This window comes from Alosa sapidissima, chromosome 6 (assembly GCF_018492685.1).
Source record: "Alosa sapidissima isolate fAloSap1 chromosome 6, fAloSap1.pri, whole genome shotgun sequence".
Lineage (NCBI taxonomy): Eukaryota > Metazoa > Chordata > Actinopteri > Clupeiformes > Clupeidae > Alosa > Alosa sapidissima.
Window position 1 is genome coordinate 37,689,755 of NC_055962.1, and position 65,053 is coordinate 37,754,807.

Consider the following 65,053-nt stretch of genomic DNA (forward strand, 5'->3'; position numbering starts at 1 on the left):
GGGCGCACAGTCAGTTCTGTACTTAACTTACACATAATCTAACATTATACTGCAGCTAACAGTTAAACATGCCAATGCACCAATTGCGAATATTAAGAATGACTGACAACATTTAGGCTACAGGAAACAGGATTTTAAAGATCAGTGCCTACTTTATTTTCAGTCTGTTCTATTTTCCTACATTTTGTTAATGTAAAATAATATAATACATTGCCATATTTGCATTTAGCCTGTATATCAAGTATCCTGCCAAATGTAGGCTAATTTATTTATTTGTGAATCCATCTGTAGCTAATCCAAATATGCCCATGGTGACCTATCTGACTGCATACTGCCTAATACTACTACTAAAACAGTCCATTTTCTCTTCCACAAAACGCAACATAGGCTAATCAAGGATATATGTTTTATACTTTCAGTTTTTATTTGAAATATCTGCATTGATGGGGGCAGTAGGCAAACGTTAGGCCTACTTTCGTTTTGCACTTACACACACTCAGTGTAAACAAACAAGCATGCGTGGAAGCCTGGAGTTGTCAGTAGCGTTCTACCTTTGAATAAAATGGGAGTATTACGGGAGGCTACTTTTGTCCCGGTTCGCTACAGCTATATTTTGCATATTGCAGCCAATACGTCAACTGGGCTAAAAGGCATGTTAGGTTACCTTTCCTTCTCTCACTGCATTCTCAGAATCTCATCCTGTTCCTCCTATATCCAAGGAATTCGGTGGATAGAAGAACTAATTTCTTCAATCTTTGCATCTTGGCTGGCTAGTCTAACTTTCCGCTTTTTCTGCGCACTCTTGGATTTGATAGAAGCGACTACTAGCGAGTCACAACGCGAAACTGCTAACGTTGATGGGAGTTGTAGTTTTTATGCTTCATTCGCGACGTGATTCTATGGTCTGCACCAGTAATGCTTCTCGATGTTGCGGTGTATTTTGTAGACAAACATTGACATGGTTAGAAGTCATTCGCACCAGTGCGCCTAAATATTTTTTTGCACTCGCACGGCATCATTTTTACTCGCATGTGCGAGTGAAATGGGCGCACTGTAGAGCCCTGCACTATATGGTACCCTAACGGAAGGGTGCGGAAAGTGGAACGGTACGGGTTGGTTGTTTTGATACCGTTCACAAATTATGACCATGGAAACGCAAATAATTGGGTACCGTACTGTATCGAACTGAACAGTACCGCTCGGTGGAAACGATCCAAGCAGACATGTAGGAAAGGGATGATGACGCCTTACCGACACACACATAGCAACCACACCCACAGTATATGGGTGTAACATGAAGATCATACACACACCACACACACACACACACACACACACACGTGGTCAGCACTGCAGGCTGCTGGTGGGCAGGCCGAAGCCTCCGTTGACTTCTCTGGTCTTCTCCTTCTGGATGGCCTGCACTAGTCCGAACACGACCTCTGCCAAGGTCGACCGGCCGCTCCTGTTCGCCCTGCCCTCGCGCTGGACCTTCAACGCCCCTCCTCCTCCTCCCCCCGCCCCTTCGTCGGCGGGCCGCTGGCGGCGGCTGGTGCTGATGAAGTAGGTGCGGATGCGTCCCTGGCGCTCGCTGACGCCCTTGATGAAGATCTCGCCCCGGAGCTCCAGCAGGAAGCCCCAGTTGGCGAGGATCTTGCGCGTGGCCTCGGGCACCTGGATGCGCCCGCTTACGCCACTGCTGTCCATGCGGCTTGCCAGGTTCACCGTCAGGCCCCAGATGTCGTACTGTGGCTTGGTGGCGCCGATCACGCCGGCCACCACCGGACCGTGGGCGATACCTGGGGGAGGAGATTACACACACACACACACACACAGGTTACAAGCAGTCCGCCGTGGTGACACATACATGACATGTCCTGACACTTTAACCTTACCGTCGAACATGGGCGACTACCACACACACACACACACACACACAGGTTAACCTGGCCTGACGGAAGGGATGATCTGGACACTGCAGCTTCTAGATGTGACAGGACACTGGACACCATGGGCGGATTATGAACTTTCGGGCCCAGATGTTTTAAGGGCCCCCCACTAATTGTCGCATATGTGGGAAGGGGGGTTTGGGGGTCCTCCCCCAGAAAATCTTTAATTTGTTTGATGTGATTTCCTGTTTTCTGGTGCATTTTGGGGATGGCCAATACTTTAATTCAATCAGATTCATAGCCTACATCCTGATTTGTTGATATTGAGGCAATGATTCCATACAAAGGCTTGGGCTTCAGGGCCCCCTGATCCCTTGGGCCCCTGGGCCTGGGCCCGGTAGGCCCGTGCAGTAATCCATCCCTGAGATGAAGGTGAGGACGAGGATGATGATTCTAAACATCTTAAAGATGATAAAAGAACCAGAGGCAATTGCTCTAAGACTACAGGGGAAGCTCAGCCTCCTCTGAAATATCACAGAGAATTAGCCCACTATTCCAACTAGGGCTTGCAAAAAATGTGTTCAACTTCATGGCTAGTTCATTCAGCAATAAGGTTTCTCTGGTAATCTCCGGTTAGAGTGTTCAGAGTGTGTGTGTAAGTGTGTGTGTGTGTGTGTGTGTGTTTAGAGTGTGTGTGTGTGTGTGTGTGTGTGTTTAGAGTGTGTGCCTTACCGACGCGGAGCTGGAAGTTGTTGTGTGAGTTCCTGTTGATCTCCTTCAGAGTCTCCTGCATGGCCAGAGCAAACAGCACCAGCTCCCCGAGATGATGCCATTCACCTGAACACGTCTGTACACACACACACACACACGCAGACACACAAAACAGACACACACACACACGCACGCACACGCACACGCACAAAACACAAACACACATACACACGCAGACACAGACACAAAACACACACGCAAAACACACACACATTGTTATGGCTTGTCATGAGTCTTTCCATTATAAATAGTTATAATATTATTATAATTATTGTTATTATTATTATTATTATAAATATAATAATAATAATAATATAGTAATATGGTTTTACTAAAATGAGATCCACTGAGCGTGAGTCTATGGATGAAACCAGGTTGATTAATCAAACGATGAGAGACTCTGCTCGTCAGGAGACGGGCCCAATGCAGAGACTAATATGACACAAGGCTAACTAATCGAACACCCAGAGACTGATATGACACAAGGCTAACTAATCAAACCCAGAGACTGATATGACACAAGGCTAACTAATCAACAAGGCTAACTAATCAACAGAGCTAACTAATCGAACACCCAGAGACTGATATGACACAAGGCTAACTAATCAACAAGGCTAACTAATCAAACACCCAGAGACTGATATGACACAAGGCTAACTAATCAACCATCCAGAGACTGATATGACACAAGGCTAACTAATCAAACACCCAGAGACTCTGCTCACCTTGTCAGGAGACAGGCCCGATGCGGCCATGTAACAGCTGCCGATGGTTTTGATCTTTTCGATATCCAGAAAGTAGGATTCCTCCAGGAGCTGATGAACAGAGCAAGAGAGAGGGAGAGAGAGAGAGAGAAGGAGAGCGAGAGTGAGTGAGAAAAGGAGAGAGAAGGAGAGGGGGAGAGAGAAAGGGAGAGAAGGAGAACGAGAGAGAGGGAGAGTGAGAGAGAAAGGGAAAGAGAGAGAAATGAAGAGAGAGAGGGAAAGCAAGACAAATGAGTACAGTAAACTCAGTCTGGGAATACCCATACAAACCTTTGGCAAATTTGGGATTTGCTCTGCTTGTCCGTCTGGCCAAGAGGCCACTGAAGCTCATTTCCAACGTCCCTAAAACATGGGCATGCAAATACAATCGCTAATCCGGCAAGGACGTGTATTTCTTAGGAATTGCATTTTAAACCTTCATTTACGAGATTGCTGCACTTCTGAAAATGATTTGGTAAGAGTTTAATGCACCGATTTAAGTTTAATTTCACTGTTAGTTACGCCCTACAGGCTACAGTAAACTGCTAACCAGGCTACAATGAACTGCTAACCAGACTACAGTGAACTGCTAACCAGGCTACAGTGAACTGCTAACCAGACTACAGTGAACTGCTAACCAGGCTACAATGAACTGCTAAACTGCTAACCAGGCTACAGTAAACTGCTAACCAGGACCAGGCTACAGTCAACTGCTAACCAGGCTACAATGAACTGCTAAACTGCTGGTTAGCAGTTCACTGTAGCCTGGTTAGCAGTTTAGCAGTTCATTGTAGCCTGGTTAGCAGTTCACTGTAGCCTGGTTAGCAGTTTACTGTAGCCTGGTTAGCAGTTTAGCAGTTCATTGTAGCCTGGTTAGCATTTCACTGTAGCCTGGTTAGCAGTTTAGCAGTTCACTGTAGCCTGGTTAGCAGTTTAGCAGTTCATTGTAGCCTGGTTAGCCAGGATACAGTGAACTATCACTTTGATGGATAATGTACAGCGGAGGAAGGCAGTGATATGATATGATATGAGTGTGTGTAAGTGAGGCAGGCAGTGATATGATATGATAAGAGTGTGTGTTAGTGAGGTCAGCAGTGATATGATAAGAGTGTGTGTTAGTGAGGTCAGCAGTGATATGATAAGAGTGTGTGTTAGTGAGGTCAGCAGTGATATGATAAGAGTGTGTGTTAGTGAGGTCAGCAGTGATATGATAAGATAAGAGTGTGTGTTAGTGAGGTCAGCAGTGATATGATATGATAAGAGTGTGTGTTAGTGAGGTCAGCAGTGATATGATATGATAAGAGTGTGTGTTAGTGAGGTCAGCAGAGATATGATAAGAGTGTGTGTTAGTGAGGTCAGCAGAGATATGATAAGAGTGTGTGTTAGTGAGGTCAGCAGTGATATGATATGATATGATAAGAGTGTGTGTTAGTGAGGTCAGCAGTGATATGATAAGAGTGTGTGTTAGTGAGGTCAGCAGTGATATGATATGATAAGAGTGTGTGTTAGTGAGGTCAGCAGTGATATGATAAGAGTGTGTGTTAGTGAGGTCAGTAGTGATATGATATGATATGATAAGAGTGTGTGTTAGTGAGGTCAGCAGTGATATGATAAGAGTGTGTGTTAGTGAGGTCAGCAGTGATATGATATGATAAGAGTGTGTGTTAGTGAGGTCAGCAGTGATATGATATGATAAGTGTGTGTGTTAGTGAGGTCAGCAGTGATATGATAAGTGTGTGTGTTAGTGAGGTCAGCAGTGATATGATAAGAGTGTGTGTTAGTGAGGTCAGCAGTGATATGATAAGAGTGTGTGTTAGTGAGGTCAGCAGTGATATGATATGATAAGAGTGTGTGTTAGTGAGGTCAGCAGTGATATGATATGATAAGAGTGTGTGTTAGTGAGGTCAGCAGTGATATGATAAGAGTGTGTGTTAGTGAGGTCAGCAGTGATATGATATGATAAGAGTGTGTGTTAGTGAGGTCAGCAGTGATATGATATGATAAGAGTGTGTGTTAGTGAGGTCAGCAGTGATATGATATGATAAGTGTGTGTGTTAGTGAGGTCAGCAGTGATATGATAAGTGTGTGTGTTAGTGAGGTCAGCAGTGATATGATAAGAGTGTGTGTTAGTGAGGTCAGCAGTGATATGATAAGAGTGTGTGTTAGTGAGGTCAGCAGTGATATGATAAGAGTGTGTGTTAGTGAGGTCAGCAGTGATATGATATGATAAGAGTGTGTGTTAGTGAGGTCAGCAGTGATATGATAAGTGTGTGTGTTAGTGAGGTCAGCAGTGATATGATAAGAGTGTGTGTTAGTGAGGTCAGCAGTGATATGATAAGAGTGTGTGTTAGTGAGGTCAGCAGTGATATGATATGATAAGAGTGTGTGTTAGTGAGGTCAGCAGTGATATGATAAGAGTGTGTGTTAGTGAGGTCAGCAGTGATATGATATGATAAGAGTGTGTGTTAGTGAGGTCAGCAGTGATATGATAAGTGTGTGTGTTAGTGAGGTCAGCAGTGATATGATAAGAGTGTGTGTTAGTGAGGTCAGCAGTGATATGATATGATAAGAGTGTGTGTTAGTGAGGTCAGCAGTGATATGATATGATATGATAAGAGTGTGTGTTAGTGAGGTCAGCAGTGATATGATATGATAAGATAAGAGTGTGTGTTAGTGAGGTCAGCAGTGATATGATAAGTGTGTGTGTTAGTGAGGTCAGCAGTGATATGATATGATAAGATAAGAGTGTGTGTTAGTGAGGTCAGCAGTGATATGATAAGAGTGTGTGTTAGTGAGGTCAGCAGTGATATGATATGATAAGAGTGTGTGTTAGTGAGGTCAGCAGTGATATGATATGATAAGATAAGAGTGTGTGTTAGTGAGGTCAGCAGTGATATGATAAGAGTGTGTGTTAGTGAGGTCAGCAGTGATATGATATGATAAGAGTGTGTGTTAGTGAGGTCAGCAGTGATATGATAAGTGTGTGTGTTAGTGAGGTCAGCAGTGATATGATATGATAAGAGTGTGTGTTAGTGAGGTCAGCAGTGATATGATATGATAAGAGTGTGTGTTAGTGAGGTCAGCAGTGATATGATATGATAAGAGTGTGTGTTAGTGAGGTCAGCAGTGATATGATATGATAAGAGTGTGTGTTAGTGAGGTCAGCAGTGATATGATATGATAAGAGTGTGTGTTAGTGAGGTCAGCAGTGATATGATAAGAGTGTGTGTTAGTGAGGTCAGCAGTGATATGATAAGAGTGTGTGTTAGTGAGGTCAGCAGTGATATGATATGATAAGAGTGTGTGTTAGTGAGGTCAGCAGTGATATGATAAGAGTGTGTGTTAGTGAGGTCAGCAGTGATATGATATGATAAGAGTGTGTGTTAGTGAGGTCAGCAGTGATATGATATGATAAGAGTGTGTGTTAGTGAGGTCAGCAGTGATATGATATGATATGATAAGAGTGTGTGTTAGTGAGGTCAGCAGTGATATGATAAGATAAGAGTGTGTGTTAGTGAGGTCAGCAGTGATATGATATGATATGATAAGAGTGTGTGTTAGTGAGGTCAGCAGTGATATGATATGATAAGATAAGAGTGTGTGTTAGTGAGGTCAGCAGTGATATGATATGATAAGTGTGTGTGTTAGTGAGGTCAGCAGTGATATGATATGATATGATAAGAGTGTGTGTTAGTGAGGTCAGCAGTGATATGATAAGAGTGTGTGTTAGTGAGGTCAGCAGTGATATGATAAGTGTGTGTGTTAGTGAGGTCAGCAGTGATATGATATGATATGATAAGAGTGTGTGTTAGTGAGGTCAGCAGTGATATGATAAGTGTGTGTGTTAGTGAGGTCAGCAGTGATATGATAAGAGTGTGTGTTAGTGAGGTCAGCAGTGATATGATAAGAGTGTGTGTTAGTGAGGTCAGCAGTGATATGATAAGAGTGTGTGTTAGTGAGGTCAGCAGTGATATGATATGATATGATAAGAGTGTGTGTTAGTGAGGTCAGCAGTGATATGATATGATAAGTGTGTGTGTTAGTGAGGTCAGCAGTGATATGATATGATAAGTGTGTGTGTTAGTGAGGTCAGCAGTGATATGATATGATAAGAGTGTGTGTTAGTGAGGTCAGCAGTGATATGATATGATAAGAGTGTGTGTTAGTGAGGTCAGCAGTGATATGATATGATAAGAGTGTGTGTTAGTGAGGTCAGCAGTGATATGATAAGAGTGTGTGTTAGTGAGGTCAGCAGTGATATGATATGATATGATAAGAGTGTGTGTTAGTGAGGTCAGCAGTGATATGATAAGAGTGTGTGTTAGTGAGGTCAGCAGTGATATGATAAGTGTGTGTGTTAGTGAGGTCAGCAGAGATATGATAAGTGTGTGTGTTAGTGAGGTCAGCAGTGATATGATATGATAAGAGTGTGTGTTAGTGAGGTCAGCAGTGATATGATAAGAGTGTGTGTTAGTGAGGTCAGCAGTGATATGATATGATAAGAGTGTGTGTTAGTGAGGTCAGCAGTGATATGATATGATATGATAAGAGTGTGTGTTAGTGAGGTCAGCAGTGATATGATAAGAGTGTGTGTTAGTGAGGTCAGCAGTGATATGATAAGAGTGTGTGTTAGTGAGGTCAGCAGTGATATGATATGATAAGAGTGTGTGTTAGTGAGGTCAGCAGTGATATGATATGATATGATAAGAGTGTGTGTTAGTGAGGTCAGCAGTGATATGATAAGAGTGTGTGTTAGTGAGGTCAGCAGTGATATGATAAGAGTGTGTGTTAGTGAGGTCAGCAGTGATATGATATGATAAGAGTGTGTGTTAGTGAGGTCAGCAGTGATATGATATGATAAAAGTGTGTGTTAGTGAGGTCAGCAGTGATATGATAAGAGTGTGTGTTAGTGAGGTCAGCAGTGATATGATATGATATGATAAGAGTGTGTGTTAGTGAGGTCAGCAGTGATATGATATGATAAGAGTGTGTGTTAGTGAGGTCAGCAGTGATATGATAAGAGTGTGTGTTAGTGAGGTCAGCAGTGATATGATATGATAAGAGTGTGTGTTAGTGAGGTCAGCAGTGATATGATATGATAAGAGTGTGTTAGTGAGGTCAGCAGTGATATGATATGATAAGAGTGTGTGTTAGTGAGGTCAGCAGTGATATGATATGATAAGAGTGTGTGTTAGTGAGGTCAGCAGTGATATGATAAGAGTGTGTGTGTGTTAGTGAGGTCAGCAGTGATATGATAAGATAAGTGTGTGTGTTAGTGAGGTCAGCAGTGATATGATAAGAGTGTGTGTTAGTGAGGTCAGCAGTGATATGATAAGTGTGTGTGTTAGTGAGGTCAGCAGTGATATGATATGATATGATAAGAGTGTGTGTTAGTGAGGTCAGCAGTGATATGATATGATAAGAGTGTGTGTTAGTGAGGTCAGCAGTGATATGATAAGATAAGAGTGTGTGTTAGTGAGGTCAGCAGTGATATGATAAGAGTGTGTGTTAGTGAGGTCAGCAGTGATATGATAAGAGTGTGTGTTAGTGAGGTCAGCAGTGATATGATAAGAGTGTGTGTTAGTGAGGTCAGCAGTGATATGATATGATAAGAGTGTGTGTTAGTGAGGTCAGCAGTGATATGATAAGAGTGTGTGTTAGTGAGGTCAGCAGTGATATGATATGATAAGAGTGTGTGTTAGTGAGGTCAGCAGTGATATGATATGATATGATAAGAGTGTGTGTTAGTGAGGTCAGCAGTGATATGATAAGAGTGTGTGTTAGTGAGGTCAGCAGTGATATGATAAGAGTGTGTGTTAGTGAGGTCAGCAGTGATATGATATGATAAGAGTGTGTGTTAGTGAGGTCAGCAGTGATATGATATGATATGATAAGAGTGTGTGTTAGTGAGGTCAGCAGTGATATGATAAGAGTGTGTGTTAGTGAGGTCAGCAGTGATATGATAAGAGTGTGTGTTAGTGAGGTCAGCAGTGATATGATATGATAAGAGTGTGTGTTAGTGAGGTCAGCAGTGATATGATATGATAAGAGTGTGTGTTAGTGAGGTCAGCAGTGATATGATAAGAGTGTGTGTTAGTGAGGTCAGCAGTGATATGATATGATATGATAAGAGTGTGTGTTAGTGAGGTCAGCAGTGATATGATATGATAAGAGTGTGTGTTAGTGAGGTCAGCAGTGATATGATAAGAGTGTGTGTTAGTGAGGTCAGCAGTGATATGATATGATAAGAGTGTGTGTTAGTGAGGTCAGCAGTGATATGATATGATAAGAGTGTGTTAGTGAGGTCAGCAGTGATATGATATGATAAGAGTGTGTGTTAGTGAGGTCAGCAGTGATATGATATGATAAGAGTGTGTGTTAGTGAGGTCAGCAGTGATATGATAAGAGTGTGTGTGTGTTAGTGAGGTCAGCAGTGATATGATAAGATAAGTGTGTGTGTTAGTGAGGTCAGCAGTGATATGATAAGAGTGTGTGTTAGTGAGGTCAGCAGTGATATGATAAGTGTGTGTGTTAGTGAGGTCAGCAGTGATATGATATGATATGATAAGAGTGTGTGTTAGTGAGGTCAGCAGTGATATGATATGATAAGAGTGTGTGTTAGTGAGGTCAGCAGTGATATGATAAGATAAGAGTGTGTGTTAGTGAGGTCAGCAGTGATATGATAAGAGTGTGTGTTAGTGAGGTCAGCAGTGATATGATAAGATAAGAGTGTGTGTTAGTGAGGTCAGCAGTGATATGATATGATATGATAAGTGTGTGTGTTAGTGAGGTCAGCAGTGATATGATAAGAGTGTGTGTTAGTGAGGTCAGCAGTGATATGATAAGATAAGAGTGTGTGTTAGTGAGGTCAGCAGTGATATGATATGATATGATAAGTGTGTGTGTTAGTGAGGTCAGCAGTGATATGATATGATATGATAAGAGTGTGTGTTAGTGAGGTCAGCAGTGATATGATATGATAAGAGTGTGTGTTAGTGAGGTCAGCAGTGATATGATAAGATAAGAGTGTGTGTTAGTGAGGTCAGCAGTGATATGATAAGAGTGTGTGTTAGTGAGGTCAGCAGTGATATGATAAGATAAGAGTGTGTGTTAGTGAGGTCAGCAGTGATATGATATGATATGATAAGTGTGTGTGTTAGTGAGGTCAGCAGTGATATGATAAGAGTGTGTGTTAGTGAGGTCAGCAGTGATATGATATGATAAGAGTGTGTGTTAGTGAGGTCAGCAGTGATATGATAAGAGTGTGTGTTAGTGAGGTCAGCAGTGATATGATATGATAAGAGTGTGTGTTAGTGAGGTCAGCAGTGATATGATAAGATAAGAGTGTGTGTTAGTGAGGTCAGCAGTGATATGATAAGAGTGTGTGTTAGTGAGGTCAGCAGTGATATGATAAGAGTGTGTGTTAGTGAGGTCAGCAGTGATATGATAAGTGTGTGTGTTAGTGAGGTCAGCAGTGATATGATAAGAGTGTGTGTTAGTGAGGTCAGCAGTGATATGATATGATAAGAGTGTGTGTTAGTGAGGTCAGCAGTGATATGATAAGAGTGTGTGTTAGTGAGGTCAGCAGTGATATGATAAGAGTGTGTGTTAGTGAGGTCAGCAGTGATATGATATGATAAGAGTGTGTGTTAGTGAGGTCAGCAGTGATATGATATGATAAGAGTGTGTGTTAGTGAGGTCAGCAGTGATATGATATGATAAGAGTGTGTGTTAGTGAGGTCAGCAGTGATATGATAAGAGTGTGTGTTAGTGAGGTCAGCAGTGATATGATAAGAGTGTGTGTTAGTGAGGTCAGCAGTGATATGATATGATAAGAGTGTGTGTTAGTGAGGTCAGCAGTGATATGATAAGAGTGTGTGTTAGTGAGGTCAGCAGTGATATGATATGATAAGAGTGTGTGTTAGTGAGGTCAGCAGTGATATGATAAGAGTGTGTGTTAGTGAGGTCAGCAGTGATATGATAAGAGTGTGTGTTAGTGAGGTCAGCAGTGATATGATAAGATAAGAGTGTGTGTTAGTGAGGTCAGCAGTGATATGATATGATATGATAAGAGTGTGTGTTAGTGAGGTCAGCAGTGATATGATATGATAAGATAAGAGTGTGTGTTAGTGAGGTCAGCAGTGATATGATAAGAGTGTGTGTTAGTGAGGTCAGCAGTGATATGATATGATAAGAGTGTGTGTTAGTGAGGTCAGCAGTGATATGATAAGAGTGTGTGTTAGTGAGGTCAGCAGTGATATGATATGATAAGAGTGTGTGTTAGTGAGGTCAGCAGTGATATGATATGATAAGAGTGTGTGTTAGTGAGGTCAGCAGTGATATGATATGATAAGAGTGTGTGTTAGTGAGGTCAGCAGTGATATGATAAGAGTGTGTGTTAGTGAGGTCAGCAGTGATATGATATGATATGATAAGAGTGTGTTTTAGTGAGGTCAGCAGTGATATGATATGATAAGTGTGTGTGTTAGTGAGGTCAGCAGTGATATGATATGATATGATAAGAGTGTGTGTTAGTGAGGTCAGCAGTGATATGATAAGTGTGTGTGTTAGTGAGGTCAGCAGAGATATGATATGATAAGAGTGTGTGTTAGTGAGGTCAGCAGTGATAAGATAAGAGTGTGTGTTAGTGAGGTCAGCAGTGATATGATAAGAGTGTGTGTTAGTGAGGTCAGCAGTGATATGATATGATAAGAGTGTGTGTTAGTGAGGTCAGCAGTGATATGATAAGAGTGTGTGTTAGTGAGGTCAGCAGTGATATGATAAGAGTGTGTGTTAGTGAGGTCAGCAGTGATATGATATGATAAGAGTGTGTGTTAGTGAGGTCAGCAGTGATATGATATGATAAGAGTGTGTGTTAGTGAGGTCAGCAGTGATATGATATGATAAGAGTGTGTGTTAGTGAGGTCAGCAGTGATATGATATGATAAGAGTGTGTGTTAGTGAGGTCAGCAGTGATATGATATGATAAGAGTGTGTGTTAGTGAGGTCAGCAGTGATATGATAAGAGTGTGTGTTAGTGAGGTCAGCAGTGATATGATATGATAAGAGTGTGTGTTAGTGAGGTCAGCAGTGATATGATATGATATGATAAGAGTGTGTGTTAGTGAGGTCAGCAGTGATATGATAAGTGTGTGTGTTAGTGAGGTCAGCAGTGATATGATATGATAAGAGTGTGTGTTAGTGAGGTCAGCAGTGATATGATATGATAAGAGTGTGTGTTAGTGAGGTCAGCAGTGATATGATATGATATGATAAGAGTGTGTGTTAGTGAGGTCAGCAGTGATATGATAAGAGTGTGTGTTAGTGAGGTCAGCAGTGATATGATATGATATGATAAGAGTGTGTGTTAGTGAGGTCAGCAGTGATATGATAAGAGTGTGTGTTAGTGAGGTCAGCAGTGATATGATAAGTGTGTGTGTTAGTGAGGTCAGCAGAGATATGATAAGTGTGTGTGTTAGTGAGGTCAGCAGTGATATGATATGATAAGAGTGTGTGTTAGTGAGGTCAGCAGTGATATGATATGATAAGAGTGTGTGTTAGTGAGGTCAGCAGTGATATGATATGATAAGAGTGTGTGTTAGTGAGGTCAGCAGTGATATGATATGATAAGAGTGTGTGTTAGTGAGGTCAGCAGTGATATGATAAGAGTGTGTGTTAGTGAGGTCAGCAGTGATATGATAAGAGTGTGTGTTAGTGAGGTCAGCAGTGATATGATATGATAAGAGTGTGTGTTAGTGAGGTCAGCAGTGATATGATATGATAAGAGTGTGTGTTAGTGAGGTCAGCAGTGATATGATATGATAAGAGTGTGTGTTAGTGAGGTCAGCAGTGATATGATAAGAGTGTGTGTTAGTGAGGTCAGCAGTGATATGATATGATAAGAGTGTGTGTTAGTGAGGTCAGCAGTGATATGATATGATAAGAGTGTGTGTTAGTGAGGTCAGCAGTGATATGATATGATAAGATAAGAGTGTGTGTTAGTGAGGTCAGCAGTGATATGATAAGAGTGTGTGTTAGTGAGGTCAGCAGTGATATGATATGATATGATAAGAGTGTGTGTTAGTGAGGTCAGCAGTGATATGATAAGAGTGTGTGTTAGTGAGGTCAGCAGTGATATGATAAGAGTGTGTGTTAGTGAGGTCAGCAGTGATATGATATGATAAGAGTGTGTGTTAGTGAGGTCAGCAGTGATATGATATGATAAGAGTGTGTGTTAGTGAGGTCAGCAGTGATATGATAAGAGTGTGTGTTAGTGAGGTCAGCAGTGATATGATATGATATGATAAGAGTGTGTGTTAGTGAGGTCAGCAGTGATATGATATGATAAGAGTGTGTGTTAGTGAGGTCAGCAGTGATATGATAAGAGTGTGTGTTAGTGAGGTCAGCAGTGATATGATATGATAAGAGTGTGTGTTAGTGAGGTCAGCAGTGATATGATATGATATGATAAGAGTGTGTGTTAGTGAGGTCAGCAGTGATATGATAAGAGTGTGTGTTAGTGAGGTCAGCAGTGATATGATAAGAGTGTGTGTTAGTGAGGTCAGCAGTGATATGATAAGAGTGTGTGTTAGTGAGGTCAGCAGTGATATGATATGATATGATAAGAGTGTGTGTTAGTGAGGTCAGCAGTGATATGATAAGAGTGTGTGTTAGTGAGGTCAGCAGTGATATGATAAGAGTGTGTGTTAGTGAGGTCAGCAGTGATATGATATGATAAGAGTGTGTGTTAGTGAGGTCAGCAGTGATATGATATGATAAGAGTGTGTGTTAGTGAGGTCAGCAGTGATATGATAAGAGTGTGTGTGTGTTAGTGAGGTCAGCAGTGATATGATAAGATAAGTGTGTGTGTTAGTGAGGTCAGCAGTGATATGATAAGAGTGTGTGTTAGTGAGGTCAGCAGTGATATGATAAGTGTGTGTGTTAGTGAGGTCAGCAGTGATATGATATGATATGATAAGAGTGTGTGTTAGTGAGGTCAGCAGTGATATGATATGATAAGAGTGTGTGTTAGTGAGGTCAGCAGTGATATGATAAGAGTGTGTGTTAGTGAGGTCAGCAGTGATATGATATGATAAGAGTGTGTGTTAGTGAGGTCAGCAGTGATATGATAAGATAAGAGTGTGTGTTAGTGAGGTCAGCAGTGATATGATAAGAGTGTGTGTTAGTGAGGTCAGCAGTGATATGATAAGAGTGTGTGTTAGTGAGGTCAGCAGTGATATGATAAGAGTGTGTGTTAGTGAGGTCAGCAGTGATATGATATGATAAGAGTGTGTGTTAGTGAGGTCAGCAGTGATATGATAAGAGTGTGTGTTAGTGAGGTCAGCAGTGATATGATAATTTTGGCATTAAAGGGAGAAAGAGAAAAAGTGAGGGACACAGCCGGTAACTATAGCGATCACCAGCACACAACAGCATCAGCACGACCTAGTGCTCTGCTAAGGTTGACCTCTATAGGGCTCTGCTAAGGTTGACCTCTATAGGGCTCTGCTAAGGTTGACCTCTGACCTCGTCGAAGCCGGCGATGATCTCGTTGAGAAGCCGCAGACACTCCACCCCCTCATGCCGCGCCTCTTTCTGCTCGTAGTAGTCGTTAAAGCCTGCGATGGAGGCGAACATCACGCCTACCTCATCATACGACTGGGAATACAACTCCTGAAACACACACACACACACACACACACACACCTCATCATACGACTGGGAATACAACTCCTGAAACAGAGGGGTAATGGGGCATGTGTAGAGGGGTAATGTGTAGAGGGCATTTGTAGAGGGGTAATGGGGCTTGTGTAGAGGGGTAATGGGGCATGTGTAGAGGGGTAATGTGTAGAGGGCATTTGTAGAGGGGTAATGGGGCATGTGTAGAGGGGTAATGGGGCATGTGTAGAGGGCATTTGTAGAGGGGTAATGGGGCATGTGTAGAGGGGTAATGGGGCATGTGTAGAGGGGTGTGTGTGTGTGAGTGTGTAGAGGGGTAATGGGGCATGTGTAGAGGGGTGTGTGTGTGAGTGTGTAGAGGGGTAATGGGGCATGTGTAGAGGGGTGTGTGTGTGTGAGTGTGTAGAGGTACTAGGGCGGTACCTCATCGTTCCTGTTGCGTTCCAGAAAGTGGCGCGCGACGTGGGTGGGCAGGATGTTGTGCAGCAGACACTCGTTGTGCTCCCTCAACTCCCGCATGTCTTCCACTTCCTGCTGCGCCTGCAGACGCCACAGGAAGTCCAGACGCGCCGTCGCCTCCCACTGCACAAGCAAGCACAGGAAACAACAGCATCAGCATCATCATCATCATCATCATTTTCATGTCATAATTAACATCAACACCACCACCATATCACTACCATCATCACCGTTGCAATCATCATCATCATCACCATTATCAACATCAAGGAAGGGCCTGATTTGCTGTTCAGGGAAGAGCCCGATTGGCTGTTCAGGGAAGCCCTCGAGTGTGAGTGAGTGGACATTGTGAGTCGTACCTGTCGGCCGTGTGAGTGAGTGGACACTGTGAGTCGTACCTGTCGGCCGTGTGAGTGTGAGTGAGTGGACATTGTGAGTCGTACCTGTCGGCCGTGTGAGTGTAAATGAGTGGACATTGTGAGTCGTACCTGTCGGCCGTGTGAGTGTAAATGAGTGGACATTGTGAGTCGTACTTGTCGGCCGTGTGAGTGTGAGTGAGTGGACATTGTGAGTCGTACCTGTCGGCCGTTGTAGAACACCGCCACCACAAACATGGCCAGCAAGAGGATGGACACACCCTTCCTCCTCATGTAGCGAGACCTGTGTGTGTGACAGAGGGGGGGGGGGGGTGTTACCAGTGTGTGTGACAGAGAGGGGGGGGGGGGGTGTTACGAGTGTGTGTGACAGAGGGGGGGAGGGGGTATTACGAGTGTGGAAGGCCACCTCTATAAAGTTGGAGTGAACCTGTGTGTGTGTGTCACCTGTCCTCTCCGTGGCTGAGGTGGAGTGTGTGGAGGGCCACCTCTATAAAGTGTGTGTGTGTGTGTGTGTGTGTGTGTGTTACCTCTCCTCTCTGTGGCTGAGGTAGAGTGTGTGGAGGGCCACCTCTATAAAGTGTGTGTGTGTGTGTGTGTGTGTTACCTCTCCTCTCCGTGGCTGAAGTAGAGTGTGTGGAAGGCCACCTCTATAAAGTAGGAGTGGACCAGCAGTGTGTGTGTGTGTGTGTGTGTGTTACCTGTCCTCTCCGTGGTAGAGCGTGTGGAGGGCCACCTCTATGAAGTAGGAATGAACCAGCAGCACCAGCAGTAGGACCAGCAGCTTCAGTAGAGAACTGAGACGCAGGAACACCGCACACGTTACCATGGACACCACCCCGCTCAACACAAAGAACTAGGGAGAGAGGGAGAGAGAGAGAGAAAGAAAGAGAGAGAGAGAAATGGACAGAGCTTACCAACAAAGCTTACCCCACCCTTATGTTTTCTTGAATTTCCTCTTGGGGATCAATAAAGTATCCATCTATGTATCTATCTATTTATCTACTGTATGTAACCTGCGTTGTGTTAACCAAGTGGCTCAGCCCAGCACTTGACCGGACTCGAACCCGCTACCAGCAGCACCTCAGTATGCTAACTACCAGCAGCACCTCAGATCAGGAGTCCAGTATGCTAACGCTAACTACCAGCAGCACATCGGATCAGGAGTCCAGTATGCTAACGCTAACTACCAGCAGCACCTCGGATCAGGAGGCCAGTATGCTAACTACCAGCAGCACCTCGGATCAGGAGTCCAGTATGCAAACTACCAGCAGCACATCGGATCAGGAGTCCAGTATGCTAACTACCAGCGGCACCATGAATCAGGAGGCCAGTATGCTAACTACCAGCAGCACATCAGGAGGCCAGTATGCTAACTACCAGCGGCACCACGGATCAGGAGGCCAGTATGCTAACTACCAGCGGCACCTCAGTTTAGGAGTCCAGTATGCTAACTACCAACAGCACATCGGATCAGGAGGCCAGTATGCTAACTACTAGCAGCACCTCGGATCAGGAGGCCAGTATGCTAACTACCAGCAGCACCACGGATCAGGAGGCCAGTATGCTAACCACCAGCAGCACCACGGATCAGGAGGCCAGTATGCTAACTACCAGCGGCACCTCAGTTTAGGAGTCCAGTATGCTAACTACCAGCAGCACATCGGATCAGGAGGCCAGTATGCTAACTACCAGCAGCACCTCAGTATGCTAACTACCAGCAGCACATCGGATCAGGAGGCCAGTATGCTAACTACCAGCAGCACCTCGGATCAGGAGTCCAGTATGCTAACCATCGAGCTAAAAGCCCAAGCCCAAGCCCGGAGCTCTCTCACTAGGACGTCTCTTAAGGCGTCAGGAGCGAATTTACTAGGGCTGGGACAATGCGTCGACGTAATCGATGACGTCGACGCAAAAAATATGTCGACGCAAAATATGAGCGTCGATTCGTCAAGCATAACGTGTGCTGCTAAATATTTTTAATTTTACACCTTCAGTGTTTTCCATACGTTGACTAATCTGTGGCTGGGCACCACGAAATCAAAACCGGCCACCACACATAGATGTTCTATGTTGTAGGCCTGCTATTTAAATTAAAGATAAGATAAAATAATTTCATTGAGCTGCACTTTTTACTCACACAGCCTTTCCTCGCCCCGCCCGCTCTCTCTCGTAACGAGCCCGCTGCTCCTCCTCTGCATGTGCATTTAACAAAATATTCACGATTGTTGTTGCCACATAGAAGCACTGCATAGAACACAGTGGGCTACATTGCTATTAAATCCGCTTAGCATCGTGACCATGCTGTGCAAATTTGTTCAAAACCGCTGCATTAAAGTTAAAGTAAACTCTGCTAAGGTCTTATCACAACATAGTACATTGAGGAGACTAAACGAAGTAAAGTTACAGTATGCAATCAAGCAGTAGCCCTATCTCAAAGCTAACGTTAGAATACTGTTTGGATGTCAAGTTTAGCATGCTTACTTGCAGCTGCTTGTATTAGGGGTTTGCACGGCGTGTCATCAGATCTGGACGTCGCCATATTGGAGATACTCGCCTCATTAGAAAGCATTAGGCACTGAAGTAAATCCCAAACATCGTCAAGGAAAATGGTTCATTATTGCCGTGTTTTAGGTTGTACCAATAGGTCCGACTGAGAAAAAACATCTGGTGTAGGTATCGACTTCCAAAAGTTATTAAAAAACCAGGGAGAAAGGAGAATAATGTCAGAAGTTATCAGAGGAAGGGGGGCGCTTGTGGTTGAACTTGGTACTTCGTCTCCCTCACCCAACTCATATGGATCTGCGCTGCCAATAAACCGTAATTTCTCGAAATATCACGCATTTTCTTGTGGTCCAAGTCCTGTCCTATATGCCTTTGCATCTTAGACGCATTTTGATGAGCTTTTCTGTTGTTTAGACACGTAAGATATCCAAAGTGCATAATACTCCATTGTACTTCATTCACTGAGTATCGCCAATATGGCCGCACGTGCTGGGTTACCATGGTTACCGGCCAGAACGTGACGTCCGTGCAAACCCCTAATTATCATGCAGGGCTCATTTTTATTGACTCTGTTTGCAAAATCCCGATGGAAATGGAAAAGTGTTTTCCAAGACTCAAAAGTGCTTGTCCAAAGGAGAAGTACGAACTGTTATTTGAACTACGTTATGAATTGCATCCACACATGATTACCACACGAACGTCTTAAAATGACAGGCACTCAATTAGACATACACTAGCCTACTGAACTTTATTGAATGCTACCTCTGACTAAGAATACATTACTTTGCACTTGTAGTTACTTGCACTTCAGTCTTTTATTTTGGAATCTTAAGCGCAATAAACATATATTGCAATGTTAAAGGATTCATGTTTTTTCATTCAGCGATGTAAATAAACATGTATAAGTTGCTATTAGTGAATTAATGGGGAGATAATTGATAATCGAATCGAAATCTCGAAAAATCTTGAAAAAATGAATCGTTAGATTAATCGATGCATCGAAAAAAATAATCGCTAGATTAATCGTTTAAAAAATAATCGTTTATCCCAGCCCTAGAATTTACACAACATACATACTGCACAGCTGTATGCCAGCTGGCTACCGTTACATTTAACCCACCCTTTCTCCACCCACCCTTTCTCCATCCTTACCCCACCCTTTCTTTATCCTTACTCCACCCTTAAACGTCTTACATACTCGATGTTCAATGAGACGTCACAGGAGCGGCGTAACCATTTATACTCGCGCGTAGTGGTCGCACCATTAGTTGCAATATTCTCCTGAACAGAGATGTCGCTGTTGTGAAAAGGCTATCGCTACCTACTTTACACAGTAGAAGCCGTCAGTAGCATTGGCGTCAATGGCAGTAAAAGCCATAGAGACAGTAAAAGATAAAAGCTAGCCTCTGTGATGATGATACTTCAGACTTCGGTTGCTGCTATTCACAACTACCATCATTACCATCTAGTTTACAAGGTGTGTGCAGATAGATAGATAGATAGATAGATAGACAGATATATAGATACTTTATTCATCCCGAGGGATATTTTAATAATTTAAACATTTTAGCTAGCAGTTGGCTGAGTTTGTGTAATTTCCTAAAGTGGAAAGAGATTTTGTTCAGGTCTTAGCACAGGGGTGGGCAAACTTTTTGGCTCAAGGGCCACACTGGGTCACACTGGGTCACACGACACACACATAAAAAAAAAAAAAAAAATGTATAGCCTATAATTTAGTATGACAAAATATTTCTTTTAAAATATTAATTGCTTAAAAATACTGCTAATGTTATGCTGTTTAACAAATGTATAAATTGTGCAATGTTGCTTTAAGACAGTCGCTTTAATTCACGTTTATTTCTCAATGATCTTCTGCCTGCTACGGTATGGCCCTCTCGCACTTTTTAAATGGTCAGTAGTGGGAACAACTGCTGCCTTCATGATTTCCTTTTAAAAGTTTCTTATAAGAAGGAGATATCAATTATCAACAATGACAAGCCAGCTGGAACCTGCGGCTCTCTCTCCCTCTCGTGAGTGCAGACGCGTTCCCAATTAAATGGATCGCATGTTCACGTTAGATCTGCTGCAAAGGAAATAACTAAGAGTTAGTTTAACATGATGTTATCTCTATTTAACATGATGTTTTGACATTGACATTGTAAACGTTCTCTAAGGAGAGTGAAAAGCAGTTTGCAGTAAAGCTAACCAACGTCGTCTATATCGCAGGAAAAAAGTAGCGAGTAGCCTGATAACCAAATGAAATGCTCAGCGGGCCGGATGAAAGTGCTTGGCGGGCTGGATCCGGCCCGCGGGCCGCAGTTTGCCCACCCCTGTCTTAGCAGATATCCTTTGGTTGGAAATAAATCTTTTATATTCTTTCCTCTTAATTCCAGGTGTTGCGACTCTCGCTGGTAACTTTGTTAACTTATCCAGCAAACCATTAAAAATTCACGACTGTAACAAAACAGTCCTCCGAACTGCAACTCTCACTTGCCCTCGAACTAGTCCATCTTCCGGTTTCCGCTTTGTCGTGCTCAGCTGAAAAAAATAGAGTGGTGCGCTACCGTGCGCTTCCCGGCCAAAATCCTGGCGCGTCAGAGAGATCTACGTTATTTTGATGTCACATTGTCGCGCCACCGGTCGGGAACATCGAGTATGTAAGACGCCTTAGAGGGGCTGTGTGTCTGCAGTGTGTGCGTGTGTCCACATGAATATGTTTCTTACCTGAATGTGTATGTGAATGTGTATACATGTATTCATGCGCTTGTGTACACATATGAGTGTGTGTTTGTGTGTGTGTGTGTGTATGTATGTATGTCTTACCTCTGGGTGTGTGCAAAGACTTAGCAGATTCTGGTCAAGTGAGTGGTCAGGTGACTGCTGCTCACTGCTCCTATTGGTCATAGGCCCTCCCAGGAAGTGACACCATACCTAGTGGGGACCAACAGCTTTTTAGTCTTTAGAGCAGGGGTTCTCAAACTTTTGTGGGCCGGGGACCCCTCATGGACTGGAAAATTCTCCAAGGACCCCTCATAATTGCAACACATAAAACTTAAGTTAATCATGTAGCTGTATAGCCTTTTTTTCTGTTAGATGCTTATGTTATATGTATTTTTAAAACAGAGTGCTAATACCACAATAGTCATGTTAGCAAACTTTGACAGTATGTAGTTTTTTTTTAAAGGATTGTTGTTTCTTTGTCAAATGTAGGCCTGTTGTGTCGAACAGTGTTTGCTTCACATAACTTTTTTATTTTGTTGGTTAATTAATAGTAAAGTGTTTTGACGTATTGATGTAACGTATCAGCAGATCAATTGGGCAAATACTGATACTGTAGCATTTTTCGCCATACAGTATAAGACAATTTTATATTTTGTAGCAAACTTTGTCAGGGACCCCAATGCTTTAGAGATCACAGCACAATTCACTGAAATAACACAACTGTGTGTGTGTGTGGGGTACGTGTGTGTGTGTGGTATGTGTGTGTGTTCTCACCATGTCCATTGTGACCATGCAGGAGTTGAGCGCGATGGCGGTGATTATGACGGTGTTGCGGACGCTGTTGTTCTCATGGACCCAGCAGCAGAGCGTCTGTAGCGCAGTGGCGTGTTTGAACTCCTCAGCCAGAGTCACCACCAGCAGCAGCACATGCGCCAGCAGGAACACACCAAACTGCACCACCAGGGGCAACAACCTGATGGAGAGAGGGAAAAAGAGAAGTGTGAGTGTGTGTGTGTGTGTATGTCTGTGAGTGTGTGTGAGTGTGTCTGTGAGTGTGTCTGTGTGTGTGTGTGTGTGTGTGAGTGCGTGTTGAGTGTGTGTGTTGGATGTGTGTGCGTGCGTGCTGGGTATGTGAGTGCATGCATTTGTGCGTGTGAGTGTGTGAATGTGTGTGTCACATACCTGGGATGAGGGCCTGCACAGTGTGTGTGTGTATATATGTAAGGGATAATGGACGACACGGTGGTCTGTTCACAGAAGTTAATGCACGGTCGAGGTTGTAAAATGGCCCCGACGCGAAGCAGAGGCCGCTTAAACCTCGTAAGTGCATTAACTTCTGTGAACAGACCACCGTGGAGTCCATTATCCCGCTTATTCCACTGTTGCCACTTGCGTTGTGTTCATTTCCTGTTACAATTTAAACGTTTTAATAGCTAAAACTGTCTTGTTTGTAGAACTAATTTCTTCCGACACATATCAACTAATTTCTCAACTCACAGGACAAACTGCCGTTACTAGTTCTAAATGGATGGTTGCTACGGCCAAAGGCCAGTCGTTAGTTCTATCTCTCCCGTTGTCAAGCGGGCGTATCCCAAGATTCTGATGAACTTTAGCTTTGAAACATCGCTATTTTACTTAGCCTGCTGTCATCCATCTAGCTAAAAGCCACCTCCGTCATATGCTACAATGTTGCAATGTTCTGAACGTCTGCATTTTACAGCCTGGATGCAACGTGACAGTTCATTTAAACTTCACAACGAGTTCGGCGAATTAATATACAAGTGTGATACGGCCAAAAAAATGGATCTACTTCATAGGTGTGCAGATAACATACGGTTAATGGTCGTTCTAAATTACGTAGGACAATGGGAAATTCAACCAAGCAGTGGAATAAATATATATATGTGTGTGTGTGTGTGTATATATGTGTGTGTGTGTGTGTGTGTGTGTGCAGTGTTGGGAAGAATACTTTTAAAATGTAATCAGTTACAGAATACAGAATACATGCCCTAAAATGTAATTTGTAACGTATTCCGTTACATTACTCCATCTAAGTACCATATTCTAAATACTTGGATTACATAAGCGCTGTTTTTTACATTTTATCAAGTGGGAAATCAAGCTGCTATTTCAGTTTGTAAGACCCACAGGCGATGTCAGCAAAAAACCCACAACTTAACTTTATAGTTGTTTCAGTTCAAAAAGCCCAGAAATTCATATGAGAAGGATTCTAAAAGTAACCCCTTAAAATGGCCAAAGTAACTGTATTCTGAATACCACTCATTGAAAATGTAACTGTAACTAAATACAGTTACTCATATTTTGTATTCTGAATACGTAATCCCGAATACATGTATTCAGTTACTTCCCAACACTGTGTGTGTGTGAGTGTGTGTGTGTGTGACATACCTGGGTGCTGGAATGAGGGCCTGCACAGCCATGAGGAGGACAAGCATGATGAAGGAGCAGACCATGTAGGTGCTGAACATCTCATCTCTCATCAGCGAGAACTGGGGGAGGGAGAGAGAGGGGGGGGAGGCAAAGAAGGACATTTTTAAACAGAGTAGGTACACAGAACTGTGTGTGCGTGTGTGTGTGTGTGTGTGTGTGTGTGTGTGTGTGTGTATACAGAGTAGGTATACAGAACTGTGTGTGTGAGTGTGTGTGTGTGTGTGTGTGTGTGTGTGAGTGTGTGTGTGTGTGTGTGAGAGTGTGTGTGTGTGTGTGTGTGTGTGTGAGAGTATACAGTACCTTGTCCTCCAGGTGCATGTCCTTGAACACCATGGTATGTGTGTGTGTGCGTTTGTGTGTGCGCGTGCGTGCGTGCGTGTGTACCTTGTCCCCCAGGTGCGTGTCCTTGAACACCATGGTGAGGGGTGTGATGTGCTTCTGAGTGTGTGAGTGAGTGTGTGTGTGTGTGTGTGTGAGCGTGTGCGTGTGTGTACCTTGTCCTCCAGGTGCGTGTCCTTGAACACCATGGTGAAGGGCGTGATGTGCTTCTGTCTCATGAGCTCGCTGCTGCGGACCTCGATGGCGTGCTCGATGCGCTTGTTGATCTCCCGCGAGACAGAGCGCTGCCCGCTGGGCATGTGTGCCAGGGAGCCGTTGGTGAAGGACGCCAGGATCTGGGGAGAGGGTGCAGAAAAGGTCAAAGGTTAGAGGTCAGAGGTTAAACATGAGATCATGGTTAGTGATAAATGGTAAACGAACTGCATTCATAAAGCGCTTTTTAGACAGGCCAGTGGAACCTGCCTGGTCACCCGGGCGGGTCGGGTCGGGTTCGGACAAATATTTAGAAATTGTAGTCGGGTTCGGTTCGGGTTCAAACACATCGGGGCGATATGCATTGGAAGCTTTACATTTAAAATTCCTTATTATGTTGGGTAACCAACAGGTCTGCTTTACATGATGCAAACGTTTGTTTTTTGAGAATAAAGTAAAATGTAAAAAAGACCTAATAGCTTTCTTCCTGTGTGCAAGACAGGCATGCCGCCTGAAATGCACACGCGTTGTCACGATACATAAACAAATGGTTATGCACATTTCGCACATATGCACATAAGCACAGTCTTGGGTGACGTTAAAAAAAGTTTTTAGCCTATCAGGAGATTTTAAGATTATTTGCGTTGCATACTGTAAAGACATAGGCTACCGGTAGGTCGTCTCGTTCAACTGGATGAGGATTTCCTCGAGTTGCCCCAATTAACGTTGATGCTGCATATGGATCAGTGACAGAGGCACTGTAGTTTCAACGATTGTTGCAGTTCATTTTTAAGACTTTTCGTCAATGGTAAGACAAGAATTCTATTTCATTAGGCTATGCTTGCTTGGGCCTCTTGTGTTAATGTGCGCTGTGTGTGACCTGCGTGCGTGCACGCTCATCTGATTCTGTAGACAATTTGTTGTGTGTTCCGTTTAATGGGCTAAAAAGACAGGCTATCCACAAACGTGAACGTTTAATCACTAGCATGGGAATAACTGAGGCGTCATCTGCGTCGGGCTCGGGTCAGGTTCGGACATAAAAATTGAAAATGCTTGTCGGGTTCGGACGCAACTCTGTCGGACGCGGGCCGGGTTCGGACAGAAATTTGCGGCCCGATCCGCACTCTACTGCGAGTTGCTTTTGCTTACAGTTTAATAAACATAATAAACAAACTTAATAAACATACTTTATGTTATTTATCTGTGTACCACTCTACCTGGCTGTTACACTTACAAATTTAATAAACATACTTTTGTTATTTATCTGTGTACCACTCTACCTGGCTGTTACAGTTACAAACTTAATAAATATGCGTCTATGTGTATTTAATATTATTTATCTGCTCTATCAGGCTGTGCAAATTGCCCCTTGGGGGTAAATGAAGTGTTTTGAAATTGATATTTGAAATTGAAATACAGTTTCAAGCTTTACGAAATACAGTATATGATCCCCATGACTTACGCAGTTCACATCGACGATGTTCCCAAACGGAACCTGGGTTCCCCAGTCACGGAGCGTGCTGCGGGTCTTGGGCAGTCCCCGCTCGGGCGCCTCGTCCTTGTGGCAGATGAGGAACGTGTCGATGTTGTGCTTCTTCAGGAACTCGTTCCTCTCATGGCCCCGCCCATCCTCCGTCTGGTAGCTGCCCTCCAGACAGTCCAGCGTGGCCCTCGAGATGTGGATGCGCCTGGACAGACCAGAGAGAGAGAGAAAGACAGGTTACAGACCAGAGAGAGAGACGGGTTCAGAGAGAGAGACAGGTTACAGACCAGAGAGAGAGACAGGTTCAGAGAGAGAGACAGGTTACAGACCAGAGAGAGAGAGACAGGGACAGGTTACAGACCAGAGAGAGAGACAGGTTCAGAGAGAGAGACAGGTAACAGACCAGAGAGAGAGACAGGTTCAGAGAGAGAGACAGAGGTTACAGACCAGAGAGAGAGACGGGTTCAGAGAGAGAGACAGAGGTTACAGACCAGAGAGAGAGAGAGAGAGAGACAGAGGTTACAGACCAGAGAGAGAGACAGGTTACAGACCAGAGAGAGAGAGAGAGGTTACAGACCAGAGAGAGGTTACAAATCGTAAATTACTTTAGATACAGTTTTTTTTTTTTTTTAAATAAGTTTCCTTTAGATTTAAGAATACATGTTTAAGTTTCCTTTAAACCTGGATTTAGTTACTATTTTTTTTAAACATAAGTTTTCTTTCTTTTAGTTTAGTATTATATGTTTCCTTTCTTTGACCCCTTAAAACAAATATTGTATCTGTTTGTATTGTCATGTTACTGCTTTGGCAACACTATTTTCTGAGTCATGCCAATAAAGCACATTTGAATTTGAATTTGAGAGAGAGAGAGAGAGAGACAGGTTACAGACCAGAGAGAGAGAGAGATTACAGACCAGAGAGAGACAGGTTCAGAGAGAGAGAGAGAGAGAGAGAAAATAATATAAAGTAAAATAATGAGGGTAAGCTAAAATATATCCTGGGCGAAATTCCAGAAATCGCACTGGCAGCTGGAAGATATGTACGAGCCCGTCACGAAAGACGAAATGCAACCGTAAGCCAGTGATTACACCCCACTGTTGTTTATCTCTTTTTTTTCCCAACCAATTTAACTATTCTATTAACCTACTTTTTCTTCCCTCTATTATTTACATTATCATCTTATTATTGTTTTTTTTTTATTAGTATAATTATTATTATTGTCTCCTGTTTTGATTATTCCATGTGTTTTTTTTAATGCTTTGGCAATATTGTAACTTGAACAGTGCCAATAAAGCACATTGAATTGAAATTGAACTGAGAGACAGGTTACAGACCAGAGAGAGAGAGAGAGAGAGAGAGAGAGAGAGAGAGAGAGAGAGAGAGAGAGAGAGAAATAGATAGATAGATAGATACTTTATTGATCCCCAAGGGGAAATTCAAGGGTCTCAGTAGCATACAGACATCACACACAACATGCACTTACAGAGAGAGAGAGCTGTCCATCTTGGAGTCCACACACACACACACACACACGAGTACCTGCTGCTCTAGAGAGTTACAGCTTCTACACACAGTAGCGTTCCGTCAACGCATGCCAGTGGGTGTTCCCGATGGTAGCTATGCAAATGACTTGAAATATAAACGTAATTCGATTGGTTGATGCTGTCCGTCGATTGGCTTGATTGGCCGGTGCCGTTGGTCGGTGCAGCAACAGCTGAACTTCTCAACGCGAGCGACGGGAGAAACGCGACGCAACGGACCCAATGACGTGAGCCGATATAAAGTGAATGGGATGCGTCTCCAGCACTGCAACGCACGCAACTGTGTGTAGGAGCCGTCAAAGAGAGAGAGCTGTCCATCTTGGTGTCCACGTCCACACACACACACACACACACACACACGAGTAACTGATCTAGAGAGAAAGAGCTGTCCATCTTGGAGTCCATACACACACACACACACACACACACGAGTAACTGATCTAGAGAGAAAGAGCTGTCCATCTTGGAGTCCATACACACACACACACACACACACACGAGTAACTGATCTAGAGAGAAAGAGCTGTCCATCTTGGAGTCCATACACACACACACACACACACGAGTAACTGATCTAGAGAGAAAGAGCTGTCCATCTTGGAGTCCATACACACACACACACACACGAGTAACTGATCTAGAGAGAAAGAGCTGTCCATCTTGGAGTCCATACACACACACACACACACGAGTAACTGATCTAGAGAGAAAGAGCTGTCCATCTTGGAGTCCATACACACACACACACACACACGAGTAACTGATCTAGAGAGAAAGAGCTGTCCATCTTGGAGTCCATACACACACACACACACACACACGAGTAACTGATCTCACACACACACACACGAGTAACTGATCTAGAGAGAAAGAGCTGTCCATCTTGGAGTCCATACACACACACACAAGTAACTTCTAGAGAGGGAGAGCTGTCCATCAACTGTGATTCGCTAACTCGGCACACCCCCTGCAGTGCCAGTAAGGACGGAGCTAATGTGGGCTATCTTAATTAACAAAGTTAACACTCACTTCCTGGACAGTAGACATATTTACAGGATTCCTATCTTAATTAACAGCATTCAGTACAATATATCTATATGTCTATATGTAATATATCTATATGATTTATGTCTGGACCAGACCAGCTGTTTTAGTTATTTTTGTTTTACAGACGATTCCCATATCCTCAGAAGGGTCATCTTCATATCGTGTTCATATGATTGTGTTCATATGATTGAAGCAAGCTGACCAAGGTGAGTCAGGAATTTAAATGTTCAAGGTGACATGTAGGATTTCAGCCAGAGCCCAAACATTCTGAGAAGCACCCACTGTTTCTAGGAAAGTAAACACTTGAGCTAACACTAGCTAAACCACAAGGGAGATCCCAGGAAGACTAACCACATGTTGCACAGTAAAGAGCTTCAGTCTGGGATTTTCACACTATATTGGGATCTCCTGGTCACCTGAGAAGTGTTGCAGAACTCAAAGCCAGCGGAGCTGAGGTTCTCTGCACTCATACCAGCCAGATCCCCCAGCCAGCACACAGCCAGCACCCAGCCAGAGCCCAGCCTGCACACAGCCAGCACCCAGCCAGAGCCCAGCCTGCACACAGCCTGCACACAGCCAGCACCCAGCCAGAGCCCAGCCTGCACACAGCCAGCACCCAGCCAGAGCACAGCCAGAGCCCAGCCAGCACACAGCCTGCACACAGCCAGAGCCCAGCCTGCACCGAGCCTGCACCCAGCCTGCACACAGCCAGCACCCAGCCAGAGCCCAGCCTGCACACAGCCAGCACACAGCCAGAGCCCAGCCAGTACACAGCCAGCACACAGCCAGAGCACAGCCAGAGCCCAGCCAGCACACAGCCTGCACACAGCCAGAGCCCAGCCTGCACACAGCCAGAGCACTAACCTCAGCATTAAGGGCATTCAACAAGCTGAATTTCATGCAAGTAATCGGTCACGGTCACATTTCTGGTGCTGAAAATGCTTAAATCACTTATGCAGTATTGTTTACGCCCCTGGTAAGCACACCATTACGGCTCCTGGTAGGCACACCATTACGGCTCCTCGTGGCAGGTGTATTAAATAGGATTGCACTGATTACCTCCGATTTCCAGAAACACAGATCACACACAGGAGCTTTTAAGAGCCTTGGCGGTCCCAGGAGCTGAAGGGTGCTTTCCATGACCCGTGGCCATCAGGCGGGAGACTCGTCTCAATCTCCTGCTCTTCCAGCTGAGCCCTCTCACACCTGCTGTGTAGGTCAGAGGTTACCAGGGAAACAACCACAACAAAACAGAAGCGTAGCAACTCTTCAGCTCTCCTGCTTAAGCCACAGGATGGCTTTAGAATAAAGATATGTCGATCATGTGACCACGGGACACACTGGTCTTTTAGAATTAGACTGTTCCCTTCCTTCCCATCACAACTGCTCTCACTCATGCTCTCTCCCCTGTTAGCAATCTAGTAATATGACTGGATGATGCTTAAAGATATTGGTCAAGCAGAGTGAAGTCAATTTTGCATGTGCAGTACAGTAAAAAAATATCAAAATAAAAGCTTAGCTGCAAAATCAGACTATTTCCTACATGTTTTTCAGAGCATGCTAAAACATCACGAGAAAATCAAACCAAAAAACATACAAAAACTTGCGGACTTTACAAAAAGCATTTAAGTATAAGTATAGTATATATACTTTTTTGATCCCGTGAGGTAAATTTGGTCTCTGCATTTATCCCAATCCATGAATTAGTGAAACACACACAGCACACAGTGAACACACAGTGAGGTGAAGCACACACTAATCCCGGCGCAGTGAGCTGCCTGCTACAATGGCGGCGCTCGGGGAGCAGTGAGGGGTTAGGTGCCTTGCTCAAGGGCACTTCAGCCGCGGCCCACTGGTCAGGGCTGGAACTGGCAACCCTCCGGTTACAAGTCCAGAGTGCTAACCAGTGGGCCACGGCTGGAACTGGCAACCCTCCGGTTACAAGTCCAGAGTGCTAACCAGTGGGCCACAGCTGCCCCCAGAGCCATTTCAGAGAATGTTATAAAACAATTGAAGAGTGTGGCATGGCACCTCCTCTAAGGGCAGTTTTACATCTCACTAAAGCCTTGACTCCTCATTGGTACATACTGTATGACCTCATTGAAGACTTGACTCCTCATTGGTACATACTGTATGACCTCATTGAAGCCTTGACTCCTCATTGGTACATACTGTATGACCTCATTGAAGCCTTGACCTCATTGGTACATACTGTCCTAGCGTTCATGGGCTTCGGAAAAACCTTTCTCCGAGTGAAAACATCATCATTCCACGTCATTCACGTCACGTAATGTGTGAGTCAGAGGTCGGAAACTGGGGCTAGATTTTGCTAACAGAGTTACCCAGTTAAGGGTTTGTCATCACTTTTGTCGTCACGTTGTAGTTCGTTTGTAGTCCATGTGGCCTTTCATGTCCAACAGTTTTAATGTGAACTTGGGAATTTGTCATTTTTGTCACTTGAAAGCTGCATATATTTCTTTCACGAGCGTCTTACACTATATTTTAAGCAAATACAGTTGTTTGTTTAGGATTAGTGAGTGTATGTTTTAACCTTTGTTGTAGCATCCGTGTTTGTCACATATTCCGACGGCAAAGCACATGAACACTTGCTGTCAAAAAACAAAGTAGCCATGGGGGCGATCCTTGTCATTCCGTGCCCTGAATGCACCATTAATGTTCACCTCCCAGCCTACTACTCAAACACAGCCTGCATCCACACCATCCTATTGGGGTATTGTATAACACAGCCTGCATCCACACCATCCTATTGGGGTATTGTATAACACAGCCTGCATCCACACCATCCTATAGGGGTATTGTATATCAATAACTGAATCTTGATCATGAATCTTAACACAAACATTTATACACAAAATGAGCCACAAGTAGTGAAAGTTTTGCAAATAAATGCCAACAATTGCTAATTACTGCACTGGATTTGTTATTACTAGAATTATTAATTTACTTTGGAACTGTGAGAAACTTTGCGATAGACTTTGGATACTCTATGCGCTACATGTAGGCATATGCTGTATAAGTACAGGATAAAATTGACAATAAACTTGAACTTCAAACGTCAACCGTCAAAGAGGCACTTCTGAATTCGAAGTTGTGGTAGTGGTCACAGGCGTAGGTGGGTTCTCTATGCTGGGAGAAAGACTAACAGTCAGTGGATTCAGGGTGGCAGTCTCAGGTGTATTTTGGAAAGCGGTATCTGGGTAGTTGGGTACAGCTACTGATGGCTGATTGATAGGGACAGATTGCGGAACGTCAGGTTTAAGATAGGGAGCCTTTCTAAAAGGTTTCCAGTTTTGCCAATATGGCTCATCCGGGTTAGAATACGAGGGACCAGTATTCTCTGGCTGTGTCATCTCGACAAAACCATCTAGTGGTTTAGAGGTTGGAACAGATGGTTGGTTGGTAGGGGCAGGTTGTGGAATTGTAGGCTTAAGATAAGGCACATCTGCAAAAGGCTGCCAGTTTGGGAAATGTGAAATGTCTGGGTCCGAAAATGAGGGACTTGTACTCCGTGGCTTTGACATCTCCATGTTACGATCATAATCAGAACCTGAGGGCTGGTTTGTAGGAACAGACTGTGGAACCTCAGGCTTAAGATATGGAGATCCGCCAAAAGGTTGCCAGTTCGGCTGACGCAACATTCTTCAGTCTGAGGAGACAGTTGAGCTCTCGGATTCTGGCATCTCTATGTAACTGTTGGGTCTTGTAGAGGTTGGAATTACAGTTGATTGGGTTGTAGGCCTCAGATTCTGATGTAGATTGTTGTGTGGTTGAGAGAGGTAGTTGCTCTGCCAAACACCCACCTCAGATGTGGGAGTTTGTGCAATAGCGGCAGCTTGCAGGAATGGATTTTGGATGCTTGGTGATGGTTTAATAATTGGTGGCTTCAGGGTTGTAAGAGCGGGATTCCAGAAAGGTTTCGGATATTGTCGTGTACCTGTATGTAATGGGAAGACAGCTGCCGGGGCCTGAAATCTCGGTGGTGTAGGATGGAGATATTGGTAAGAATTCTGTTGGGACTGTGTCTCCATTTGAACAACTGAAGGATTGTAATGGCAGATTAATATTTGTTGGCCAGGGAGTGCCGGTTAAGATGATGTCTAAAGGTGGATCCGATAGTTGGAGCATTATGTTGATATGGATTAGGGATGGAAGGAGCAGGTCTACGAGACTCAGGTAGAGGGCTGGTCTGGGTAGGGAGGTGTGGTGGCTGCATCCTCTCAGAGCTGGGTTTAGCAGGCATAGGAGGGGAAACGGTCAGGGCATGTGGTTCCTTCACAGGGACCTCCAATTCTTTAGGTGTTTGAGACACCTGCTGAGTGATAGGTTTCGCCTCCAGAGTCTGAAGAACCTGAGCAATATGGGGAGACTGCGAGTGGTTTGAAGCAGTTTTATCTGAGGATGACAGAGGTTTTTCTTACGCTGAGGCAGTTTTGTCTGAAGATGACAGAAGTTTTTCTGAAGCTGAGGCAGTTTTGTCTGAAAATGACAGATGTTTTTCTGAGTCTGACACCTGAGTCTGGTTTTTCTGACGCTGAGGCAGTTTTGTCTGAAGATGACAGAAGTTTTTCTGACGCTGATGCAGTTTTGTCTGAAGATGACAGAGGTTTTTCTGACGCTGAGGCCGTTTTGTCTGAAGATGACCGATGTTTTTCTGAGTCTGAGGATGTCCTAAAATGAACACCGTAGTCATAGCGCGATATTAGGACCGCCTCGTTGCGGGTGATCCTGAGATACATGCGGCAGAAGGCCGGCAGCTCGGAGAGAGACAAGGGCAATGCATTATTCGCTATGAAAACATGACAAGACAAGACAAAATAATCAATACCATTCTGTTATTAAGAAGGCTGTCAGTAGGCTATTTGCCTATACAAAATGTTTTTTCTTTCTTTTTTGTTTTTACAAATGACATTTCTCACATAAGCTAGCCTCATTGGTAGGCCTATATTTGTTTACAACTCAATAATAACAGCGCAAGTGTGTTCATGTAGCCTAATAGACCTACTCACCTGCAAACACTTCCGCATCCTGCAGTTTGATAAACACTCTCATAATCTGATCTCCACACTGCACTGTGGGCTCTTCAGGCGCCGGTTGAGATTTCGACTTTGAAGAACTGGTGTCAGCTTGCTCGCGGCTAGAATAATGTCTGCTATCCCGGGTGCCACGTCTGTATTTCGGATTGTGGAAATGTACCCCCGTATCAGCGGTATTTTCACTCATTGTGGCCACTGGGGATGTAGGCATATCGTGCGCGCTAAGAAACATCTTGGACTCCTTCACGTCATCGTGCCCCAGACATAACGCTATGAAACCGAGGGAAACCACGACAGCGCGCAGTGCAAATGCACTCGCGGCGCAAGACATTACCAGGGCTTCTGAGAAACAGAAACGGCCTGGTCTGTCCAGAGGGATCGGCGGATGAGGCTCGTGATGGTTTCAGGTGTTTTAAATGCCTAATTGCAAGCAGCTGCAAGCCAGACTAATCGCACCCAGGGTTGCTTTCACCACACTGCAACTTGAGGAAAAAGCAATGGTCAAAAGATTGTAACTGAGGAACGGATAATAATAATAAAAAATCAAAAATGCACACAAATTAAGCGTGAAGAATATTATTATATCAAGTAAGAAGTTTAGGCTATTACAGAAGAAGTCAAGCTATTAAGATTACAAGCTATTATATTGGCCTTTCATTAGGCTAAACATTTTTGTGATTTGTAAAAGTAAGTAAAAGCTGAAGTTTGATTCAGATTTGATTATTTAAGCACACCTGTGAGCAGATTCAGCTTTATTTAAAATTATAAGTCATAAATATGTACACTATTGGAAAACAACTGTTCAAAGGTGTTCACTCAACTGATGTTTCAGTTGTTGCAGATTATCTGCATCCTGCAGTTTGATAAACACTCTCATAATCTGATCTCCACACTGCACCGTGGGCTCTTCAGGCTGGTTGAGATTTGACAGCATAAGCCAGTATCTGGAGCCTACAGAGGTTGCACAGGTAGTCCAACTCCTCCAGAATGGCACACCAATATGTTCCATTGGCAGAAAGATTGCTGTGTCTCCCAGCGTAGTCTCAAGAGCATGGAAGAGATTCCAGGAGACAGGCAGTTGCTCTAGGAGAGCAGGGCAGGGTGGTAGAAGGTCCTTAACCCAGTAGCAGGACCAGTATCTGCTCCTTTATGCAAGGAGGAACAGTAGGAGCCCTGCTAGAGCCCTACAGAATGACATCCAGCAGGTCACTGGTGTAAATGTCTCTGGCCACACTGTCCGAAACAGACTTCATGAAGGTGGCCTGAGGGCCCGATGGCCTCTAGAGGGACCAGTGCTCACTGCCCAGCACCGTGGAGCTCATTTGACATTTGCCATAGAATACAAAATTGGCAGGTCTGCCACTAGCGCCCTGTGCTTTTCACAGATGAGAGCAGGTTCACCCTGAGCACATGTGACAGACATGAAAGGGTCTGGAGATGTCGTGGAGAACATGATGCTGCCTGCAACAGCATGACCGGATTGGTGGTGGCTCAGTGATGGTCTGGGGAGGCCACATGTGGCAAGATTGTGCAGGCAATTCCTGGAGGATAAATGAATTCATACCATTGACTGTCCCCCACACTCCCCTGACTTAAATGCAATAGAACACCTCTCGGACATTATGTTTTGGTCCATCCAACACCCTCCTTTCATTTCGTAACACATTAACCAGTCCATATCAGCATAGATATCCAGCATGATGTATCTGATGTGTTTTCAAGGTGTTCCTTTAATTTTTTTGAGCAGTGTATGTGCCCCAATAGATTTGGATTCAGGTAGTCACATGTAAATGCAACATCCTATTATCCAGCCGGTTCTCCCTATACGCACACTACGCAAGTTGCGTAGGGCCCCGCAAGTTAATGAAGGCCCTCTCCCCCTTGTGAGTCAAGCTAGTGACAGACAAGTTAGTACAGTAGGCCCTATACAGTTATAGTGATTAAGAATTACATTACTTACATTAAGAAGATGAACATGAAACCGAATTACCATTCAGGGCATGAAAAACGGAAGAAACGCCACGAGAATGAACAGCGGGAACAGCAGTCGGGTAAACTTGCGTTCGTTCCATGGTTTGATGTCAACATGCGTCTCTCCAGCGCGTGTTGCTGGTCTAGCCTAGGCCTACCTAACAGGGAAGTGAATCCCCTGATCTGTCTGCGGCTTGCTTGCCAGCCTTTCCCAGTCACAGTACTTCGCAAAGTTGTGAAATATAATCGCATATTCCGTTTGTTTGAATGCGGGCGACTGGCTACATAAAAAAAAAAAAAAATTACCGCATCTTTAAATGCGTTACGTGCAGCTCGGGATGAAACTAGCAGTTTTTCAGCAGAAACAGTAGCAGAAGCAGTAAGAATGCGAGGACCCGTCAAAACTAATAGTTGATTTCACTCTTCCCATACATTTTTAAAATAACTAATTGTTTTACAATGTTTTAGTCAAGCTTTATAGCATACTGAACGTATGCAAAATGGAAAGTAGACCTAGCCTATGTTAACTTTGATTCGCTGTGCATGGACAATAGATGCACATCGTAAATTAGACCTACAGTATATGAAGTATTAAAATGATTGTTTAAAATAGTCTACGTTTTAAAAAAAATATTGAAATAATAAGAGAATCAGGACAGCCAGTTCATAGCCTATGTCTTTGGCAAGTAACCTACTACAGACACACAGGTGAAGAACAGTCAGCCAGTAGGCTACTAGCACAACCAGACCCTTACAAAAAAACTGCATTACTTCAAGTGTCAAACTGCAGATTTCTGAGTATGAAAACAGCAGTTTTGGAGAAAATATTTGCAGTTCTTATGCAGGGAATGCAGTATTTTAGACACAAAAAACTGCATTGTACTGCATAGTAATGTACTTTACTACAGAAATGCAGTATTTTGGACATGAAAATACTATACTGCACTGTAGCCTACTGTGGTATAACTGAACTGTACTTGAAAAAACTTCAGTTATTTTTTGCAAGGGGATATGTACAGCAAGCATCAAAAGCAAACAGCCCAGACACTGAGACTGGGCATTTATTGCTGTGTGAAGGTGATTCACACACAATTATGTTTCTTTCTCATAGTCCTTTATAGGGAAAAACACTATATTTGGTAACTTCCATAGACATCCAAAATGGGGTGGGATGATTGTATTAGGAGCACTGAAGTGTCAGACAATTCTGTAAAAAAATGGTTACAATTTCGCGAGTTCAGGTAGGAGGGCCCCTTAGCAGGATTTTGCTGAGGGCCCCATGGAGGTCTGAACCGGCACTGCTATTATCATCCTATACAATCAGTAATCAATAAGGTTGCGTAGTTGAACACCATTTAAAACCCATTGGTACATTTAATTGGGAAGTCAATAATTATGGCATGATCAATATGTTCTATAATGTCAAAAGGAACAGAAAACATAATAAAATGTTTAGAATTAGTCCATCATTTATCTTTCAGTTCACACGATTCATGCTGTGATTACCCAATCTGATCAAGTAATTCCAATTGAATTGTTTAAGTTAAGTTTACATGAAATATTAAAGTAATTTCAACATCATTGTGTTACACAGGTGGCATGTACTGAGAGTAGGTATTTAGATGTACTTAGTATAGTGGGGCAGTTAAGCACACAAATTGATCAGTCGCTATAGCCTTATGATTCAAATTGATCAGTCGCTATAGCCTTATGATTCTCCTGTTCAGTTCTGCAGAAATAGCTTCAGACAGTCCAACTAAAATGTCAAATGAAACTTATTTATAATTATTTAATTATTCAATAAACAGCCCAAACAATGTTGTTGTGATTCATACAGTATATGTATATTGAAGTTCCAGTATGTGAGAAACATGATGTGCCTACATATCTTTAACCTCAACTATGCAGCTAATAAGGAAATAGAATTGTTATTTAGACCAGCTACAAGGAAGAGAATTCAAACACCCCCAACAATTTAGTATCTGTTGATGTCATTGTGGTTCCTTTTTATGACTGATTGCCTTTGTCGGTACCCTTTGCTCTGTGAACTTGCACAGGTAAACTCAATTTTACTTGTGTACGTCTTGACACAAGGAGGGCTTCCAGAAGTTCACCAGAAGTTCACTAGAAATTTGCCATTATTGGCTAAGTGTGGTGGCAAATCACTGGCAAAGACATTTGCAAACTTATTGTTGCCAGAACTTTGCTGCAAGTTTGCCTTTAGCGGCCAACATTGGCAAACTTCTGGCAATATTTTCTAGTAAACTCATTTGTTTCCCACAAATCACCCACAATTTTGCTGCAAATCTGCCGCAAACATTTCATTTTTGTAAGGGTAGCTGTCACTGAAAAAACATTTTCCTAATTACCAATTATTCATTATACTTACTTGTGTGTAGTATCTACTATTGTTTTTCAGTGTGCCCACACTCCACACAATCACATTAACATATAGGAATACATCATATGTTTTCCCACATCTCTGAGACCAGTTGGAGTAGTTTCATTTCTCTGTTGTTGAGATAGTTTGAAGACATCTGTAGCCTATTGCAACAATCTTGTTTGGGCTGTTTTTAATTCTTGGGCTAGGCCCAAGTTTCATTTTACATTTCAGTTGGACTTCCTGAAGCTATTTGCACAATTTACTTTGATACAGAGTCAAGATAAGTCTTTGAAAAAACAAAAGACCTATTGTTTAGCTATTGCTAAGCCCTGTCCATCGAACGCTGATTAGCCAATAGCATGCAGACATATTCAGCCTTTTAATTTGCTTTATTCACGCTATGGGGTACACTCATTAACACGTTCTTGGCAATTACAAGCGGATGCATAGAACACAACAATGAAATGGTAGTTTTGCAATATGCATGGGATTAATGCAACACAGATACGTGGAATGTTTGCTTTCAGTCTTGTATGATCTCACTGTAAATTCAATTCCTTCCTCCAAACCTATTCTAAGCCAATTTCTGACTGCATGAAAACATTTACTGATATAACCATGGCCACAGGGGCACCTTAATACCACCGGAGGCCCCTGGGCTTTAGAGCCCCCCCAAGACAAAAAACGGGAATATTAATTATGACAATGGCCCGCAATCCGACCCGCTTATTTACAAAATGTTTTGTAACGCTTTTGCTTAATCTAACCTAACATGCAGTTGTAGCCTATCATTATTGAGCCTAAGTAAAACCTTTACATATGCTAAACAGGAAGAGAATCACGTCAGCCTAACCATGACATTGCTTATCAAATAGGCTACTGCACGAAAACAAAGCGTTTAACTTTTACAACACTGGCTAGGCTAAGTTAAAAGGTGGATTAGACATGTGTGTTTCAAGCTTTTCAAACGTGTGTGTGGGTGTGGGTGTGGGGGGTTCTCCCTGGGAAGTTTTTTGAAATTCTGGCTGCTGAACATACCATTTTAATGTAGTTTGGAAAGCACCGAAATACCTTTAGCATGAAGAACAAGCAGTTCTGGCTCATGTGACTGCTGCCTGACACTACCCTACATGAAGAAATATCTCACGATCACAATAGAGAAAACATATTATTTGTGCGAATGGACTAGCACAAACATAGCTTTGGTGACGGAGATGCAGATCACTAATTCATTTCTTTGCAACAGCCCATGTTCTGCGTTCACTCCAAAGAGACAAGTGAAATACATGTTTTTAAAGCCGTTTCATTGCCAGGCTATTTGCTACGATATTTACCTGCTATGCCTTCTGTTTTTATGAACAGTTACAGGAATCCACGTCATTTGTTATATTGTTGCTTCTAACCTACCCACGTTATCTCCAGTGGTTTTCAGTTTGTCAGTCAGTTTCAGCCTCTCCTCTAGCTCCTCTACACCCGTTGGGATTTGTTGGGATATTGTTACATTTTGTTACACTTCAGAAGAGAAGACAAGGGGGCCTGATGTCATCGTAGCAGTACGATGTGCTCAATTATTTGGTAGGCTAGCTCCAGAGTAATGACTCCGCGAATACGGACACAGCCGTTTATTTTCATTCTTGATTATTATTATTATTATTAGGAGGCCCCTCATTGGTTGAGGCCCCTGGGCTGAAGCCCAGGTAAGCCCCTGCATTAAGGCGCCAGTGCTGGGCACCACCATACTGTAGGTTATCCACCTATCAGATTTTGTGTTGTTTTTTTTTTTTTACAGAAATACCAACACCCAAGGCCAACTTTAAATGTGTGTCTGTGAGTTAATTACACATCCAAGTCCCTGGGAACACACACACACACACACATACATTCACACACACACACACACACACACACACACACACACACACACACACAGGGGCGTAGCAAGCGTTGGGGATGTGGGTGTTATAACGTACACACTTCTGCTGGAACACACACTTTTTGTCAGATTAAATTGAAAGTAAAATATGGAAATAAACGCTCCCGTAAAGAGTTGGAACCGTATCTACCATAACGCACACACAGAGAGAGGTCTATTGATTTGATTGAATGTTCATCCAGCCAATCAAGTTAGCGTCAGTGAAGAACCAGAGCCGCTCTGATCAAATTCAAAGCGTGCGTTTTTCAAGGCTGCTGCTAATTGGGTCTGCATTATATAGTGAGCAGATTTGTGGTAGAATTGAAATGATAATTGTTACCACATTATGCTAATTTAGTAGCCTAAACCAAAATTCACTGTCTGACTGTGTGACAGTTTTAGTCACAATGTAGAAATGCAGGGAGTCAAAGTGAAAGCGGGGGTGCGCATTTGTTGTTTATCAATAAAGATGTTTCCATTGATTATTTAAAAAGGATATGAATAATTTTGGACATGCCATTTTTCATTAAAAAAATTTAAAAAGATAAAAACGATTATTGTTTTAATGCCATGTTTCAACCACAAACCTTTTGGCATGTGACAGTGCCATTTTTAGTCAGAACAAACATATTGGTCAAGAGAAAATCAACATTAAATCAAGATTTGCCAGGGGTATGAATCATTTTGTTCTTAGCTGTACATACATAAATGATATAAACCTACATCCAGCTAGATCATCCAGATCATCCAGTTCTGCCTTTGTGGAAAGTTTTTAGCTCAGTTGTTCCGCATTACAGACAAGCCCTTGTTGATATGAGTTAATCCATGGTAACTCTCCGTCCAACTCCCAACATGTTTGCAGAGACTACTCAAATTGTATGCAAGTGTTCACAAACATTCTTGGAAAGCTCAATGCAAACAGAAAATTGCTTGCCAACATTTGCAAACGTTTGCCTATGTTTGTGAATTTGAACTTTGAGAGTGCCTAATTATAATCTAACCACAGTAATCACCATAGCGGTGACTTTCTTTATCTATTTCAATAATTTTACACCATTTCTAAGACATTAGTTGGCCTATATATTTTTTTACACTGTATGAATCACATACTACAACATATATTTATATGTTACTACAGAGTTTTATTTTAGCATGGGTTTCCTCCGTAAAAGAGACCTTCAGAGTAACTTCACAGCATGCGGTTAAAATCCTTAAATTCACGGTTGTGTCTTGGCTTTATTTTTCTGGCTAAAAAAAAGTCACTCTTAACAGCCGCCTGTCTTTGAGAAGACGTGAGATATCCACTGGAATTGTTTTTATTCTATTACTCTTGCCAGGGAATCCGTGTTATGTGGCTATAAGCTGCTGCCTAGCAGATAAAACATGTTTAAATGGCTATAGCCTACATTTAAAATGATTTATTGGCTAGAAATGATGCCACATGTCTACATTCAATGCTATTTAAGCCACTTCAAAAGTTTGTTTAGATCTCTTTGATGGCATAAGTAATTTGACCCACATCATCTGACTGGATGACTGTAAGGGCGTGTCTTGGCAAGTGTATAAAACACACACTCAATTCACCTCATCATCATCACATCCCACTAGAAGACTCCAACCCACATTCACCATCCAACATCCACCATCCAACAACATGGTGAGTCTCAGGACAACCCTGCCTTTCATTTGATTTAATATGCCATGAATGTGATTTCAAGAGACTTCTGGTTGGCTGATCTTGATTGTTTCACTATTTGAATTCTGACAAAAAATCCATGACTTTCACCTATAATACTGAAAAGGTGTGTATTTTTGCATCCAAACTTCATCCCTATCTCATTGCAAAAGTAATACAAGTATTGCAGTTCATTTTTGCCGGCTTGAGTTGTAAATGCCATCCTTTGCACTGTTAGGTTTTTGAGTAATTTGTGAGTCACTACAAGCCAGAAAATATACAGTTTAGTTAATTAAAACGCTTGACAGCACATATGTTCCTTTTGCGGTACAAATGAACATGTCTAATGACATGGGGGACCACCTTCAGAAATGTGCGTGTGTGGTTCACACACGTTAGGATGTGAAAATCACTATCAATTCTCTTAATTACAGAGCAAACTGCCAGCCGATATCCCTGGTGTCAAATCTGATTTGACAGTGTTTGGCACCTTGACAAAGCTAGTTGTCGGTGGTCAGATTCCCTTCGCTGCCAGTGAGAGGTACAGTAGGCCTACACACATCTCTCATTTGCTGAGCTAATGATGGATTGTTTCTGGTGATAAACTCTATTTACGATGAAAACTTCACTTCCAATTCACTGCATTCATCTGTGCTCAACCGAACACAGCCATGCAAATAAAACCTTTTTTTTGACAAGCATAAAGATTTCAGTTGGTCCAGATTCAAATAACCTGATTCTTTGGATGGAAGTGCGCTTCGACATGGAGTCCATCGACATCTACACAAAACGTGACGGAAAGTGGAGTACTGAAATCAAGAAAGACAATCCCTACAAAAAGGGTGACCAAATGAGAGTGAGTGAAGGAGAGAATTTGAAAATGTTTCACGTCGTCATATTATTTTTAATTAGAAACTCATTAAAAGTTTTTATATTGACTTTTGTGTTACATCTTTCTTCATCCAGGTTACACTGACAGCCACACCCACAAACTATGTCCTGGAAATATTAGGGATAAAGGACAAGATGACTATCTGTTATCCTCCACAAAGTGCCCCCCCAACCCTGATCTGGCTGGATAATCAATTGCATCTGAATGAGCTTCAGGTGGCAACCAAATAAAAGGCACCCAGCTCCTTTTAGAAAATATACAAGTCTTACATTTAACCAGTGGAAATAATAAAATATTCCACATCAAGTTTTGGTTGTGTTTTTAGACTGAATGTCTGAAATGTCTGAATGACTTGTGTGCTAAATATGTTGCATGTGACAGATGGTTCCATACGGTTACATGATAACCTTAGTAGGACAGATCCCAAGTGGACTAAAAAGAAGCCATTGCTGTGTGTGCAGTGCATACCGCATGGAGATTGGGTTATTTAGGGGTAACTAGGCAACCAGAACAGGAAGTAGACTTGAGGACCAATGAGAGACAGACTAGACTACAGCGAACAACGACATACTGCCACCACAGTGACTGGTAGGTTTGATTCTGTGGGCCTGAACCTAACTCTAACCTAATGGTATGAAAGGTTCAAAATGCAGGAGCTTCACAGAGAAATATTGAAAGAGCTTTAAAATGCAGTGAACACAGCTTTTAAAATACGGCGGAAACGCTGAAACAGCACAGAATGCTGCATCCACCAGCATCAGGAGAGACCAGGCTCAGTATCATAGAAAAAAGATTGCGCTGGATACAATAAACAGGCTTCATGGACTAATGATTAGCATGTGTGTTAAGGTAACATAAAGCAAGACTTGGTATTACTCCTTGTCATCACTTTTCAAATTTCACACACACACACATACACAAATGCACACGCAAACACACACACACACACACACACACACACATACAGACCCCCCCCCCACACACATAGGCACACACACACACAGGCACACATACACACACAGGCACACACACACACACAGGCACACATACACACACAGGCACTCACACACCGAGGCACACACATACTCAGACACACTCACACACACACACACACACACTCACACACACTCACATACACACTCACACACCCAGGTATGCCTCCTGCCTCCAGCATGTTGGCGATGCCCACGTCCCAGGACCAGACGTCGAACTGCCACTTCTGCAGGCCCAGCACCCCACACAGCACGGAGCCCGAGTGGATCCCGATCCGCATGTCCATGTCCTGCTGCAGATGCTGCTTCACCGACCTGAAGGGGGCGCCGCAGGGAGAGAGCCGCAGGTTAAAGGGTCTCCTCTTAAAGCACAGCTGGTGAACAGGGGCAGGTTAAAGGGTCTCCTCTTAAAGCACAGGTTAAAGGGTCTCCTCTTAAAGCACAGCTGGTGAACAGGGGCAGGTTAAAGGGTCTCCTCTTAAAGCACAGGTTAAAGGGTCTCCTCTTAAAGCACAGCTGGTGAACAGGGGCAGGTTAAAGGGTCTCCTCTTAAAGCACAGCAGAAAGAGAGGCGCAGGTTAAAGGGTCTCCTTTTAAAGCACAGCAAGAAGACAGGGGCAGGTTAAAGGGTCTCCTCTTAAAGCACAGCTGGTGAACAGGGGCAGGTTAAAGGGTCTCCTTTTAAAGCACAGCAAGAAGACAGGGGCAGGTTAAAGGGTCTCCTCTTAAAGCACAGCAGAAAGAGAGGCGCAGGTTAAAGGGTCTCCTCTTAAAGCACAGCTGGTAAAAACAGTGTTAAAGGGTCTCCTTTTAAAGCACAGCTGGAAGACAGGGGCAGGTTAAAGGGTCTCCTCTTAAAGCACAGCTGGTAAACAGGGGCAGATTAAAGGGTCTCCTCTTAAAGCACAGCTGGTAAACAGGGTCTCATCTTAAATGGGCAACTTCGACACAAATGAAGCAACGGTAATGGGGTGAGAAACATAAGGTGTCTGAATACCAGCAGTGCAGGCAAACTGACTGAGCACCGTTTGCTAAGCTGGACAAGCTAACAGGTGCAGTGGCCAAATGTTTTCCTGTTGGAATGGGGACTTGGGTTGAAGCATGTCCACAGCATGGATGTGCCAAAGAAACCGGTTCATGTTTTCACAGACCAGAAAATCAATGATGCAGCATGTAGGTTGTAAATGGGACTTACAGCATTGTCATGTGGCAGGGACTGACTGTATGGTGTACTGAAACTGACCATAACGTCAGGCGGATAGGACCGATCGTATTGTCATGTGGATGGGACTGACCGTATGGTGCTGATCATGGCGAGGCCCATCTCCACACAGTAGCGAGCGTGGGCCTGTTGGGGCTCGGGCACCCCAGAGACGCAGTAATAGCAGTCGCCCAGGATCTTAATCCGCATGCAGTGGTGTTCCTGCGCACGGGCAGAAAAAGATTACAGCAAGTTAATGCTAATGTTGATGCTAATGATTATGTTAATGCTAATGTTGATGCTAATGATTATGTTAATGATAATGTTGATGCGAATTATAATATTGACGCTAATGATAATGTTGATGCTAATGATTATGTTAATGCTAATGTTGATGCTAATGATTATGTTAATGCTAATGTTGATGCTAATGATTATGTTAATGATAATGTTGATGCTAATGATTATGTTAATGATAATGTTGATGCGAATTATAATATTGACGCTAATGATAATGTTGATGCTAATGATAATGCTAATCTTGATGCTAATTATAATGTTGATGCTAATTATAATGTTGGTGCTAATGATCATGTTGATGATAATGTTGATGGTAATGCTAATGTTGATGCTAATGATAATGTTGATGCTAATGATCTTGTTGATACTAATGCTAATATTGATGCTAATTATAATGTTGGTGCTAATGTTGATGCTAATGATCATGTTGATGGTAATGCTAATGTTTAATCCATTGGTGTTAGTGTAATCCAGTGGTGCTCCTACAGACAGGAGTCCTGAGATGAGAGAAAAGGAGGGGAGAAGTACAGAGGACGGAAGAAGAGAGAAGAGAGGAAGAGAGAGAAGAAGAATGGAGAGGGGAGGAGAGAGAAGAGAGGAGGAGAGAAGAAGAATGGAGAGAGAAGAGAGGAGGAGAGAGAAGAGAGTAGGAGAGAGAAGAGAGGAAGAGAGAGAAGAAGAATGGAGAGGGGAGGAGAGAGAAGAGAGGAGGAGAGAAGAAGAATGGAGAGAGAAGAGAGGAGGAGAGAGAAGAGAGTAGGAGAGAGAAGAGAGGAAGAGAGAGAAGAATGGAGAGAGAAGAGAGGAGGAGAGAGAAGAGAGGAGAGGAGAGATGAGATAACACAAGATAAGGAGTCACCTCAGCCAGACGGTCGAAACGCCCAAAGAGCTCGTTGAGTGTCCGCACCAGCTCCTGAGCCGACATAATCATGGAGAGCTGCGTAAAGCCCTTAATGTCCGCAAACAGAATGCTGCAAACACCACACACACACACACACACACACATACACATGCACACGCACACACACACACGCGCACACACATGCACACTCACACACATCACACACACACACACACACACACACACACACAGAGGTGAGGTGGGGATGCAGAGGTGTATCAGCAGACTTACAGCATACAAGTGCACTCACTTACTCGGATCAAATTGAGTGTACTGAAGTGTACTAAACTCTTACAGGTCTTAAAACAAATTGAGCGTACTAAATGAAATCCTAAAAAGTGTACTAAACTGTAACCGATGCACTTGAGACCTATCATACATTGCTGTCATCAGTCTATACTGGTGTGATGGAAATTCAACTTAGGCTGGTGTACTGGTGGATGTTCATTTAGACCCAACCTAATTGGATGTAGTTTGAGACTCCTTATGGTGGTTCATTGGTGCTTTGAGACTCCTTATGGTGGTTCATTGGTGCTTGTGGATTGAGACTCACCTTACGTTGCTGTACTGGTGGATGTAGATTTTGTGGAATTGTTGGGGAATGAGTTCATCATCCAAAGCTGTCATGTCCGCCATCATGTCCAAGGCAACGAAGCGAGGCAGGATAGACAACACTAGACGCTCCTGTTATCAGAGCATAGAAAACACAAGACTCATCAACACACATACGGCAGGATAGACAACACTAGACGCTCCTGTTATCAGAGCATAGAAAACACAAGACTCATCAACACACATACGGCAGGATAGACAACACTAGACGCTCCTGTTATCAGAGCATAGAAAACACAAGACTCATCAACACACATACGGCAGGATAGACAACACTAGACGCTCCTGTTATCAGAGCATAGAAAACACAAGACTCATCAACACACATACGGCAGGATAGACAACACTAGACGCTCCTGTTATCAGAGCATAGAAAACAGAAGACTATCACCAACACACACACAGCCACTCGGAAGACTCATCAACACACATACGGCAGGATAGACAACACTAGACGCTCCTGTTATCAGAGCATAGAAAACACAAGACTCATAACCTTCCTCTGGCCCCCTGTATCAGCTCATAGAATACAATAATATAATAAGTAAGTTTCTTAAAAGAAGGAGATAGCAATTATCAACTATGACAAGCCAGCTGGAACCTGCCGCTCTCACACTCCCTATCATGCATGCTCAGATGCGTTCCCATTTAAATGGAGTAGCATGCCCTTCAAATTAGATCTGCTGCAGTGGAGATTACAAAGAGCATCATCATCTCTATGTAACATGCTGTTTTGACATTGACATTGTCAACGTTCTCTAAGAAAAGTGAAAAGCAGTTTGCAGTAAAGATAACCACAACGTCATCCATCACAGGAAAAAAAATAGCGACCAGCCCGATGACCAAATTAAATGCTCGGCGGGCCGTAATTTGCCCACCCCTGACATATGGTTATAAACATATGTTGTTTGTTGTGTTTGCCTATGGTTATAAACATATGTTGTTTGTTGTGTTTGCCTATGGTTATAAACATATGTTATTTGTTGGACAGTTGAAGTAAGTTGCACAGTTGTTTGTCTCCTGGTTCTCCAGCCTTCATGTGTTTCTAAACATGTAATAAAGAGTGTTTCGCTTATGTAATGAAGGGTGTAATAAAGAGTGTAATAAAGGGAGTAATAAAGGATGTAATAAACGTCTTGCCTGTAATAAAGGGAGTAATAAAGGATGTAATAAACGTCTTGCCTGTAATGAAGGGTGTAATAAAGAGTGTAATAAAGGGTGTAATAAACGTTGTGCCAGTAATAAAGGGAGTAATAAAGGATGTAATAAACGTCGTGCCTGTAATGAAGGGTGTAATAAAGAGTGTAATAAAGGGTGTAATAAACGTTGTGCCAGTAATAAAGGGAGTAATAAAGGATGTAATAAACGTCGTGCATGTAATAAAGGGAGTAATAAAGGGTGTAATAAAGAGTGTAATAAAGAGTGTAATAAAGAGTGTAATAAAGGGAGTAATAAAGGGTGTAATAAAGAGTGTAATAAAGGGAGTAATAAAGGGTGTAATAAACGTCGTGCCTGTCTCTGGTTCTCCTGCTCCAGCTTCAGGCGGCCCTCGATGCAGCGGCGCGTCTCCAGGAAGGCCTGCCTCTGTGCTCGGTCCGTCAGGTAGTGGATGAACAGACCGGCCGTGTTCATGCACACATACAGCAACCCTTTGGCCAGCAGCTGGGGAATCATACACACACATTCACACACACACACACACACACACACATGCATACACACACACACACACACACACACGTACACACACACACACACACACACACACACATACACACACACGTACACATACGCACGCACACACACACAAACACAGTTTCATTCATTTTGATAAATGTATTGTCTTTGTATTATCTTCTGGGTCAAACTGTCTCAGGCTAATGACACATTACTAATGAAGTTAGCCACTCTTAGGCCTTTACTTTGTTGAGTAAGTTTAAGTAAAAGTTGTCGCTGGCATTGAGTTTGATTGAGGAGCCCTTGTTATCATATTAGCATACTCTCTGGATGTTATCATATTAGCATACTCTCTGGATGTTATCATATTAGCATACTCTCTGGATGTTTTATGGCATGAGATAGAGGCCCACTTTACTCACCATCAAAACATACACAGCCCAAAGTGTACACCCCCACTAACCTACAAGACAAACGCACAGTAACACACACACACACACTCTCTCTCTCATTCACACACACACACACGCTCTTCCACCCACCTTCCTGAGCGCCTGTGTGTCGTTGTGGTGCAGGGCAGCCTCGGAGGCCAGGTGCAGGGCGGAGGTGAGGGTTCCGGCGCAGATGGCCCAGACGAGGGGCAGGGGCAGCATGGTGTAGGTGGCAAACAGAACAAACATCACGTACCAGGACGAGTTCCCCTCCAGCCCGTACGCCAGGCCCCCCAGCACCTGCACACACACACACACACGCACACACACACACGCACGCGCGCACACACACACACACAGCACAACCATCAGGGGGCGCTAGAGATACGTAACAGCACACACATACACACACACGTATGCAACAGCACCACTATCAGGGTAAATCAAATCAGGCTACACGCATATGATATGGTAAATCAAATCAGGCTACACGCATATGATATGGTAAATCAAATCAGGCTACACGCATATGATATGGTAAATCAAATCAGGCTAATATGATATGATGACAAATCAGGCTACACGCATATGATATGGTAAATCAAATCAGGCTAATATGATATGATGACAGATCAGACTGCACGCATATGATATGGTAAATCAAATCAGGCTACACGCATATGATATGGCAAATTAGGCTACGCATATGATATGATGACAAATCAGGCTACACGCATATGAGATGGTAAATCAAATCAGGCTACACGCATATGATATGGTAAATCAGACTACACGCATATGATATGGTAAATCAAATCAGGCTAATATGATATGCTAAATCAAATCAGACTACACGCATATGTGACCAGGCATGGCAAAACCAGACTCAAGTCGCAGAGACGCAAGTCGCGAAAAACGTCTTTGAAGGTTTTTTTTTTTCAGAATTAGTTATTTTCGTTTTTTTGCAGAATGTGCAAGTTGAAGTCCTAAAGAAGCAATTCCATGTTTCAGATAACAGCATTGGTTGCTTTAAAAGTGTATATTTTGTCTTTGAAAATGGTGAAGTTTCAGGAAGTAAACCAGCGTTTGAATTGGGCGTGACTATTAGTGCTCTTTTGTTCTGTCGGCCAATCAGCTGTATGCTAGAAGTAACCTCATGGCTACTTACTGAACCAGAATGCTGTTTGTTTACAATTGGAATGGAGATGGACAAAGCACAGCGGATTGCAGATGACCTGAATCTGATGATGAAGGAGACTTCATTACATTGGAGAACATCCCTAATCTAGAGCTGACCTTAGCCTAAGATAATTACAACGAAGAAGAATCTCTCGGTCTGGCAGCAGAGGAACTAGAACGTAAAATATCAGATGCTATTTCCACAGTTACATTTGACGGGGATAAAGTTTGTGTGTTAGAAACTTTATCCATTGCTACTAGCTAACGTAGGCCTACTGTCGTTATCTATTGGCACCATAGGCTACTAGCCAAAACCCATTACAGATAGTTTCGGTGGGCAATTCATTTGAATAATGCGAGAATGTCTTGTTTTGACTGATGGCAGGTTGCCTCATCATGTGTGCATTCAAATTAACAGGGTTTGCAAACGTGATCTCATGTTTGTTTAGTTCGCGTTTTAGACTATTTTATCCATTGCTAAACCTGCTAAATCCATTGCCAACCTGGTGCCTTGCACTGGGTGTTCATTCAAAATAACATGGTTTGCAAACGTGATCTCATGTTTGTTTTAGACTACTTTATCCATTGCTACTAGCTGGTTCTGTAACCCATTACAGATAGTTTCGATGGGTCATTAGCACTGCAGGCTGACAAATCAGTGACCGTGACAGGGGGGAGGGTTGATCTTAATGTCATGTAAATGAGGACCATTGTGTTCCCCTCCCATGGATTGATGGATAAAGTAGTCAAATTGAAAACCCTGATTTCTCAGCTTGTAGCTTTGAGATGTGTATACTTTAAAATGGCTACAACTTATTCAAATATTATCAGATCTCCATGAGTGGATAGCTTTGAAACTACACTTTCAGAATCTGTGAATAACTCAAAATGTCTCTGGGGAGACATGTGCCTGGTTTTGCCATGCCTGGTCACATATGATATGGTAAATCAAATCAGGCTACACGCATATGATATGGTAAATCAGGCTACACGCATATGATGACAAATCAGACTACACACATATGATATGATGACAAATCAGACTGCACGCATATGATATGGTAAATCAAATCAGGCTACACGCATATGATATGGTAAATCAAATCAGGCTACACGCATATGATATGGTAAATCAGGCTACACGCATATGATGACAAATCAGACTACACACATATGATATGATGACAAATCAGACTGCACGCATATGATATGGTAAATCAAATCAGGCTACACGCATATGATATGGTAAATCAGGCTACACGCATATGATGACAAATCAGACTACACACATATGATATGATGACAAATCAGGCTACACGCATATGATATGGTAAATCAAATCAGGCTACACGCATATGATATGGTAAATCAAATCAGGCTACACGCATATGATATGGTAAATCAGGCTACACGCATATGATGACAAATCAGACTACACACATATGATATGATGACAAATCAGACTGCACGCATATGATATGGTAAATCAAATCAGGCTACACGCATATGATATGGTAAATCAAATCAGGCTACACGCATATGATATGGTAAATCAGGCTACACGCATATGATGACAAATCAGACTACACACATATGATATGATGAAAAATCAGACTGCACGCATATGATATGGTAAATCAAATCAGGCTACACGCATATGATATGGTAAATCAGGCTACACGCATATGATGACAAATCAGACTACACACATATGATATGATGACAAATCAGGCTACACGCATATGATATGGTAAATCAAATCAGGCTACACGCATATGATATGGTAAATCAAATCAGGCTACATGCATATGATATGGTAAATCAGGCTACACGCATATGATATGGTAAATCAAATCAGGCTACACGCATATGATATGATAAATCAGGCTACACGCATATGATATGGTAAATCAAATCAGGCTACATGTTTTAATCAGAGGTGACTGCTGTGCTTACACTGTGTGTTTGACTGCTAACTCCACGCACCTGTGTGGTCTGGGAGAGCCAGCAGAGCAGCCCGGCGTAGTGTAGCCATCGCGGGGAGTCCGCCTCCTTGCACGCCAGCATGACCACGCACAGCGCCGCCGCCAGCGTCATGAACGCGCCGGTCAGCCAGCCGCGCGTGGATTCGTCGCCGCCCCCTGGAGCCAGCACCAGGTACAGCAGCAGCAGCTGCAGCTTGGCGGCGGCGTCGATGAGGCTGGCGACGACCAGCGAGGTGCGGCGCTGGTGCGAGGAGTGGCACTGGTACAGCTGCTCCAGGTCACGTGACTTGAAGGTGTGGCGCAGCAGGGGCAGGTAGACCCCGCGGCACGCGTGGCCCCAGCGGACGAAGAAGTCGGCGTCGCTGGCGTAGTAGGACTGCGCGCCCGTGGAGAACTGCCGCTCGTGGGGGGCGCAGGGCTGGACGCGGGCCACCGAGCTGCGCCGCTTGGACATGCCGCCACGCGAGGCCTTCTGGCGGATCTGCTGGTTGATCTCGTCGATGAACTCGTCGGTGACGTACATCTTGCGCGCGGGCTCCACCCCCACCTCCTCGCTCAGGTGCTGCTGGCTGATGACGTGCTTGACCGCGTTCTGCCACAACAGCTGCTTGCGCTGCAGCCCCGGCGACATCGGCACCGTCACGCAGGCCGGAAGTGGCATCTTCTGACCCTCCTCGTTGAACGTCACCATGGCGGAGACGGAGGGCGGAGAGCGTTCGCTGAAGCGCTGGTCAGGACTCAAGGTCACGTCGGCCGTCCTGTGGAGAGATGCTGATGTCTAGTCCATGCCTGCGGAGAGGAGGAAGAAGAGCTCATGCACTCCATACAGAGAGATAACTTCAGAGGAAGCTCTAATAAACCCTCCACTTCATTTCCATGACACTATATGAGGCCCGTCTGAGACCAGGCGTGGTTTTCTAGAGCAGGCGTTGTTTTCTAGAGCAGCCGTTATTTTCTAGAGCAGCCGTTATTTTTTAGGGCTGGTGTTGTTTTCTAAAGCAGGCGTTGCTTTCTAGAGCTGATGTATAGATTGACAACTGTGGGAGTGGTCAGGTGACTCATAGGGTAGCACACTCACACAGTGCTAAAGAAGACTAGCGGCTACAAACGCTACAGTGCTAATTACTGATTTAAAAACAATTGAATTGTGAATTTTCAGAGAACAGCTTGAACTAAAGAGTGAAATCAATCAATTTGAGAAAACAATAATTAGATATAATATTTTTCATCCAACTGTGTAACAGGTTAAGCTACAAATGTAGATGTAGACATCCTTCTCTTCCCCTATCATGTCACTGTACAAGTAGACATGTGCTGTTAGTAGCTCCCCTTATGCTTTTGGGTTCTTGTTCACCTGGTTGTGTTTCCTTTCCGTAACTTTCTACTGTTCTGTTACCGAATTACCTGTTGTGTTTACATACATTATGTACTGTTGTGTTTACATACATTGTGTACTATTTTGTTTACATACATTATGTACTGTTTTGTTTACATACATTATGTACTGCTTTGTTTACTGTTTTGTTTACATACATTATGTACTGTTTTGTTTACATACATTATGTACTGTTTTGTTTACTGTTGTGTTTACATACATTATGTACTGTTGTGTTTACATACATTATGTACTGTTGTGTTTACATACATTATGTACTGCTTTGTTTACTGTTTTGTTTACATACATTATGTACTGTTTTGTTTACATACATTATGTACTGTTTTGTTTAGATACATTATGTACTGTTTTGTTTACTGTTGTGTTTATATACATTATGTACTGTTGTGTTTACATACAATATGTGCTGTTGGTCTACTCTCCATGTGTTGTTGTTGCCCTGTCTCTTTATCCGCCTCTTTTCACACCCTAAGTTTACATCTTGTTAAATCAGCGGCTCCACCTGTGCTCAGCTAGCTCAGCCTTGCTAAGTGTGTTAGCAATACTCTCAGCCTTGCTAAGTGTGTTAGCAATACTCTCAGCCTTGCTAAGTGTGTTAGCAATACTCTCAGCCTTGCTAAGTGTGTTAGCAATACTCTCTGCCTTGCTAAGTGGGTTAGCAATACTCTCTGCCTTGCTAAGTGGGTTAGCAATACTCTCAGCCTTGCTAAGTGGGTTAGCAATACTCTCTGCCTTTGCATCTGGGCATGGAACTGCTGTGGGATTGATGCAGTTGAGCGGTGAGGATTCTGTTTGCTATGCTCACCCTGCAATCTGGACATTCTTGTAGTCTTTTGTTCCCTTTGCATAAGATGAAACCCAACTCTCACTTGCATCCAGCATCTATAATCTGGCAATATATAATTCTATAATTTATATAACAAATAATCATTAAAATGATAAACTTGTTTTGAAGTTCTGTGAACATTTTTGAACATTTCCACTCTGAGAGTAGCCGGCCCAATCAGTAAGGAGGACGTGCATTACGCACACTCCTGAGTGGTACGAAGCCCCAGGTGCGGAGTCCAGATTTAGCGCTGAGCTCATTATTGCTGATGAGGGCTATAAACTGCTGCTGGTATCATGCCTGTGTGTGTGTGTGTGTGTGTGTGTGTGTGTGTGTGTGGCTGGCCGATTTTAGACTGCACCTTCTACGGGAGACCTAGGTGAACCGAGGCCATTTGTGTGTGTGTGTGTGTGTGTGTGTGTCCAGGGGAACTGAGGCCATCGCATCAGAATTCACTTTGCAGATCCATCTGACAATTCCTCAATTCACAGCAATTTCCAAAATCACCGGAAACACAGGAACCAATCAAAACTGCTTATCTGGCATGAGGCGGGCTTTATATGATAGCAGACAGGGGAGTACAGTTAAGAGCACTGTTGAGCCCAACCAATGGGTGTGCTGATGGTCTTCTATTAAAATTGAGTATATGACTAGATTTCAACTGTGTTTCATTTAACTGTATAACACAGCGCTCCTCTAGAGACCTGTATAATAAACACAGAGCTGCTCTAGAGACCTGTATAAACACAGAGCTCCTCTAGAGACCTGTATCATAAACACAGAGCTGCTCTAGACTAGAGACCTGTATAATAAACACAGAGCTGCAATAGAGACCTGTATAATAAACAGACACAGAGCTCCTCTAGAGACCTGTATAATAAACACAGAGCTCCTCTAGAGACCTGTACAATAAACACAGAGCTGCTCTAGACTAGAGACCTGTATAATAAACACAGATCTGCTCTAGAGACCTGTATAATAAACACAGAGCTGCTCTAGACTAGAGACCTGTATAATAAACACAGAGCTCCTCTAGAGACCTGTATAAACACAGAGCTCCTCTAGAGACTTGTATAATAAACACAGAGCTGCTCCAGAGACACAGAGCTGCTCTAGAGACCTGTATAATAAACAAAGAGCTGCTCTAGAGACACAGAGCTCCTCTAGAGACCTGTATAATAAACACAGAGCTGCTCTAGAGACCTGTATAATAAACACAGAGCTGCTCTAGACTAGAGACCTGTATAATAAACACAGAGCTCCTCTAGAGACCTGTATAATAAACACAGAGCTGTTCTAGACTAGAGACCTGTATAATAAACACAGAGCTCCTCTAGAGACCTGTATAATAAAGCCTGTGGTCTATCTGTGCTTCTGACCGCTGCTCCTCTTTGCTGCTCTCAGCCTCTCTGATGCCTTTCCTCTCCTCTGCTCAGACAGTTTGCGGTTCTGAGAGCCTCTGCACCAGAGAGCTGCTATGCCAGGCTGCTTTAGAGTGTCGCTCTGCACCATGCCAGGCTGCTTTAGAGTGTCGCTCTGCACCATGCTATGTCAGGCTGCTATGCCAGGCTGCTTTAGAGTGTCGCTCTGCACCATGCTATGCCAGGCTGCTTTAGAGTGTCGCTCTGCCCCAGAGAGCTGCTATGCCAGGCTGCTTTAGAGTGTTGCTCTGCACCATGCTATGCCAGGCTGCTATGCCAGGCTGCTTTAGAGTGTCGCTCTGCACCATGCTATGCCAGGCTGCTTTAGAGTGTCGCTCTGCCCCAGAGAGCTGCTATGCCAGGCTGCTTTAGAGTGTTGCTCTGCACCATGCTATGCCAGGCTGCTTTAGAGTGTCGCTCTGCACCAGAGAGCTGCTATGCCAGGCTGCTTTAGAGTGTTGCTCTGCACCAGAGAGCTGCTATGCCAGGCTGCTTTAGAGTGTCGCTCTGCACCATGCTATGCCAGGCTGCTTTAGAGTGTCGCTCTGCACCATGCTATGCCAGGCTGCTATGCCAGGCTGCTTTAGAGTGTTGCTCTGCCCCAGAGAGCTGCTGTGCCAGGCTGCTTTAGAGTGTCGCTCTGCACCATGCTATGCCAGGCTGCTTTAGAGTGTCGCTCTGCACCATGCTGTGCCAGGCTGCTATGCCAGGCTGCTTTAGAGTGTCGCTCTGCACCATGCTATGCCAGGCTGCTTTAGAGTGTCGCTCTGCACCATGCTGTGCCAGGCTGCTATGCCAGGCTGCTTTAGAGTGTCGCTCTGCACCATGCTGTGCCAGGCTGCTATGCCAGGCTGCTTTAGAGTGTCGCTCTGCACCAGAGAGCTGCTGTGCCAGGCTGCTGCCCTGCTAACTGTAGCTGACAGACGAGAATGTTGAATCCAGCTAGAATAGAATATAGAATATCTTTACTTGTCATTGGCACATGTACAACGAAAAATAAAGACATTCTATATTCTATTCTAGCTGAATGCAACATTCTACAGTATCCTTAGCAGAGAAAAACAACCATCTTCAGCAAACACAAAAAGCCGTTCCAACCAGCTACCTCAAGCAGATACACAATGTCTCCACTACACGATGTCTCCACTACACTATGTCTCCCTCCACTACATGATGTCTCCACTACACAATGTCTCCACTACACTATGTCTCCACTACACAATGTCTCCCTCCACTACACTATGTCTCCCTCCACTACATGATGTCTCCACTACACTATGTCTCCCTCCACTACATGATGTCTCCACTACACAATGTCTCCACTACACTATGTCTCTACTACACAATGTCTCCCTCCACTACACTATGTCTCCACTACACAATGTCTCCACTACACTACATGATGTCTCCCTCCACTACACAATGTCTCCCTCCACTACACGATGTCTCCACTACAGCCTGCAACTGCACTGCCTACTCACACACACCTTGAATAAGAGCTACACTATCACTGATCAGCTCACACACACACTCCTACACTATCACTGATCAGCTCACACACACACTCCTACACTATCACTGATCCGCATTCTATATTCTATTCTAGCTGAATCTATATCATCCACATGATGATATAGATTCAGCTAGAATAGAATATAGAATGTCGCTCTGTCGCACACTCTTACACTATCACTGATCAGCACACACACACACTCCTTGAGCTACACTATCACTGGTCAGATCACACACTCCTTGAATATAAGCTCCTGCTCTCTGACACCTTCCTCAGTACCAAAAGCACTTGCTCCAGACAGCATACATAGAGTCAAAATAACCAAAGGCAATAGCTAATGGACTTCTCTGTCATAGTATGTGTGTGTGTGTTGCATGTGCGTGTGTGTTTGTACACTAGCTAACTTATATGCTTCATGGGCTCTTTAATTATGAAACAAATTGCTACTTTTACAGATCATCTAGTGAGTGGTGTGGGTGTGTGTGTGTGTGTGTGTGTGTGTGTGTGTGTGTGTGTGTTTGTGTGTGTGTGCCATCACATCATCTAGCGAGTGGTGTGTGTGTCATCAGATCATCTGTAGTAGTATAGCACTTTTTTATAATTGCGATGCCAAACTTCAGGGAAGTGTTCAATGTAAGAGGTGTATGTGTGTGTGTGTGTGTGTGTGTGTGTGTGTGTGTGTGTGTGTGTCATAGTAAGGTGTGTGTGTGTGTGTGTGTGTGTGTGTGTGTGTGTGTGTGTGTGTATGCGTGTGTGTGTGTGTGTTTGCGTGTGCGTGCGTGTGTGTGTGTGTGTGGGGTGTGTGTGTGTGTGTGGGGTGTGTGTGTGTGTGTGTGTGTGTGTGTGATTCATTTGCCTAAATTCATTTTTCTCAATCGTTTTGATGCCTGTGTCAACTCTGACATCACGTTCTCAAAACAGTTCTCAAAACACCGTGTCTGAACAAAAGCACTCTGGCCAAAATGACACATTTTGCTTGCAAAAGGCTGTTACTCTCTCAAAACACTTAAAACATGCAGCAAAAGCAAATTTTGCCTTCAAACAAAGCATCCTGTCGTCAAATCACTATGTCATTTCAATCAATCATTAGGCCTACACACTGGACAACAAAATGCAAAATCTAGTTCTCAAAATGAGCATTTTTGCTATGTCTGTTCCATTACTTTCTCATTTTTCTGGTATCAGAAAAAAACTGTGATAAGACTAAATATACTGAATAAAAAATAATTTATTCATTCTTCCAAAGATGTAACTGTCATTGACATGTAAGACCTACAGTAAATACCAAGGCAAGACAAATTGCATTGAACTACAACTAATTTTTTATCGAAATAGACCTACAGTAAACACCTTTTGTACTGTTTTCTCCACCAATTAGGCAATACAGTACTTTGTCTAAATGTGCATTAGATCCAAAGCTTACTTGCAAATAGCAACACAGAACAGACATGGCATCTCTTATGGATAATGAATGATTGCTGATTGAAGAATTGTGCAACGGAGTTTCACACAGGTGTATCAGAGATTCAGACTTATGCAAGGAATCTATACCAGCTGTGAAAAGATGTTTTCCTTTTGTTAAGCACGGGAAAACCAATAGAGTTTGTGGTTTTTGAATGACTGTGTTAACTGTTTTGCAAAAGGGTGTGAGAAATGTGTGAACCCAATGAAAATGTGTGAACACATTCGCAAGAGATTACTTCTGCTGTGCAAAGAAAGTGTTCATGAAGACCAAACTGTAAAAGGTCTTATATTGGAAGTATTTTGGCTTTGGTTCTCTTCTGACGCTTCCAGGTAGATCTTGCCTTTGTTCAGGTCAGGGATCTTGGGCTCAAAAAGGTTGGTGTATATAAGTATAAGTATATATACTTTTTTGATCCCGTGAGGGAAATTTGGTCTCTGCATTTAACCCAATCGGTGAACCACTGGAGTAAGGGGTGTGTGCGCGTATGTGTGAGAGAGAGGGAGTGAGTAAGGTGTGTGTATGTTAGTGACAGTAAGGAGGGGGGTGTGTGATAGTAAGGAGTGTGTTGATGTTAGACCAATGTTTTTCAACCACTGTGCCGGGGCACACTAATGTGCCGTGAGAGATCATCAGGTGTGCCGCAGAAAATTACCCAAATGTCACTCACTGGTCCAGAAAAGCAACTGTTGCATCAAAGAATTTATAACCACATGCTCTCATTGATTGTATGATTGCACTATTTGTGGTATGCAGGCATTGTACAACGGGGGCCCCATATCCAGTATTCACAGAATCATCACATATCCAGTTCATAACAACAATTAAATTAGATATAGTCACCTACAAATAAAACAGAGGGCGCTTGTTTTATTGAGCAGGTCTTGCATAGAAGCCATAATAAGGCCATATCTGTGTATTATTTGACATTTTAGGCTATGGTATGTTTATTTTTTCTTCACACAGGATGTTAGTGTGCCGTGGGACATTTTAAGTGTCAAAAGTGTGCCATGGCACAAAAAAGGTTGAAAAACACTGTGTTAGAGTAAGGGGTGTGTGTGTGTGTGTGTAAGAGAGAGAGAGAGATAGGGAGTATGGTGTGTGTGTGTGTGTGTGTGTGTCTGTGTGTGTGTGTGTGTGTGTGTGATAATAAGGGGTGTGTGTGTGAAATAGTGAGTGGTGTGTGTACACACACACCAATAACCCTGTGTGACCTACCATAAATCAGACTTCTACAACTCACCATATACTATCACATCAGGAGACCTGTGTGTTGACCTCAGAATACAGACACACACACACACACACACACACACACACACACACACACACACACACACACAAACACACACACAAATACACACACAGACACAAACACACACACACACACACACACACACACACACACACACACACACACACACACACACACACACACATTCACATCAAGAGCCCTGTGTGTGGGCCTTAGAATACACACACACACACAAGTACAGTACAGACCTGAGCATCTGTTTTTACTGTACCTGTCCTCTGATACAACGTAATGTCTTTAAACACACACACACACACACACACACACACACACACACACACACACACACACACACGACACATTCAATGCCATTTATCGCTAAGGCAGAACCCAGCTGGTACCTGCATCTCTATGTACCTGCATCTCTATGTACCTGCATCTGCGTACCTGCATCTCTATGTACCTGCATCTCTATGATCCTGCATCTGCGTACCTGCATCTCTATATACCTGCATCTGTGTACCTGCATCTCTATGTACCTACATCTCTATGTACCTGTATCTCTGCGTACCTGCATCTCTATGTACCTGCATCTCTATGTACCTGCATCTCTATGTACCTGTATCTCTGCGTACCTGCATCTCTATGTACCTGCATCTCTATGTACCTGTATCTTTGCGTACCTGCATCTCTATGTACCTGTATCTTTGCGTACCTGCATCTCTATGTAACTGCATCTCTATGTACCTGTATCTTTGCGTACCTGCATCTCTATGTACCTGCATCTCTATGTACCTGCATCTCTATGTACCTGTATCTCTGCGTACCTGCATCTCTATGTACCTGTATCTTTGCGTACCTGCATCTCTATGTACCTGCATCTCTATGTACCTGTATCTTTGCGTACCTGCATCTCTATGTACCTACATCTCTATGTACCTGTATCTCTGCGTACCTGCATCTCTATGTACCTGTATCTTTGCGTACCTGCATCTCTATGTACCTACATCTCTATGTACCTGTATCTCTGCGTACCTGCATCTCTATGTACCTGCATCTCTATGTACCTGTATCTCTGCGTACCTGTATCTCTATGTACCTGCATCTCTATGTACCTGTATCTCTGCGTACCTGCATCTGTGTACCTGCATGTCTGCGCTGTCTCTGTGTCCGAGTCTTAAGTCCCCATGAGTCTGGGTTGTCACATCCATCGCTGCTTCATGACGCGGTCAGTCGTTTCGCTAATCCAGTGGTCTTCACCGTCGTCCGCCACAGCTCTTCTCGTGGACCCCCGGCTCCCTGACGCCCAGAGAGAGAGAGTTCACTGTCCCAAGATGTCCCAATATTTCCCCTGTAGCAGCGGCCCTGGACCCACACCCAAACAGCACGCAAACAAACAAACAAACAAACAAACAAACAAACAAGCGAGCACCTGCCGCAGTAGTGTCAGCAGCGGTGCACCTCTCACCTGAGTAGCCACAAGTAGCCACAAATAGCCTGCGTGGCACACAGGACCACATGCAGGCAGGTTTGACTCAGGGCTAAAGAGGATTACTTAGTGAGCACCACCACTAGCCCCCCTCCCTCTCTCTCTCTATTCCTCCTCTCTCTCTATCCCTCCCTCCCCCTCTCTATTCCTCTCTCTCTCTATCCCTCCCTCCCCCTCTCTCTAACTCTCTCTCTCCCTCCCTCTCTCTTTCTATCCCTCCTCCTCTCTATCCTTCCTTTCTCACTCACTAACTTTGACATCATGTAAATATTGTGAAAATGCAGTTTGGTGTCTCTTAATTTATTTGTGTTTTTTCAAGATTACAGTTTAATTTGTGTGACTCTGTAAACCTGTAGGGACCTGCACACATCCACACTGTTGTCCTACTGTGAGGTTGGAGTTGTGGGGGAGTGTTTGAGATTGTGTTGGTGTAACAACGAGGCAGAAATAAGAAACCCAGTGAGAAACCCAGTGAATACATGAAGAAAGATGTCACATAAATATCTATATGGGGGTGTAATATAAATATCTATATGGGGGTGGGGGTGGGTGCAGGAGGGGCGAGCGGTAGTAATATTAGCCAGGATTTGCACATTAGCTGAGCAGGTCAACTGGCTCAAGGCACCCTGGGTAATCAGCTGCATAAGCCCCTCAGACTATGAGCTCTGGGTGGAATCACCACTACACACACGGCCCAAACACCACCACTCACACGGCCCAAACACCACCACTCACACACCCAACACACCCAAACACCACCACTCACACGGCCCAAACACCACCACTCACACACCCAACACACCCAAACACCACCACTCACACGGCCCAAACACCACCACTTACACATTCAACACCACCACTCACACACCCAACACACCCAAACACCACCACTTACACACCCAACACACCCAAACACCACCACTTACACACCCAACACACCCAAACACCACCACTTACACACCCAACACACCCAAACACCACCACTCACACGGCCCAAACACCACCACTTACACATTCAACACCACCACTCACACACCCAACACACCCAAACACCACCAGTCATACACCCAACACACCCAAACACCACCACTCACACACCCAACACACCCAAACACCACCACTTACACATTCAACACCCAAACACCACCACTCACACGGCCCAAACACCACCACTTACACACCCAACACACCCAAACACCACCACTCACACACCCAACACACCCAAACACCACCACTTACACACCCAACACACCCAAACACCACCACTCACACGGCCCAAACACCACCACTTACACATTCAACACCACCACTCACACACCCAACACACCCAAACACCACCACTCATACACCCAACACCCAAACACCACCACTCACACACCCAACACCACCACTCACACACCCAACACACCCAAACACCACCACTCACACACCCAAACACCACCACTCACACACCCAAACACCACCACTCACACGGCCCAAACACCACCACTCACACACCCAAACACCACCACTCACACACCCAACACCCAAACACCACCACTCACACACCCAACACGCAAACACCACCACTCACACGGCCCAAACACCACAACTGAGCAATGTTGAACACACTCCCCTGATTGTATTTTGAGTAATGTGGTAGGAGGGAGGTAGCCTCGTGAGACCATCCTGATCTCGCGAGCTCCATTTTTCCACTCGCAGATCAGTATGGCTTCTTGCGATGGAGAAAATTTGGAGCCGTTCGTCAAAAATGAACGGCCAATCAGCGTCGGTTTTGAGGCGGGTTTAGGTTAAGGGTAGCTAGTGGTTGTCAACGCTCTGTTAGTACGTCATACACTGATTGGTTGATTTGGCCCGTCTATCACCAACAAAGGTGGTGATAGACAGATGGTTCATCTAATCAGATCACCAGTATTTTCGTCCCTTCCCAAAAGTTCCCAGATAGATATGCCAAGCAAATGAGAAGCAATCCATCTGGCGGAGTCAGATTATGGGGGGGGTGGAGTCTGCTGCAGTGGGGGGGGGGGGGGGGTGATGAGGGGGAGGAGGGGGGGGTGATGATGAGGGGGAGGGGGGGATGAGGTGCAGGCATGCGGGCTTCACTCAGCTCTCCCTGCGGCTGATGGGTATTTTGTTCCTGGCGTGCGCCCAGCAGGTGATTAGGCCTGCAGATCGCTGGGCGCTGCCAGCAGACCTGGTTGGCACCTTCACCCCCCCCCCCCCCCCCCCCCGCAGCAGATGAGCAATCTACTGTTGGACTGCATTCAGCAGATGACTAACCTACTGTTGGACTGCATTCAGCAGCCAAGTTATTTTGAACAAGCCTCAGGTAGTTAATTTGAGCCTTGGGCTCTGTTCAACAGCCGAGTTATTTTGAGTGTTGGGGCTATGCTCATTATAGCCTAGGTATTTTGAGTGAGTGTTAGGCTGTGTTCAGGAGTGTTGGGTTGGGCTGTGTTCAGGAGTGTTGGGTTGGGCTGTGTTCAGGAGTGTTGGGTTAGGCTCAATTCAGCGGCCGAGTTATTTTGTACAGGTGTTTGGGCAGTATCCCAGTGTGTGAGAACTGGGGTGTGTTCAGTTACATTAGCTATTTTGAGTGAAAGTTGGACTGTGTTTAGTTATTTTGAGTGAAAGTTGGACTGTGTTTAGTTATTTTGAGTGAGTGTTTGGCTGTGTGGGGGTTGGTTTATGAAATCCTACCACTATACTGGTTTATTGAATATTTCTATAAAAGAATAGTAGCCTAATCCCTAATTTCCAACGGAAGCATATCCTTCAATGTGCTCTAGGCCAGTGTTTCTTCACTGGTGGGTCGGGACCCAAAAGAGGGTCACGGAAACGTTCTGGGTGGGTTGCGGAGCTTGTGGTTAAAAAAAAAAAAAATCGCCCATTTAAAATGCTACCTTATCAGATCTAATATTGGACCTTTATTATGATAGACTTTATTTCTGTCAGACATTGCCATGGACATAGACAATATTTATGTGACAGGTCATGTTAGACATAATTTTAGGGCTATGACCCTGAATATTTGAAGTAGGATATGGATTTACTTAAATTGAGACAAAGCACCCCTGTCAAAGGCAAGTCTGTCAAGTAGGTACTTTGAAAGGTGAGATCAGGAGTTGGAGATTTCACAACTGTAATGCCAAGCATCAGCATGTTCCAAACAATAGCTTACAGGCTTACAGTGTGTCTTAACATGTAGCTCACCGTATCCGTTGGCTTGATCGCTATACAAATATATTTATGGGTCGCGACTTAATGAACATGGAAAATTGTGGGTCCCAAACCCAGATCAGTAAGAACCACTGCTCTAGGCAGATTTTATGTGGGGCTTTGAGCTCGCCATCTCAATGCCGCCCCCTAGTGAAAATATACTGTGAGTGTCTCTGTCACACGCGTAGGCTTGTCGCACAGAGCGCTGGACAAAGCTAGATTAGGATCCTTTAACATTTCTGCTGGAGAATGCTCGTGTAGCCTACCGTAAGCAGTGGCGGTTCAGAAGATGAAGTGATTTTGTGTACAATCAAAAAGGCCACTTCTGTTAGCTGTGTAAGGCGGTCAGTCAGTCAGGGCTGTCAAAATATGAGGGGGCGAGACCTGCCAAGCCCTTTAACTGACGCCTTCTGATGGTTGTTCAGGAAAGCAACATTTTTTACATTTCCCCCCCTCTAACAGTGACGTGTTTATTTTGGCAGATGCACATTCAAGGCAAGGTAAAGTAATGAAATGACTTGAAACCGAGAACAAAGTCACTGTATGTCTAGATAGCTGAATTGTCACAGCCACCAGAAAGAAAGACCTGTCTGTCTGCCAAGCTAACTGTGAATAGTTAGCTTCCCTGTTTAGAAGCTAGTGGCTAATAACTTACCTTGGTTGCTGAAGAGTAACATTAGCTAACGTTAACTAGCTAGCTAGGTGATAGCTAACTGTAGAAGCTAGGTGAGCTCATTTACAACTGGGGCATACTTTTGTTACGTTTTGTGTTAACGTTTTCTTGGTAGAATATTGGTAAGAAATCAGTTGGTGACTCGTGTTTAAATTATATAATGAGTTTGGACTGTATGAATATTTTACCGTCTTTACCGTAAAGTAGCAAGCTAACATTAGACAACCAGATTGGTGACAACCTAACGTTATGGCTTCAGCTTGGTAATGTTAACAGAAAAGTTTATTTTGCGCAGTAGCCTGTGGGTGATGGGGATGAATGTTGTGGTATTGCTTTAACCTGTTTGCCAATCACACGTGTTGCTCCTTTAACTTGATTTTTTAAAAAAAATTAAACGTTAGTGGCTGCCAACTTAATTATATGCCAGATAATGTTAGTCTTAT

General features: G+C 43.7%; 2 protein-coding genes across 2 annotated transcripts in view; one reads left to right on the forward strand and one right to left on the reverse strand.

The window, feature by feature from the left end:
* Positions 1-1,072: 1,072 nt before the first annotated feature.
* Positions 1,073-60,559, reverse strand: si:dkey-206f10.1 (adenylate cyclase type 8). Its single transcript, XM_042095146.1, has 20 exons — positions 60,375-60,559; positions 51,358-52,145; positions 48,304-48,492; positions 47,597-47,746; positions 46,026-46,156; positions 45,431-45,542; positions 44,366-44,493; positions 43,227-43,385; positions 25,583-25,808; positions 24,084-24,263; positions 23,548-23,648; positions 21,913-22,111; positions 21,241-21,348; positions 16,614-16,768; positions 16,117-16,198; positions 15,503-15,661; positions 14,927-15,073; positions 3,383-3,472; positions 2,619-2,733; positions 1,073-1,796 (listed from the first exon to the last, which is right to left on the reverse strand). Exons 2-20 carry the CDS (start codon positions 52,045-52,047, stop codon positions 1,345-1,347), a joined length of 3,573 nt encoding a protein of 1,190 aa, XP_041951080.1. The 5' UTR covers positions 52,048-52,145; positions 60,375-60,559; the 3' UTR covers positions 1,073-1,344.
* A 3,556-nt stretch (positions 60,560-64,115) lies between these two features.
* Positions 64,116-65,053, forward strand: part of efr3bb (EFR3 homolog Bb (S. cerevisiae)) — a 74,648-nt gene continuing 73,710 nt past the window's right edge. The window contains exon 1 of the mRNA XM_042095120.1: positions 64,116-64,437. The gene's annotated coding sequence lies outside the window, so the exon portion shown is untranslated. The remainder of the gene's footprint in view (positions 64,438-65,053) is intronic.

Coding starts and splice junctions, on each gene's coding strand:
- si:dkey-206f10.1 (XM_042095146.1), bottom strand. CDS start 52,047: ATGGTGACGTTCAACGAGGAGGGTCAGAAGATGCCACTTCCGGCCTGC. Junction 24,264..25,582: donor ACATCGTCGATGTGAACTGC/GTAAGTCATGGG, acceptor CCCTCTCCCCAG/ATCCTGGCGTCCTTCACCAA. Junction 21,349..21,912: donor GCATGGTCACAATGGACATG/GTGAGAACACAC, acceptor GGTCCCCACTAG/GTATGGTGTCACTTCCTGGG.